This window comes from Chanodichthys erythropterus, chromosome 13 (genome assembly GCF_024489055.1).
Source record: "Chanodichthys erythropterus isolate Z2021 chromosome 13, ASM2448905v1, whole genome shotgun sequence".
NCBI lineage: Eukaryota > Metazoa > Chordata > Actinopteri > Cypriniformes > Xenocyprididae > Chanodichthys > Chanodichthys erythropterus.
Window position 1 is genome coordinate 11,788,471 of NC_090233.1, and position 72,089 is coordinate 11,860,559.

At 42.7% G+C, this 72,089-nt stretch overlaps 1 pseudogene; it reads right to left on the bottom strand.

The window, feature by feature from the left end:
* Nucleotides 1-9,647: 9,647 nt before the first annotated feature.
* LOC137034931 (NLR family CARD domain-containing protein 3-like) lies at nt 9,648-42,481 on the bottom strand (annotated as a pseudogene).
* Nucleotides 42,482-72,089: the final 29,608 nt, after the last annotated feature.

The window sequence follows — 72,089 nt, forward strand, 5'->3', positions numbered from 1 at the left end:
ACTTTGTAACCGATCTACCACTGTCACAGGGCAACACCACCATACTCACGGTTGTTGACAGATTCTCCAAAGCCTGCCGCCTCATTCCCCTTCCTAAACTTCCCACTGCCTTCGAGACTGCGGAACTACTATGCAACTTCGTGTTCAGGTTCTATGGGCTGCCTGAGGATATCGTGTCAGACAGGGGACCACAATTTACCTCTCGTGTGTGGGCAGCGTTCTTTAAACAACTGAACGTCAATATCAGCCTGACATCGGGCTACCACCCAGAATCTAATGGCCAGACAGAACGGCTAAACCAGGAGATCACACGGTTCCTCCGCACCTACTGTCAGCAGAACCAGGCTGAATGGAGTCGGTATTTGATGTGGGCGGAGTATGCCCAGAATTCTCTGAGAAAACCGGCCACGGGTATCACTCCCTTCCAATGTGTCTTAGGATTTCAACCACCAATGTTCCCGTGGTCTGGTGAACCCTCTGACCTACCCTCTGTCAACGAATGGTTACAAAGGAGCGAGGAGACTTGGAACTTGGCTCATCGCCACCTACAACGGGCAGTTCGGCGACAGGAGGTACAGGCCAATCGACACCGGCGTCCCAATCCCCAGTACACCGTGGGTCAATGGGTCTGGCTCTCCACGAGAGACTTCCATCCAAGAAACTCAGTCCCAGGTTTGTAGGGCCTTTCCAAATTGTTAAACAGATCACTCCTGTCTCTTTTCGGTTAAGTTTACCTGCTAACTATCGTGTTTCTCCCACTTTCCATGTTTCACTGCTGAAACCCTCCGGGGGTCCGAGAGGAGAACCAGAGGGAGCCGAGGGCCGTCATCCCCCACCGCTGGTAATTGAGGGCGAGGAGGCTTACCAAGTTCGGGAACTGCTCGATTCCAGGCGTCGGGGTCAGAGACTACAATACCTGGTCGACTGGGAGGGGTACGGACCGGAGGAGCGATCCTGGGTCAACCGGGATGATATCCTAGACCCCACACTCATGGAGGAATTCCATCGGACGCACCCGGAGAGGCCGGCCCCTCGACCACGTGGTAGACCCCGGCGTCCGCCTCCTCGCGTCTAGAGCCGCTCGCAGGGTGGGGGCTCTGTCATGAATGTGGCTCCCTCGTCTCATCCTCCGGACCGCCGGAGGGAGCCATCACCGGAATACTGAATCTCATTCGGACTCCATTACCCATAGGCCCTCATTCCTGGGACTGATTGCACACACACCTGCACGGCATCACACACACCCTATATAACACACACACTTGCATTCATACATCGCGAAGTCTTGATTTGCTACGGTGGTCATTTCTGAGCGTTATTCCCTGGACTGTTATCTCGTTGTTTCTTGGACTGTTACTCTCTGCTGTACCTTTGCTGCCTACCCCGATCTCTGCCTGTGCCCTGGACTGTGTTTGTTTGCCGCCTGTCTTGATCTCTGCCTGTGACCCGACTCTGATTCTCTGCTGCCAGCCTCGACCCCTGCCTGTCCCTGTTTACGGTACTGCTTTGCCCTTGTGTGTAAACACTGCTGTGTTTTAATAAAAAGCTGCAAATGGATCCACACTCTGTTGTCCCTTCATTACAGATATAAAGTCAGCATTCTGAGATATAAAGTCGCAATTGCGAGTTATAAAGTCACAATTCTGAGATATAGTCGCAATTGCGTGATATAAAGTCAGAATTCTGAGATACAAAGTCGCAACTGTGTGAAACGTTATTTCTCACAGTTCTTACTTGCTTGCATTTCCTTTCATTGCGAATGACCATCAAGATTGCTGTTTTGTTGTTATTATTCATTAAATAGACCATCAGGATTGCTGCTTTGTTATTATACATAAAATAGAGGACATCATAAAGGATTATTTTTAACCCCGATTTACCAATAAAGAAATTTTGATTTTACTGGAGGAGACACATAAAGATTAGTCTCCGGACATTTACATTATGCAGGAATATGCATATAGAATGTTTCCACGGTAACCTTGTACATGAGCACAGCATTTCAGCATTTTAATACTAAAACACCAATTTCTATCATGTTTCATCAACTTTTCAATTCAAGGGTAGAATCATGCAATTCTGCAAATTACAGTCGAGGTATTTGGGGAATAAAAGTTGTTTTTGACAGAATGGATACACTAATGAATTTAACACAATAACAATATAATAGTAATAATAATAAGAATCAGCTGTGGTGGAAGCGCAATAAATCAGACAAAGCTGAAGTGGCACATTTTATACACCAAAAGCTTCAGACTTAACTGCAGCACGGCTATCATTGGATTGCGACTTTATATCTCCAAATTCTGACTTTATAACTCGCAATTGCGATTTTATATCTCAGAATTCTGACTTTATAACATGCAATTGCAACTTTATATCTCAGAATTGTGACTTTATAACTCGCTATTGCGACTTTATATCTCAGAATTCTGACTTTACAACATGCAATTGAGACTTTATATCTCAGAATTCTGACTTTATAATATGCAATTGCGACTTTATATCTCAGAATTGTGACTTTATAACTCGCTATTGCGACTTTATATCTTAGAATTTTGATTTTATAACTCGCAATTGCGACTTAACATCTCCAAATTCTGACTTTATAACATGCAATTGTAACTTTATATCTCAGAATTGTGACTTTATAACTCGCTATTGTGACTTTATATCTCCAAATTCTGACTTTACAACATGCAATTGAGACTTTATATCTCAGAATTCTGACTTTATAACATGCAATTGCGACTTTATATCTCAGAATTCTGACTTTACAACATGCAATTGAGACTTTATATCTCAGAATTCTGACTTTATAACATGCAATTGCGACTTTATATCTCAGAATTCTGACTTTATAACATGCAATTGCAACTTTATATCTCAGAATTGTGACTTTATAACTCGCTATTGCGACTTTATATCTCCAAATTCTGACTTTATAACTCGCAATTGCGACTTTATATCTCAGAATTGTGACTTTATAACTTGCTATTGCGACTTTATATCTCAGAATTCTGATTTTATAACTCGCTATTGCGACTTTATATCTCCAAATTCTGACTTTATAACTCGCAATTGCGATTTTATATCTCAGAATTCTGACTTTATAACATGCAATTGCAACTTTATATCTCAGAATTGTGACTTTATAACTCGCTATTGCGACTTTATATCTCAGAATTCTGACTTTACAACATGCAATTGAGACTTTATATCTCAGAATTCTGACTTTATAATATGCAATTGCGACTTTATATCTCAGAATTGTGACTTTATAACTCGCTATTGCGACTTTATATCTTAGAATTTTGATTTTATAACTCGCAATTGCGACTTAACATCTCCAAATTCTGACTTTATAACATGCAATTGTAACTTTATATCTCAGAATTGTGACTTTATAACTCGCTATTGTGACTTTATATCTCCAAATTCTGACTTTACAACATGCAATTGAGACTTTATATCTCAGAATTCTGACTTTATAACATGCAATTGCGACTTTATATCTCAGAATTCTGACTTTACAACATGCAATTGAGACTTTATATCTCAGAATTCTGACTTTATAACATGCAATTGCGACTTTATATCTCAGAATTCTGACTTTATAATATGCAATTGCGACTTTATATCTCAGAATTGTGACTTTATAACTCGCTATTGCGACTTTATATCTTAGAATTTTGATTTTATAACTCGCAATTGCGACTTAACATCTCCAAATTCTGACTTTATAACATGCAATTGTAACTTTATATCTCAGAATTGTGACTTTATAACTCGCTATTGTGACTTTATATCTCCAAATTCTGACTTTATAACTCGCAATTGCGACTTTATATCTCAGAATTCTGACTTTATAACTCGCTATTGCGACTTTATATCTCAGAATTCTGACTTTATATCTTGCAATTCTGACTTTATAACATGCAATTGCGACTTTATATCTCAGAATTCTGACTTTATAACTCGCTATTGCGACTTTATATCTCCAAATTCTGACTTTATAACTCGCAATTGCGACTTTATATCTCAGAATTCTGACTTTACAACATGCAATTGAGACTTTACATCTCAGAATTCTGACTTTATAACTCGCAATTGCGACTTTATATCTCCAAATTCTGACTTTATAACTCGCAATTGCGATTTTATATCTCAGAATTCTGACTTTATAACATGCAATTGCAACTTTATATCTCAGAATTGTGACTTTATAACTCGCTATTGCGACTTTATATCTCAGAATTGTGACTTTATAACTTGCTATTGCGACTTTATATCTTAGAATTTTGATTTTATAACTCGCAATTGCGACTTAACATCTCCAAATTCTGACTTTATAACATGCAATTGCAACTTTATATCTCAGAATTGTGACTTTATAACTCGCTATTGTGACTTTATATCTCCAAATTCTGACTTTACAACATGCAATTGAGACTTTATATCTCAGAATTCTGACTTTACAACATGCAATTGAGACTTTATATCTCAGATTTCTGACTTTATAACATGCAATTGCGACTTTATATCTCAGATTTGTGACTTTATAACTCGCTATTGCGACTTTATATCTCAGAATTGTGACTTTATAACTTGCTATTGCGACTTTATATCTTAGAATTTTGATTGTATAACTCGCAATTGCGACTTAACATCTCCAAATTCTGACTTTATAACATGCAATTGCAACTTTATATCTCAGAATTGTGACTTTATAACTCGCTATTGTGACTTTATATCTCCAAATTCTGACTTTACAACATGCAATTGAGACTTTATATCTCAGAATTCTGACTTTATAACATGCAATTGCGACTTTATATCTCAGAATTCTGACTTTAGAACATGCAATTGAGACTTTATATCTCAGAATTCTGACTTTATAACATGCAATTGCGACTTTATATCTCAGAATTCTGACTTTATAACTTGCTATTGCGACTTTATATCTCAGAATTCTGATTTTATAACTCGCTATTGCGACTTTATATCTCCAAATTCTGACTTTATAACTCGCAATTGCGACTTTATATCTCAGAATTCTGACTTTATAACATGCAATTGCAACTTTATATCTCAGAATTGTGACTTTATAACTCGCTATTGCGACTTTATATCTCCAAATTCTGACTTTATAACTCGCAATTGCGACTTTATATCTCAGAATTCTGACTTTATAACATGCAATTGCGACTTTATATCTCAGAATTCTGATTTTATAACTCGCTATTGCGACTTTATATCTCCAAATTCTGACTTTATAACTCGCAATTGCGACTTTATATCTCAGAATTGTGACTTTATAACTTGCTATTGCGACTTTATATCTCAGAATTCTGATTTTATAACATGCAATTGCGACTTTATATCTCAGAATTCTGACTTTATAACATGCAATTGCGACTTTATATCTCAGAATTCTGATTTTATAACTCGCTATTGCGACTTTATATCTCCAAATTCTGACTTTATAACTCGCAATTGCGACTTTATATCTCAGAATTCTGACTTTATAACATGCAATTGCAACTTTATATCTCAGAATTGTGACTTTATAACTCGCTATTGCGACTTTATATCTCAGAATTCTGACTTTATATCTTGCAATTCTGACTTTATAACATGCAATTGCGACTTTATATCTCAGAATTCTGACTTTATAACTCGCTATTGCGACTTTATATCTCCAAATTCTGACTTTATAACTCGCAATTGCGACTTTATATCTCAGAATTCTGACTTTACAACATGCAATTGAGACTTTACATCTCAGAATTCTGACTTTATAACTCGCAATTGCGACTTTATATCTCCAAATTCTGACTTTATAACTCGCAATTGCGACTTTATATCTCAGAATTATGACTTTATATCACGCAATTGCGACTTTATATCTCAGAATTATGACTTTATATCACGCAATTGCGACTTTATATCTCAGAATTCTGACTTTTTATCACGCAATTGCGACTTTATACAGGGAGTGCAGAATTATTAGGCAAGTTGATTTTCTGATCATATTTTTTTTCCAAGCACATTTGACCAATTCCAATCCACATCAATCTTAATAACTACTATTAATATTGTTTTTAATCATTTATAAGTGATATATAATTGTTCATGAAGGCTGGAAATGAAGAATGCCCTATATTCAGGTGTGCAGAATTATTAGGCAGGTTTCTCTTTTATAGATAAAATGAGCCAAAAAAGAGATTTAACTAAGACTGAAAAGTCAAAAATTATTAAATACTCATGAGAAGGATGCAATACTAATGTAATACTAGAAATTGCAAAGTTAAAGCATGTGAAGAATTAAGTGTGAAACCTTCAGGAACCCTTTAGTCTCCAGCGCCACCATTTCCCAGTACTGAAACCTACCTGGAGTCTTCAGAAGTGTGAGGTGTCAGGATCTCAGAGACTTAGGTTAGGTGAAGAATCCTAAAAAATGACCCGCTCTTAATAAGAATCACAAGCTGAAGTGTTATAAAATACATGAAGACTGGGTTTTTATAGGCCTTATAGACAGACAGCTTGAGAGTGACTCCTGAAGGACCAGCACCACATCCTCTTGTACCACTGTTTGAAGAATTTATCTTCCAGAATCTGGCAGTAAGTTTTGGAAGATCATTTAGTCCATCTCTGCAAGATGGACATTTCAGGATAAGAGATGGACTAAAAGTGAACTCCCACACCTTACTGCCAGGTTTCAGTACTGGGAAATGGTGGCGCTGGAGATTAAAGGGTTCCTGATGGTTTCACACTTAATTCTTCACCTTAATTCTTAATTATTTTGCAGTTAACGTGTCTTTTCTTCTCCAGCTGTTTTTGAATGACCCCGCTGACCCAATGAGCATTTCACTGTCCAATGGTCATGCTTTAACTTTGCAATTTCTAGTATTACATTAGTATTGCGTCCTTCTCATGAGTATTTAATAATTTTTGACTTTTCAGTCTGAGTTAAATCTCTTTTTTGGCTCATTTTATCTGCCTAATAATTCTGCACACCTGAATATAGGGCATTCTTCATTTCCAGCCTTCATGAACAATTATATATCACTTATAAATAATTAAAAACAATATTAATAGTAGTTATTAAGATTGATGTGGATTGGAATTGGTAAAATGTGCTTGGAAAAAAAATATGATCAGAAAATCAACTTGCCTAATAATTCTGCACTCCCTGTATCTCAGAATTCTGACTTTTTATCACGCAATGGCGACTTTATATCTCAGAATTCTGACTTTTTATCACGCAATTGTGACTTTATATCTCAGAATTCTGACTTTTTATCACTCAATTGCAACTTTATGGGCCCTATTTTAACGATCTGAAACGCAAGTGTCAAAGCGCGAAGCGCAAGTAACTTTGTGGGCGGGTCTCGCCGCTGTTGCTATTTTCCCGGCGGGATAAATGGCTCTTGCGCCCGGCGCAAATCTAAAATGGGTTGGTCTGAAGTAGCTTCATTATTCATAGGTGTGGTTTGGGCGTAACGTGAAAAAACAAATCAGAGCGTCATCCAACATTCCCTTTAAAAGCAGCAAGTTCCATTATGGATTGCTATTATTATGGCGTATTTACCAGGCGCACGCCAGGAGCGGTTCACAGCCGAAGTGACTGATGTTCTTGTAAGAGCAGTGAAAGACAGAGAAGTTGTGTTGTATGGGGATGGGAGAAACCCACCCAAAGTAGCGTCGGTTAAACAGGTTTTTTCACATCTTCGTGGCACACCACAATGATTTCCGTCATCTCATGTGTTAATATTTTTTTAGTGTAACAATTTATGATTTGCAAAAATAACTGTTGCATCTGTGTAGATTACATGAGCAAAGTGTATGCGCGTTGTGCACGCTATAGATTATGGTCAAGCATACGCCCTTAAAATAGCATAATGAACAACGCGCAACGCGCCACTGACTTTAGACTAGGTTTTTTCTGGTCAGTGGCGCAAGTGTTTAATGGAACAGCAAAATAGCACCAGGGATTGTTTGCGCCGGAACACGCCTCCTTTTTTGCGCTGAGCCGCCCAGGGAGCGCAAGTTCATTCACTTGTTTAGCGACGTGCTTTTGTGGAGGGAAAAGCGCGCTTTGCGAGGGTGGAAAATAGGAATGACACATGCGTCGGTGTACAAAGTCAATTGAGCTGGGTGCAAGATAGGGCCCTATATCTCAGAATTCTGACTTTTTATCACGCAATTGCAACTTCATATCTCTGAATTCTGACTTTTTATCATGCAATTGCGACTTTTTATCTCAGAATTCTGATGTTATATCCCGCAGTTGCGACTTTATATGTCAGAATTCTGACTTTTTATCCCGCAATTGCGACTTTTTATCTCAGAATTCTGACTTTTTTATCACGCAATTTCGACTTCATATCTCAGAATTCGGACTTTTTAATCACGCAATTAATGTTTTTGTTTTTTTTTGTGGCTTTTTTTTTTTTGTGACGGAAACGGGCTTCCATAGCGCTGTGCACACTTGTCCACAAATGCCTCAAGGAAGAAAAAAACATATCATGTGACCTCCCAGGAACTAACACAGAGATCGCTGAAAACATCAATAAATATGCAAATCGACACTTTTGAAAGTAATAAATACATGATTGTGACGATATTTAGTTTATCTTTGTTCCTTACACCATGTCTGGTATTAATAACAGATAGATTATATTACTAATGCAATGCTAATCGAGATTTTTCTCATTGTGCAGAATAGCATACAATGATATATTTTCTGTCTGATTTTTTTATCCGAAGCCACATCACATCAAAGAAGGTTATTAAAACACTCGACTTGTAAGTTTGGAGCAAAAACATGGTTTTAATCTTATAAATTGTCGTGTTTTGTTGGTGTGCTAAGCTAACATGCTAGTGAGCCCAGAGATGCACCTGTTCTGAGCTAATGCAAATAAATAATTTTAAATTTTGAAGTACAGCTCACTGACTTTTCTTTCTTTTTTTCAAGAAGGGCATTAGATACAGTTTCAAAAAAGGTGAAGTGAGAAGTTTGGTAAAAGAAATGAGGGATTAAATCTGAATAGTAATTATAATAGGGACAAAAGAAAAGAATAATTAGAGCCATAAGCAGGTCGGAGAGGTGTGAATGTGTTCAGGGGAGACTGAAACTGAATGGGGCAGTTAGCACCACAAAACAATATAGACAATACACTTGAATAGATGCTTAGATGACGACAATAAATATCAGTTAGCACTTTAGAGTCTTTTCAGAATAAAATCACATGACATTGTCTTGAAAAACATTTAATAAAACTCAGCGTTTTAAACTTATCATCTTCAGATTTGAAATGTAACATGGACAGACATGTGGCTTTAGCTGCAGTGCATTTATAGATTGCTGAAAGGCCAACTTCACTTTTATTTCCATAAAGATATTTCATAAAAATACATTTCCAATAACTTTTCAAAATGTTGAAGCTATTTTTAACTATTTTCTTTATTGTGACAATAATTAATTATGACTTTACAATAAACTGTAAAGTGTCTGCTTTCAAATGAGACCTTACTTAGGCTTTTAGTGCAAAGGATTCGTGAACTGTATCTGTTTTAGTTTGGGTATATCATTTCTTGGGATTTTCCAAAAGCGGGGGTGCAGGTTAACAGGTTAATTCTGCTCACCTCAATATCTCCAGTTTACAATGTGAATCCTTCAGTACGTCACATAAGTGCTTCACTCCAGAATTTCCTAGTTTATTCTCACTGAGGTCCAGCTCTCTCAGGTGTGATGGGTTGGATTTCAGAGCTGAATTCAGGACGAGACACTGTTTCTCTGTTATACTGCATCTACACAGACTGTAGATAGAAAGAGAAAAAGTCTCAGATCTATGGTCAGTTTAGGTTTTGTAGGATCTAAGCATTACATCTGACTGTAATTTGTCATTTGAAAGTCACATTTTTAACTCAAAATACCACTAAGGGCTTTATAAATACAGCATTTACAGTTTTTCTCAATCGATTTGACACATTTCTCCAAAGTAATGTAACTGCTCTCAAAACAGTTAACACAGTGATCTAAACGCACTCTAACCTTAGCCAAACAGTTCAACTTTACAGAAAAAAAAGCACTGCATTTTGTTCTGTTGATAGAGGGGCGTGGCTTGCAGAACTTCGCACAGTGGATGAGAAGCGGCGTTTTAAATACGAAAAAACTTTTCATAATCCTCCTGTCACAGACACGCCAGGTTCCACCTCACTCCCTTACCCACGCACTCAATCACCAGCTTACTGATCACCATCACCTGAAGCTCATCTGCACTGCAATCACCACCAGCATAAAACCACCACACTCACACACATTCACACGCCGAGCACTCACCCCACAACCATCCTCACCGTCTTCCATCAACGCTGCAGCTTCCGCACCCACCATCACCACTCCTTCTCCAGCGTTCACTGCCAGTCCCATGGCCAAACCGGCGCCCTACTCAGGATCGGCGGAGGAATGCAGCGGATTTCTTCTCCAATGCGAACTGGTCTTGGAGATGCAGCCGCACCTCTACCCCACCGACACGGCTAAAATCGCGTTCATCATCTCACAACTGCAAATCGATCATTCACGTCTCACTACAACGGAAAGACAGAGAAGGCTGACCCTGAATTTATGCTTATATTGTGGATATCCAGGGCATGTCACACATGCCCAACCCGTCCTCCTCGGCCCGTGGTGAATGCAATAAATCCCTCCATTCAAAAAATGAAACCACTCACTACTATTGTAAACCTTACTGCTGCAAATGCCTCTGTTCCAGTGGTGGCGCTCCTCGACTCAGGGTCAGCAGGAAACTTCATCTCCGGCGCCCTCTGATGACAACTCAAGCTCAAGATCTCCCCGTCTCCGATTAACTATCGTTTGCACTCCATCACGTGCAAACCCCTGAGCCGTAAGACAATCCGTCACTGTGTGGGACCACTTCAACTTCGTGTGGGTATTCTTCATACGGAAAACATCCATCTGCTGGTTCTGGAGGAGTCCACCGCTGACGTGGTTCTAGGGCGCCCATGGCTTGAGCAACACAGTCCCACCATCTCCTGGCGCACAGGCGAAGTCCTGAAGTGGGGCGACCACTGTTTCCTCGACTGCTTCCCAGCACTTCCTGTTCCGAACTCTCCACTCTCCAAGACTCTCTCCATCAACGCCATGTCCGTTGAAAGTCTTGTAGAGAAGCACTCCGTGGATGTTCCTCCGGACTACGCCCCCTTCAGTAACGTCTTCTGCCCGCAACGCGCCTCCAAGCTACCTCCACACCGGCCATGGGACTGTGCCATTGATCAGTTACCGGGTGAGCCAGTGCCCAGGGGACACATCTACCCCCCGTCATTACCAGAGGAGAACGCCATGGAGGAATACATCAAAGAGGCCCTTAGTCAAGGTTACATCCGCCCATCTACTTCCCCTGCTGCTTCAAGTTTCTTCTTTGTGGCTAATAAGGATGGAGGCTTGTGGCCCTGCATCGATTACGTGCTCTAAATAAGATCAAAGTTCCGCTACCCACTTCCCCTTGTCCCAGCGGCCCTGGAACATCTCCGAGGTGCCACTGAGTTCACTAAGTTGGACCTCCGCAGCGCGTATAACCTCATCCGGATACGTGAGGGGGATGAGTGGAAGACCGCCTTCATCACGCCCACCGGCCACTACGAATACCTCATGATGCCGTATGGCCTGGTCAATAGCCCCTCCGTATTCCAGGATTTCATACACAAGGTGCTCCAGGAGTTTTTCCACAAGTTCGTGCTTGTGTACATAGACGACATCCTCATCTACTCCCGGAGCTTGGCCGAACATCGCCACCACGGTGCGGAGCTCCTCCAACGCTTACGGCAATTCCATCTCTTCCTCAAAGCTGAAAAGTGCTCCTTCCACCAGCCCTCTGTCCAGTTCCTGGGATACCTGATTGACCACAGTGGCATCCGGATGGACGAGTGGAAGGTCTCCGCTATCCAGACCTGGCCCACTCCAACAACCATCAAAGAACTCCAGCGCTTCCTCGGATTCTCCAATTTCTACCGTCGCTTCATCAAAGATTACAGTACCATTGTCAGTCCACTCACCAACCTGCTCCATCACCAGCCCGAATCTCTGTCCTGGTCCCCACAAGCCATCAACGCCTTTGAGACCCTCAAAGGAGCCTTCACCACCGCTCCCCTCCTCGTCCACCCTAACCCTCATCTACCTTTCGCCGTGGAAGTGGACACCTCCACCACCGGAGTGGGAGCGGTCCTCTCACAGCAGCAGGGGACGCCAAGTAGACTCCATCCATGTGCCTTCTCCCGCAAGCTCAACCCCGCGGAGGTCAACAACGACATCTGTGACCGTGAGCTCCTGGCCGTCAAGCTTGCCCTAGAAGAATGGAGGCATTGGTTGAAGGGGGCTAACCATCCATTCCAAGTTCTCACTGATCATAAGAACCTTGAGTATTTAAAGGCTGCCAAAAGACTCAACCCTCGCCAAGCTCGCTGGGCCATGTTCTTCTCAAGATTCAACTTCTCCATATCCTACCGCCCCGGTTCTAAAAATACTAAAGCTGATGCCCTGTCTCGCCTCCATGCCCCAGAAGAAAAGCCTGAAGATCCTGAAACTATCCTCCCAGAATCAATCTTCGTAAGCCCCATCCAGTGGTCAGAAGAAACCGTACCCTCCTCCGATGCCTCCTCACGCTCTCCGCCGGGTTGCTCTCAAGGCTTGCAATACATCACACGGGCACGTCGCACTCCACTTGACACTGGCCACCCAGGGGTCAATGAGACCCTCTCGTTGCTCAAACAATGCTTCTGGTGGCCCAACATGGCCAACGACGTCAGAAGGTACGTGCAGGGCTGCAGGGAGTGCGCCATCTCCAAGAGCCCACGCCATCTTCCCACCGGCAAGCTCAATCCTCTGCCCGTTCCTGAGAGACCCTGGTCACACCTGGGAGTGGACTTCGTCACCGATCTCCCCGAGTCTCCTGGGTGTGACCGTCAGCCTGTCATCCGCATACCATCCTCAGTCGAACGGACAGACGGAACGGAAGATCCAGGAGATAGGCCGCTTCCTGCATACCTTCTGTCACGGCCACCAGAACTCCTGGAACCAGTACCTGGCTTGGGCCGAGTACGCACAAAATTCCCTCCGACAAGCCACAACTGGACTAACACCGTTTCAGTGCGTACTCGGCTACCAACCCCCACTGTTCCCCTGGGATGGGGAACCCTCCAACGTTCCAGCAGTCGACTACTGGTTCCGGGAGAGCGAGAGGGTTTGGGACTCGGCTCACCACCAACTGCAGAGAGCCCTGCGCAGACGCAAGATGACAGCTGACCTTCGGCGCTCCGACGCTCCAGTCTACCAACCGGGGCAGAAGGTCTGGCTGTCCACCAGGGACATCAGAATGCGTCTGCTCTGCAAGAAGCTGAGTCCCCGCTTCATTGGCCCATTCACTTTCATCCGACAGATCAACCCCGTCACTTATCGCCTCCAGCTCCCTGCACAGTACAGTAGAATTCATCCCACATTCCATGTTTCACAGCTAAAGCCTCACCACCCTTCTGTTCTTCCCGTCACAGAACCTGACGTGGCAGCCGTCGAGCCCCCCTTCCACTCATTCTGGATGATGTCAATTGGAGTATCTGGTTGACTGGAAGGCTATAGCCCCGAGGAACGTTCATTTGTAAAATATTTGTAGCAGAATGCTGAAAACATTTACAATTGTCTATGTTTGAATGAATATTTTGGTGGGGCTTAGCCCCACCTGCCCTTACAGATGAGCCATGGCTGTTGGTTTCAAAGGTAATTTACTCATTTTGATTGCGAATGCCACAATATCGGTGTTTATATATAAACTTTTAGCACAATATTTCGTATGTTTGCAACAGCAATAGCCTACTGTCAGTTGAAAACACTGTGAAGCTGTTTCAGACATGAGCTGCGCTCTCTGGATCAGCGGCAGTGCGAAAGCAGGTTTAAATTAATATTCCGGCATGATTGTAACTTTAAAGGTTTACAGATGTCACACGATTTTTGAAACCTGACATTCAAACAGTAGAACCAAACACCAAATCTGCAAAACCACACACTAATTCTCGGCCTTTGTTCAGGAAAACTTCATTCATATAATTCTGGAACACAGACGGACTATTGGACAACCCATACGGCATCACCTGATATTCGTAGTGCCCGGACGGGGTGATGAACGCTGTCTTCCACTCGTCCCCCTTCCGTATGCGAATCAGGTTGTATGCACTCCTCAAGTCCAGTTTTGAGAAAATGGTGGCTCCACGTAATTGTTCCAGGGCAGCTGGGACCAGAGGAAGGGGATAGCTGAACTTAACTGTCTGTGAATTGAGATGGCGATAGTCAATACACGGCCGCAAGCCTCCGTCCTTTTTGGCCACAAAGAAGAAACTCGACGCGGCAGGGGAAGTCGATGGTCATATGAATTCCTGCTGAAGAGCCTCTTGGACATACTCCTCCATGGCCTTCTGCTCCGGGATGGACAAGGGGTACACTCTTCCCTTTGGTAACGTGGCCCCAGGCAGGAGGTCGATGGCGCAGTCCCATGGCCGATGAGGTGGAAGTTGAGTTGCCAACCGCTTACTGAAGACATCCTGGAACGCCTGATAAGCTGAAGGAATGGTTACTTGGACTTGGGTTTCTGGACTTTCAACTGAGGTAGATTGGATCAGTAGTGGTGGTTCTCTGGATGAAGAAGATGATTGAAGAACTTTTACAGGTAGGGTGATGCAGTGTTCATGGCAGTTCTTACCCCTGTTGCGGCAAAAATTAATTAGCTGACATCACTAGTAAGAGACAAACCTTAAGAGAATTCACTTTATAAAGATTTTATTTCTTGCAAGAAAGAGTCCACAGTCGACACAACCATACAATGTCTGCCCCGAGTGTGAACTAAGGACACAAGAGAACCCACAAACATTTATACCCCCAATGTTTGAGAAACTCTTCTCAGTACTTTTCCATACAGGGTAAAAGTGACAATACACATACACAAATGGCTTCCCCTTCTGTCTTTAGAACTAATTTAATTAACAAGCAGGAAACACAATGGTCCCCCTTCTGTCTTTGAACTTATTTAAATTATCTGATACCCTAGGTTCGGGAAAGCTCTCAGTTTGGGTGTCTCACCGTTACCCCCCTGGATTTCAGCAGACACTGTGTCTGTTGAGCTCAGAGAGGTGTTTTGCATAGCTTGAAGCAGATATTGGCATATTAAATTTTTCCCCAACAATTCCCCCTTTTATCATTCTTTGATAACTCACAAGAAAAATTTAAAATGTGTAGGTATGAATAAAATAAGAATAATAAACAATAATAATAAAACAAGCAAATTTAAGTTACTCATCACACTTACACTCTTCATCTCTAATTTTTTGTATAAATGATCACTCTCTTAAATTTGTAAATAAAGAAACATTTAGATATCTGGGTTCCCTTCAAATGTTACCCAGATTAAATAAAATAATAAAAACAAATAAATAAAAATCCCCTAATTTATTTTAGTTGTCTCCTCGCTAAACATCTCATCAAATTCGTTCATCCACTCATTGTAATCGTCATAAACAGTTAGTTTACCCATTTGCTGAGACATATTAGTCTTCAACATTCTCTGTACTATGCTGGAAATGCACTGCTAAGTGGATCGCACAGTTGTACGTCCAGGACGTACGAGGAAGATTAGTTTTGATGTGTTTTCTTTGAAAACTGGTTGGCTCAGCACCATGTTGTGCCAGTGTCTCTGCTCCTCTCCTCTCGGCTCCTCCTCCCCGATCACTGGTGGGACCTTTCTGCAATGGCTCGCATGCACCCACGTCGCTCTCTCAGCTACCTTGACGGCGGTGTGTCGTCAGAAGCACGATAAAAGGCTCAAGCTTTTTCACCTTCCAGCTCTTCCTCCTCAGGTCCCTTTTCACCATGTAATCTCCCGGCTTGATGTTGTGCAAGGGAGTCTCAGCCGGTTTCCCCTGAGAATCTTTCTCCCGCACACAGACATTAGACAACAGAGAAGACTTTTCTTTGCGGTAAAACATATTGTGCTCACACAAATCTGTGGATGGCAACTGTTGTTTACCCCCTTCCATTCCCATGAAGGGCAGTCGTCCAAAAACAATTTCAAATGGGCTTAGATTTACTCTGGTTCTTTTTCTCATTCTCATGTACATTAACCGCGGCCTTCGCAGCCATATCTGCTCTTGTGTTTCCTGTTGAAATGAAATCTTTGTTTTTAGTATGCGCTGCGCATTTACAGATAGCAAGTTGTTTTGGCAAGAGAATTGTGTCTAGAAGAGTAGACACAAGAGAAGCATTTAGAATTGGCCGGCCATCAGATTTCAAAATTTTTTTTTATATGTTTCCATAAAGCCCCAAAATCATTCTCAACCCCGAACGCGTATCGTGAATCTGTGTAAATCGTTACACTTTTACCCTCCATAAGCTAGCATGCTTCTGCTAGGGCTACGAGCTCCGCCGCTTGAGCTAAAAAAAATTTGATGGCAATGTGCCAGATGTCAATGTTTCGAATTCAGTGGTCACTGCGTAACCAACTTTGTTCAGGCCTGTCTGTGGATCTCTGAACGCAGAACCATCCACAAACAGGATATGCTCACTGTTTTCGAGCAGTGTGTCCGAAATGTCAGGGCGCGGGGTACATATCTGTTTGAGTGCAGTCAAACAGCAATGATGTTCCTCCCCATCCTCCTCTTTAAGAAAGAGAGTGGCAGGATTCAGCACTGTGCAACGCTTGACTGTGATGTTTGGCATATCCAGCAAAATTGTGTGATACCTCAGCCATCGTGCTGTTGACAAATGTGATGTCTTCTGTTTCTGCAAAATCATGGAAACGGCATGCGAAACCATTAATGTCATGTCAGAATACCCCACAAATTCTCTAGAGGCCATCACAGCCTGTTCAGCAGCTGCCACGACCCTCAGACAGTGCGGCAGGCCTGCTGCTACTGGATCTAATTTGCCAGAGAAATAACCCACTGGTCGCATTCTGTCTCCATGTAGCTGCAAAAGAACAGAAGACATGAACCCTTTTTTTTTTTTTCTCCATAGTATCTCGTTCTGTTGCGAAGTGACGTGCAATGCAAATTGTCAGGCATCATAAAATCTGTACCAAATGACAGCGTTCTATTTTTCCCCAATTCACAGATTGTTTTTGGCCACTCAGTTTTGGTTATGTGCCATTTGTAAACCCATTTTTGGTTCTGTTTTCAAATACATTTGCTCACCCTCTCTCACTACAATGCCTGAGGGATCTGCAACCATTACCAAATTTAATTTGCACATTAAATCTTGGTCCAGAACGGGTACTGGGCATGTTTTTGAAGTTAAAAATGCATGCTTCAGCATGTGGCCCCCTTCCGTCTCACACTTTAGTGGCACAGTGAACAGTTCTGTTATATAATGTCCTGATACAGACAAAGAACCATGCGTTTTGTTTGTTAGCGCTGGTTCACATGGCAAGTAACATGATCGCAAAACAGATCGGGTCGCCCCTGAGTCTACCAAAAATGAAATCATTGTCCCTTCAACTAGCAGCGGATATTCAGGCATGTTTAAAAATCCCTTACTGCTATACATAATCAAACATTTGTCAAAATCTTCTCTGTTTGTTTCAGAAACACACAAAGAGGTGCAAGCTTTTTTTTTTTTCATTGCATTATCAGTGCATGTGTTCAGGTGTGGGTGCGTTTGTGTGTGTGTTTGATATTAGTAAATGTGTACTTCCCTTTGCGGCGGTTTTTGCATCCTTGGCCGTGGTCCACCCGATCTCCTCCTGCTCTCCGCATCCTTTTTCCTCAGTCAGCCTTTCGCAGTTCAGGGCAGTTTATTGCCCAATGTCCATCCATTTTGCACTTCCTGCATCTCGTGCACTCACGAACAATGTGGTCATCAGCTCCGCACAGATAACAGCCATTTTTATCTGAATTGTGTCCCCATATGTTCCCGCTGAATCTTTGCGGTCTTTGCACGGCTGCCAACTGCAATTCTTTTATTCTTGACCTTTCCTTCTTTGCCCTCAGCTCATCTTCCGCGTGCAAGGCATGTTTCATGATGGTGCTTACTCGTCCTTCAGTCCATTCAATATAGCTGTGTTTCACGGCTTGGGAAATCTCAGGTCTCAGTCCATTCAAAAGACTATTCGCCAAACAACTTTCCCACGTGGTTGGTCTGTCGCCACGATCTGCTGGTTCCTTTAACCCGCTGTGCTTGCAAAACACACTGTAGAGTCGCTCATAATAAACTTGAACGCTCTCACCTGGTTCTTGACGGCAGTGGCTCACTCTGGACATGTCAATGCGCGCTGGAAATGCTCTCCTCACAGTCTCAGTCAGTCCCGTCACAGCTGCTCGATATCCGTCGTTTGAAGCATGATGCCAGTTAACGTGACTTCGTCTGTGATCTGCTGCTGGTAATTCTGCGCTGATCTTGTGCCAGTTCATTCCTCCCAGCTTTGCCATCATGATTCTTTTCAATTAATTTAGCGTCAAGCTGAACTCTTGGCAGAATGTCATCAGTTCGGTGGCGAAACGGTCCCCTGCGTCGTCGGGATTCGGCAGGTGGGCCATCGCCTCTTTCATGTCGGTTAAATTCCAAGGGCGGTATACTAATTCTATTGAATTTGTTCCCATAACTTCCACCATGGGTGCTGTGATGCTCACCCGCTCTTCCTTCGCAGTTCTGTCCCAGTTCTTTGTTTTCTTCGGACTCTGGATCTCAAAATCTTCCTCTTCCTCTTCCTCTTCCTCGTCGCTCTCTGTGAGGGTATCAGGATTCAGATCGAAGTCCCCGTCTGACTCCAGCATTCTGGCTCGTGCATGTGTGTTGGAACGTAAAACATATGATTGCGCACCTTTCTTTCTTTGCTTTGTCTTCCGGATCACTAGTCTCTTTCTCCTTCCGGACGGCAGTGTTTCTTTGCCCCGGAAGCTTTCAGCTGTGTGCGCCCCCTCTGCTGTAGGCTCGGCTGCGCATGCTCCTCCTTCTGTTGACCGTTCAGCTGTGCGTGCTCTCTCTTCTCTCATCTCAGCGGCGCATGCTCCCCCGTCTCTCTGCTGGGGAGCTGGAGTTGGTTTGGCTGGTAGAATTGGTTGGTTCGGTGGAAACGGAGAGCAGTCGAGGTCGGGGTCCACTTTCAGGCCTTGGAGCTCCGCATTGGGATAAATTGTGTAGCTCGGCGGTGTTTCATGTGGAAAAGCACAAGCATAAGATGTGTTAGTAATAGTAATCTCATTCTGTGGAGGCGCAGTCGCCTTTTCTTCATTTTTCTTTTCTTTTTTCAACATTCTTCTTTCCCTATTATCTGCCTCTTCCACCCAGCAATTAATTGTTTTCTCACATTTCCCACATACATGTTTTTTAGCACAACCCTTCGTTATGTCACTCCCTTCTTCGATCGACAATTTTACCGTTTTCAACCTTGTACTACTAAGTGTTCCTTCTTTTGGGAAATCATGATATTTGATCAACTTTTCTATATCTTGCATGCATCTTTGGCCATATAATTTTCTCATTTGACAAAATACCGGTGTCTCATATTCAGCTAGCTTGCTTTGGGATTTCCCCATATTGGCATCTGATTCTGTGGCTTTTCGCGCGCGCGCTATTAATCTGTTGGACGTCTCCGTACAGATCTGATCTCTTCACCCAAGATCAGCCGGGCGGACGCTCTCAATAGCGCCCTATTTGGGACCGCACACAACTCAGTCCCTCTAGTCCCCGGACCGCACACAACTCAGTCCCTCTAGTCCCCGGACCGCACACAACTCAGTCCCTCTTATTCGCCCACGTGATTTCAGTTTTTTTTTTTTTTTTTTACCTCGTAAAAAACATCAGTTCACGCTGCATTTGCCACAGATTCAGACTCCCCTTATGGTTTATCCCTATCAATTCAATTTTCAATTTAACCAAATTCTATTTAAAAAAAAATCTCCCCCTGAATTTTCCAAGTTTGTCTCTTACCAGCAGCTCCCGTTGCCGTCTCGGGTTCTTTTCTCTTGATTCCAGTGGTCGTCCTCCCGGACATACACAGCACCGGCCCCTCGTCCCTGAATCTAAACGGGGTTAGGGCTGACTTGGGTCAGGATTGCAGGTCACCGGTGCTGCCCAGGTCCAGAAGGTCCGTCCAAGGAATCCCACTTCTGACACCAAAATTGTTGCGGCAAAAATTAATTAGCTGACATCACTAGTAAGAGACAAACCTTAAGAGAATTCACTTTATAAAGATTTTATTTCTTGCAAGAAAGAGTCCACAGTCGACACAACCATACAATGTCTGCCCCGAGTGTGAACTAAGGACACAAGAGAACCCACAAACATTTATACCCCCAATGTTTGAGAAACTCTTCTCAGTACTTTTCCATACAGGGTAAAAGTGACAATACACATACACAAATGGCTTCCCCTTCTGTCTTTAGAACTAATTTAATTAACAAGCAGGAAACACAATGGTCCCCCTTCTGTCTTTGAACTTATTTAAATTATCTGATACCCTAGGTTCGGGAAAGCTCTCAGTTTGGGTGTCTCACCGTTACCCCCCTGGATTTCAGCAGACACTGTGTCTGTTGAGCTCAGAGAGGTGTTTTGCATAGCTTGAAGCAGATATTGGCATATTAAATTTTTCCCCAACACCCCACTTGAGGATTTCACTAGTTGGCCAATGGATGTGAGGTTGGTGTTGGTTTAACCAAGGGCGTCCCAGGATAATGTCAGCGGTTGACTCCTCCAGCACCATAAACGTGATGTCCTCCACATGCAAGTGACCGACGCGAAGGATGAGTGTGGGGGAGAAGTAACGGACATGACCTCGGCCCAGCGGTTTTCCCTGTATGGTCGTTATTTCCAGGTCGACGGGGCTGCGTTGACGTTTGGCATTCAGGAGATTGAGTTGAGGAGGGCTTGTACTGAAACAGAAGATTGACAATGTCTTAGGTTCACCCAGGTTTTAGTTAAGCGTGCTGTTTGAGGAGGTAATTGAATGGTACTCACCGCTGGACGAGGAGGTCGAACTGGACAGGTGGGTAGTTGATGTCCATCTCCCCCACAATACAAACACAACGTTAAGTTGATGCGGCGTTGTCGTTCTGAGGTGGTGAGATGGTATGTGTCAACTTGCATGGGCTCAGGTGCTGGAGGCGCGACAGATGGTGAGACGGGCGGAGGATTTACAGCGGGAGCGGTGTGACTGCAAGCAGCGAGTCGTTGGGAAACCCGGATGGATTTTTGGATAAGATTCTCTAACCCCAGGGAATCTTCATATACCACGATCCATTGTTTAACTTCTTCACGTAATCCATGACGAAAAGCTGTGATGAGAGCGGTTTCATTCCAGCCGCTTATATAAGCGAGGGTGCGGAAGCGCACAGCATATGATCTTACAGTTTCGTTCCTTTCTTGGCGAATGTTGAATAGCTGATCGTGAATGGATAAATCAGCTGTCTGCTGGCCGAAGACTTCCTTTAACTGGGAACAGAATGAGGATACAGAACCAAGGATAGCAGAATTGGCTTCCCATAATGATTGGGCCCATTGCAGGGCCTGATAATAGATTAATGATGAACGCCACCCGGCTTCTTTCGGTGGTGAACAGATGAGCATTGGCTTCCAGGAAAAGAGAGCATTGTAGTAGGAACCCGCTGCAATCCTCCGCCGCGCCGCTGTACGTCGCTGGTTTGGCCATGGGACTCGCAGGGGCAGCTGAAGAAGTGAGCAGTGGAGTAGGTGTTGATGATGACGGTGCGGTGGTTGTGGTATTTTGAAGGAGTGAGGACCGTACAGCGTTGACCAGTTCCAGGAAGGGATCCGTGGTGCGGTCCCCGCCTGTGTCTGAAGAGCTCTGCATCTGGTCTGGTCTTCTGTCAGACACAGACGAGGACACAGATGAGGTAAGTGCAACAGTGTTTATTAACAGAGGTTTCAGACACAGGTGAAGACACAGGTAAAGAATCTTGAAACGTAGAACTGACGAGTGGTATAACAATGACAACTTTCCTTGGTAGATGACGATGGTGACACAGACGATGACGGAGGACTCAGGACTGGAGATGAAGACGATGAAGACAACAGAAGGTACAATGTTCAGGTAAGACGAGGTCGAGTGACGTGTAGGGATCGGTGCAAGACCAGACAATGAGTGAATGGGACTGGCGTGCTATTATGTGGCTCTGGTGATGATGCACAGGTGTTCAGTATTCAGGTGATTGTGAACGAGTGGGCGTGGCGTAAGTTTTCGTGTCAGAATGTGCAGATTGTGTAGCCGTGACACCCATGTCATTTGCTATTCTGTATTAAAAGAAAATACAGTACACCTGGAAATGTGCTCACCGTTTACTCATCTTTTACCCTCATGCCATCTGAGATGTATACGACTTTCTTTCTTAAGATGAACACAAAAAGGTTTTTAGGAAAAAATAAATAATCTGGGAATGCTTTATATTGCAAGCTCACGTGTTCCTAAAAATCGAAGCACAAACAGTAATAACTACAGTAATCCATACGACCCCAATGGATGAATCGATGTCTTCTGAAGTGAAACGATACGTATTTGTAAGAAAAATACCAAATATCTTAATATTTTTTAAAACTTTCGACCAACTGTCTTCTGCGCGTGCATGCGAGGGTTGAGAGTTCATGCTTGACGTAACTTGAAGTGTGACGTAAGCGTGCCGAGAAACTCACGCAGATGTTGGATGCCGTCAGTTTTTTTTTTTTTTTTTGTTAATGCTCACAGCAAAATACACAGAATTACAGATAATGAGAATGAGAAACAAACAAGACAGAATAACAGAGAGGGCAGTTCTCGCGCGAGTTTCACATGAATCTCCCGCGAGAAAGGCATGAAAGCTACACGTTGCTCATTACAATGTGCTTCGTCGAACGTGAAGTCGACTCTCATGCAGGCGCTGGTGACAGCTGGTCGGAAGCAAAAAGATGAATAGCCTAAACCATGAGAAAATTTCAGGGTGTACTGTATTTTCTTATAATACAGAATAGCAATGGGATTCCTTCTTAAGATTCATCAGTTGAGAAAAAAGAGCAGGTGGAAGCCAAGTGAGACACAACAACAACCAAAAACGGACAAAACTTGTTACTTTCTGTCAGGACTTTAGAATTTGAAATGAAAAGTTGATCTTAAAAAATGAATAATAACTGTTGTAGACCTATTTTTAATAAAGTTGTTTTTCAAATAAAGGTTTCGGAGTCAGTGATATCAGATTGTTTGCATTTTATTAATTACTTACCCTGTAACTACATGAAACAAGAGTGTAACAAGCCCCACTTTAATTTACGGCCCACAATGTCATACTTACCCTGTAACTACATGAGACAAAAGCATATTTCCCCATGTATTAAATAAGATTGCAATAGTTCTTTCTACTTGCCTTGAAACAACTTAATCAGTGCACTTTTTTTCGCTAAATTGCTCCCAAATGTAAGATTGTTATCTATCATAATAGTGTAAGTACCCCTTAGTTCTAAAATACTTACAGTATAAATAATTTGTTATTTTCCTGGTTGTTACCCCTTTATTCCCAATACTTTACATATTGTTCCCCTATACTTACATGTACTTACTGTATAGTTACACTATAATTATCGAAAGTTACACTTTAAATTCTTTGTAATTACACAGTACTTTCCGGGCTGTAATCTAAAGCATTACTAAAAATTGTTCAGCAGAAGACATTCAAGTTTTGGAAAAAGTTGTTCATTTGCTTTAGTGCAGTGTTTTTCAACCTGTGGCCTGCAGTGATCCTATAATTAAGTTAACTATATATTAAGGTAATTAATTTTTATTATTAACACTTTACATTAAAAAAGATAAAATTAAATTAATTAAAAAATACATTTAAAACAAAGCACCACCTCTCTCGTACCTTTTCATTGTTTCAGCCCAGGCCGTTTCTCATCGTGCTGCTGTGAAATTTAGACTGAACGGTGGCTTAAAACACCCAACTGCTCCATGAACATAGGATACCCAAACTACAATTCCCAGTTGGATAAAGAAAACCAGTGTCGCTAAAAAGGTTTTGATGGATGACGATTGTAATGAAGGTGAAGACGAATACACTGCATTCCATTATTATGCAAGTGACATATCAGTAAGATTTAAGTACAATAAACATTCAGATTTTAGTTTTTCTAAGAAAATGCTTGTTTATTTATCCATGTATTTTTAGATAACTGGTATCAATCTCAGACAAAATAATTTGCCAGGTCTATGGAAACCCTACTTAGAGGCTGTTCCACATCATTAAGCAAGTCACAGTTCTCATGCAATATGGGGAGGAAGAAAGATCTTTCTGAAGATGAAATGATGCAATGTTGTGCAAAAGGCATGAAAACAACTAATATTGTGTGAAACTGAATGGAGATGATCAAATTATCATAAGATTTGTGAGTGATTTAGAGCACAGCAGAACTCGGGTCAGATAAAGGCTTATTAAGGAAAGTTCATGTCAAAAAACTTGATTACATTAAAAGGGCAGCTATAAAAAAGTCACAAACAGGTATTTGTTGAGCCGTAAACAGGTATTTGAAGCTGCTGGTGTCTCTGGAGTCTCAAGAAGCTCTCCATGCAGGTAGGCAGTTGTGCATAAAGATGCATTTTAACCACTGCAAACCAAACCTCACAATGAGAAAATTTACAGTGGGTTTAGAAAAACATGAAGACTCATTTTTAAATAGTTTTATTCACTGACTAATGCCGTACTACAATGGATGGTCTAAATGGATGGATTTCTGGATGGTTGGTGAATGGCCACCACATTCCAACAAGACTGTGACATCAGCAAGGAGCTGGTGGGTGATGATTTGGGCTGGAATTTTGGGAAGTGAGATGGAGGGCATTTAAATGACTTTTGTAAGATATGTGGAGTTCATAACTAGCCATTTTCAGCTATGGTATAAAAAGGAGGATAGTGCCATCTGAAATACAATGCACTATGCACTATCCCATGCTGCATAAAAACACCACAGCATTAAACTGTTTGAAAATTTATTTCTACACCCACTGTAAATGTTTCTCTTTGTGAGGTTTGAGACTCCAGAGACACCAGCAGCTTCAAATACCTGTTTGCTGCTCAACAAATACCTGTTTGTGACTTTTTTATAGCTGCCCTTTTAATACAATTAATTTTTTTGACAGGAACTTTCATGAATAAGTCTTTATCTGACCGAGTTCTGCTGTGCTCTAAATCACTCACAAATCTTATGACAATTTGATAATCTCCATTCAGTTTCGACACAATATTAGTTTTTTCATGCCTTTTGCACAAATTTGCACCATTTCATGCTTTTCAACTTCAGAAAGATCTTTCTTCCTCTGCATACTGCATGAGAACTGTGACTTGCTTAATAATGTGCAATAACCTCTAAGTAGGGTTTCCATAGATCTGGCAAATTATTTTGTCTGAGATTGATACCAGTTATCTAAAAAGACATGGATAAACAAACAAACAAACATATTCTTAGAAAAACTAAAATCTGAATGTTTATTGTACTAAAATCTTACTGATATGTTACTTGCATAATAATTTGGAACACAGTGTACATTCAAACAGGAGTCGTACATTAGGTATGCGAGAGTCCGTTATCATTGATGCACAAACAAAACGTGCATGTGTGCTCTCAGTTCACTGATCACTATAACATCGTATTTCTGTATGAACACAGTTCAATATATTCGTGTCGCGTCATGAATTTTTTTTATAACGGATTCTCGTCGAACAAGCGTATTTTGGAAACGTTTGTGAGGATCAGTGGAGTTTATGTACACATGAACATCAGAGGCTCCACGATTGCTTGTTCTGACAGAGGAACTGTTCACTAATTACATCAACCCACCTTCATATCGCTGAGTTTCCACGCATTTAGAATGGTTATATTTTTCATTTGTTTTTTGGTATGTTTAACAATTTAGAATGGAACCGTATAGTATCTGTGTCTTGTTTTTGTATGGCAGGTTGACTTGTGCTTATTTAAGTTACTGTATAACTGAGCAGAGTAAGTACTTTTAAGTTGTAAAGAAACTCTGCAAAGTATGTTTGCAAAAAAAATCTTAAATTTCTTCTTTAAAGAAATAATATCACGGCACTGAAAAGCACTGAACTGTTTAAAGCTCTTTCTTTTGAATTGCCTGTTACATTTTAAAACACCACTTTACTGTAGCTCTGTGTGATGCTGAGAAATAAACAGCTCTGACTCAAATGAGGAATATAAACTACTGTAACATTACTAGTAGTCATATAACATTTTCTACCCACATCAGTGCGCTGAGTTGACAGTGTTTATCCTTCAGTAGAGCAGCGATCTAATTCACTCGTGTGTCTTCTAGTTCACGTCCTTTCAGATTCAGCTCTCTCAGGAGTAATGGGTTTTTACCCACAATTCCTCTCACATACTGACAGGCTTCATCTGCAGCAGGACTCAAAAACCTGCAAAAAGATGAAACAGGGTTCAGTTCTGTACTAAATGTCATAAAACATACTAAGAAAAATAGACAATTATTGTTTGTGACAAGCTGGAGTTACTTTTAACACTACTTTTTACAGTGTAAAAAGTTATTTTTAACTTAACACCTTTACTTTAAACATTGATTACACAAATAATTTTGAATTGGTTAACTTGAAGTCAATGTGTCCTTGCCAAATATTCTAAAGAGGCTAGGGCTGGGCGATATATCGCATGCGATTGTCACGCGCATTTTGTCAGTAAAGCCGGTTCCCTGATTACCGCTAAATCACCATCACCTGCTTTCAAATGGAGTGGGCATTTAATAGACAGAGCCGTAGATCACTGACAAGCCACGCAATATCGCGTTCATATCGCAGATGAATCGCCTTCGATAATGAACGCGATATTGCGTGGCTTGTCAGTGAACTACGGCTCTGTCTATTAAATGCCGCTCCATTTGAAAGCAGGTGATGGCGATTTAGGGTGTGAAGGGTTTGATCTCAGAGCTGATGCCAGAGCTTTATAACCTTCTTCAGTGATGCTGCAGTCTGAAAGTCTACAACAGGAATGAAAGTGTAACATTCCACTGATTAATCAGCTTTTCTAACAACCACTTGAACAATGTAAATTTCTAAAGTAAATTATATTTTGCTCATTGTATAACTTAATTCAAAGTTAGTTCAAAAGCAAAATAAGACAAAAATATTTTGTCTGTTGTTACACAACTTACTTCAGTCTCTCCAATTTACTCTTTATATTCTCCAGTCCAGTGCAAAGCAGCTTCAGTCCTGAATCTCATAGATTATTATTGTTCATGTTCAGCTCTTTCAGATCCGTATCTGATCCAAGAATTGTAGCCAGAGCTGAACAACTTCTGTCTGTAAGGTTACAATCATTTAACTTACAAGGGAAATAAATCAAATCACAGAATTAGATGGAACACATTCAATAAATTGTTCTGTATACAAATATTACATTTATTTTACAATATTTTTACATGAACAGTAAATTTACTAAATGACTTACAGAGCTCTTTTGGAGGTTTTGATGACTGCCAATAATCTAATGAGACACTCGTCTGATTTCTTGAATTTCTGAAGATCAAACTCCTCCAGCTCTTCCTCTGATGTCAACAACACAAAGACCAAAGCAGACCACTGGGCTGGTGAAAGGTCAACAGAAGAGAGACTTCCTTTGCTAAGGTGAGTCTGAATCTCTTTCACCAGAGTTTGATCATTCAGTTCATTCAGACAGTAGAACAGATTGATGAATCTTTCTGTAGACAGATTAGTTTCTAATTTTTGTTTGATGTACTGAACTATTTCCTCGTTGCTCTGGGCATTGCTATCTTGCTGTGTCAACAGACCTTGTAAGAGTCGCCGATTAGACTGCAGTGACAGACCGAGGAGGAAGCGAAGGAAAAGATCCAGGTGTCCGTTGTCACTCTCGAGTGCCTTGTCTACTGCAGTCTTGAGCAAATCAATCATGGTTTCATTTTTGTTTTCCTGTTCTGTAGACTCCTGAACAAACACACTTTTCTTGTTGATGTCTAGAAACAGATGTGCATAAATTGCTGCAATAAACTCTTGAATGCTCAAGTGAACAAAGCAGTACATGTTACCAAGAATGATCCCTGTTTCCTACTTAAAGATCTGGGTACACATGCCTGAATACACTGATGCATTATAGACGTCAATACCACAGGCTTCCAGGTCTGATTCATAGAAGATCACATTGTTTCTTTCAAGCTGCTGAAATGCCAGTTTCCCCAGTGAAAAGATGGCATCTTTATCCCAGGAAACATCTGGTCTGTATTCTCCATCATATTTTCGGCGGCTCTGCTGGATCTGAAAGCGGAGAAAGTGTGTGTACATTTGTGTCAGAGTCTTGGGAGTGTCTTCAGTTTTTAATTCCTGCAGTGTTTTCGAGGCTTCATCAGCCTGATTATTTTTCAGATTATTATTTCTTTTCTCCTCCAAAAAGTTCTGGAGAACAGTGGCTGAAATCCAGCAGAAGACTGGGATGTGGCACATGATAAAGAGACTCTTGGATTTTTTCACATGATCAATGATTATGTTGGTCATTTTCTCATCTGTGATTCTTTTTCTGAAGTATTCCTCCTTTTGTGCATCATTAAATCCTTGTATCTCTGTCAGCCGGTCGATACAGTCAGGAGGAATCTTACTGGCAGCTGCTGGTCTGGTGGTGATCCAGATGAGAGCAGAAGGAAGCAGATTTCCCTTGATGAGGTTCGTTAGGAGAACATCCAGAGATGCTGGTGACGATACATCACACCACGTCTCATTACTATCAAACTTCAGAGGAAGACGACATTCATCCAATCCATCAAGGATGAACAGGACTTTGAAATTTTTCCTTCTTGTAATGTTCAGTCCTTTTGTCTCTGGGAAAAACTGAGTTATAAGATCCATCAAACTTAGTTTTTCTTTCTCCTTTAAGTTCATCTCTCTGAATGGAAGAGGAAATATGAAACTGACATCTTGATTTTCTTTTCCTTCAGCCCAATCCAGAACAAACTTTTGCAAAGAGATTGTTTTGCCAATGCCAGCAACTCCTTTTGTCAGTACAGTTCTGATCTCCTTGTGTTTTTCAGGTGCTTCAAACATCTTGGTGCATTCAACCTGTATTTCTTGTGATTGATGATGTCTGGAAGCAACTTCAATCTGTCTTACCTCATGTTCAGTATTGACCTGTTCACTGCCACCCTGAGTGATATAGATATCTGTGTAGATGTTATTCAGAAGTGTAGAGTCACCTTGCTTTGCAATTCCTTCAAACACACATTGATACTTATTCTTTAGGCCATATTTTAGATGATGAATGAAGACCAGTTCATCTAAACACAGGAACAAAAAGCAAGAAAAACAGATAGAGGTCATTTTCACTTCTACATTTATACAATCTGATGGTCATTAGTCTCTTACCTTCTAGAGTATCAGCTGCTTCATCTTGCTTCATATCTCTCAGGTAGTGTAGTGTGAGATCAAGAGCTGCTTCTTTGATACTGCATCTATTCTCATTAAAGTCCTTCACAAAGTATTGTGTGTTCTCTTTTTGTAATATTTTCTTAAACTTTTCCAGCTCATCCTTCAGGAATTTGATTATTTTGCTCTCAAGATCCTACAAACAAAGCAAGAATTTAAACAATTTAAACCAAATTGTACATTCATGTTTGTGCAAAACTATTTATTACAATTAAAAATATTGAATAAAAGACATTAATTAGATGTAATTTTTGACAAAAAAATATACAGTTTTGCTATCAATATAATCAGTAACATATATTAATAAATATAAAACACTTGTGAAAATGTGTTTTCATACCTGGAAGACCCCTAGGAGATTGTCCTTGAAATTGTTGTGGTTTCTTCGAGGGTGGAAGTCTGAATCTAATGTCTCCCATCTCCCTAGCCTGCAAATAAATAGAATAAAGTACTGTATTTCCAGGCAAAATATTACAGAAAATTATTGTAAACATTTTTGCCAAAGAGAAAAAGAAAGCATATATCTGTAAATGACCTGATACATATTTCAGAGTTTATATAAATATTTGTAAAAAAAAAAAAAAAAAAAAAAAAAGTTCCATAATAAACATAAACTTTCTGTTTGTGACCAAAATGAAGAAACACATGAAATACCTATTGACAGATGGTGGTATTTTCTCATTGAAGTTTGGTCCATCATCTTTTGACCAGTCACTCTTCACAGACACAGAGCTGGACACATTTGAGTCTGATCTTACACTAATGACACAAAGAACAGAGAGAGAGAAAAAAATAAATAAAATTTAGGAGATACTTCAGTATTATTAAAAAATGTTATATGATGCAAAGTGAGGGGGAGGGAGGAGGACAGGATCAGGAAGGGTCTGTGAGGCGGGACTCGAACTTGGGAGGCCAAGCAACCCTGCTATATATCAGAGCAGTGGCCATGATGCTATTGTACGATGCTAACATAGCTGTGCATACTTCAGGTTCACAAATATTCCTCAATTCAATTTGAGTACTTGATTTTTAAAAAATCCTTGATTGTAATCTGCCTATGTTGATTAACCAGCAAAATACCAGAAGCAGCACACTCCATGGACGAGAATCCATGAACTGCATTATTACAAGGCCGTAACCATGTCTTGAACACTGGGGGGACCCCAATGTTCCCCCAAAGTTAATAAATAAAGAAAAATAATTAACAATGATAAAAAAGCAGTTCTAGGTTTAATTGTAGCCTAGTTGTGAAGTAACTATTTGCAATATTTATAATATTTTCATTAAAATATACACATATTTGCTCATAATTATATGTTTATCCTTTCAAGAAATGCAAGAGACAAGAAACACAAGACAAAAAGTTTCATGTCTCTCACATTCAGTTCCCATTCAGTCGGTCACGTTCGACGTACGTCGGACAGACCGACGAATAGGAATCTCGCTAGAGAGGCCGATCTACTTCGAGTGTAATTAAAACGAGCCAATGCACATTGGCATGCAATCATATGCATCAGCTGCTCGCCTCGCAGCGCGGGTATATAATGAGCAGCAGGTGCGTTGCATCTTCAGCTTTTCGCTTCGGAGCCAAACGGTGTTTGTTCCTGTTCTCTGCAAGCGAGTGTCTGCTAGAAGACGAGTCAAGCTTTTTGGTTGAACTTCTCTTTTTTTCCGAGTGCGGGCGAACAGCACAGCAGCGGGGTCGAAGTCCTCTCTTTTTCTGTTTTTGTTTCGTTTGCCGTTTTTGAGCAAATTGCTGTTGACAGCGTCAGAAGGCTGTTCTCACGGCCGGTACGGTGCGCTTTTGAACACTGAAAAGCCGTTTTTACGGCTGGTAAGAGTGAGTGCTTTCAAAGAGAGAGAGAGAGAGAGAGAGAGAGAGCACACGACAGGCTGCACACAATCCCTGTCTGTGTTGCGGCGGCCGTTCCCCTGCGTGCTTCAGCACTTTTAAAAGAGTAAAGTCCCTGAAAGAGCTTACACAAGTAGATTCGCATCTTTTTAAAGATGACATCCTACTTGTGTTTCTGGATGCGGTCGTTCCTGACCTCACTGACGGCCACGATCACTGTTTCACATGTCTGGCCGCGTGCTGAAACGATGTTCGTGGGTGTTTCATGTTTTCATATGAGAACATGATCACGTCGACACGCCGGTCGTGACTCTTCTTTCTCCGGGAAGCTTGTGTCACGGTGCACACAAAAAACAAGAAGATAGGATCCAGTTGCAGCGGTTGTTTATTGGGTAATCCAAGGTCGTAATCCAAAAGCAGGCAAGGGTCAAAATCCAGTAAAGCAGTCCATACAAAACAGGCACAAGAAACAGAAGTACACACAACATCAACAACGAACCACAACCAAAGACAGAAACAGCTCACTATAAATAGACAGACACTAATGACATGATACAAAACAGGTGAGTGCAATGACGTGAGATGATAGTCCGGGAAGTGTGTATTGGGATATGTAGTCCATGTAACAGGTGGAAATGAGAGTCCGGGATGGAGTGCCCTCTAGTGGCTGAAAGGGCACTCTCACTGGTGATCATGACATTACCCCCCCTCAAAGGAGCGGCTACCAGACGCTCCACCAGACAAAACACAAAAACACAAAAAAACTCAGGAGGGAGGTGGACAGGAGGAGGATCAGGGGGAGGGATGGTGGGCCAGATCCCGGGTACCTCACTGAACACCAGGGCGGTGCTGGAGGAACTGACCAGGCGGGCGCTGGCAGGCTTGGAGTCCTGGCTGATTGCCAGGGTGGTGCTGGAGGAACTGACCAGGCTGGTTCCAGTGGGTCTGGAGTCCTGGCTGATGGCCAGGGTGGTGCCGGAGGAACTGACCAGGCGGATACTGGCAGGACTGGAGTCCTGGCTGATTTCCAGGGCGGCGCTGGAGGAACCGACCAGGCTGGTTCCAGCGGCTCGGACGGCCCGGGCAGTGGCGGCAAGACAGAAGGCTTGGATGACGGCGGCAGGGCTGAGGGTCTGGGCGGTGACGGCGGCAGGGCAGAAGGTCTGGGCGGCGGCGGCGGGACAGAAGGCTTGGATGATGGCGGCAGGACAGAAGATCTGGACGGTGGCAGGGCAGAAGGCTTGGATGATGGCAGGGCAGGAGGCTTGGGCGGCGGGGGCAGGGCTGGCGGCCTGGGCGGCGGCGGCGGCAGCAGGGCAAGGCGCTTAGTTGGCGCCGGCAGGGCAAGGCGCTTCGTTGGCGCCGGCAGGGCAAGGCGCTTCGTCGGCGCCGGCAGGGCAAGGCGCTTCGGTGGCGCCGGCAGGGCAAGGCGCTTGGAAAAACGAAGAACAACCTCTAGAGTGGTCTCCGGGCCTTGAAGGATGGAGGAAGCCCTTCTCCTCCCTTTCCTCCTCTTATGAGGGTGAGGCGGTGGCTCTGTGCCTACCTCATCTGTAGGCACCGAAGTGGACCAACAGGCTGGAGCGGATTCACTGGCTGGAGTGGATTCACTGACTGGAGCGGGCTCTGGAGTGGACTCACTGACTGGAGCGGGCTCTGGAGTAGCCTCACTGACTGGGGTGGACTCACTGACTGGAGCGGACTCACTGACTGGAGCGGACTCACTGACTGGAGCGGACTCTGGAGTGGACTCACTAACTGGAGCGGACTCACTGACTGAAGCGGACTCTGGAGTGGACTCACTGACTGGAGCGGGCTCTGGAGTGGACTCACTGACTGAAGCGGGCTCTGGAGTGGACTCACTGGCTGGAGCGGACTCCCTGGCTGGAGCGGGCTCTGGAGTGGACTCACTGACTGGAGCGGGCTCTGGAGTGGACTCACTGGCTGGAGCGGGCTCTGGAGTGGACTCACTGACTGGAGCGGGCTCTGGAGTGGACTCACTGGCTGGAGCGGGCTCTGGAGTGGACTCACTGGCTGGAGCGGACTCACTGACTGGAGCGGGCTCTGGAGCGGACTCACTGACTGGAGCGGGCTCTGGAGTGGACTCACTGACTGGACCGGGCTCTGGAGTGGACTCACTGGCTGGAGCGGGCTCTGGAGTGGACTCACTGGCTAGAGCGGGCTCGCTGGCTGGAGCGGACTCACTGGCTGGAGGCTTCCTCCTCCTCTTCCTCCTCCTCCGTGTGGGAAGCGAAGATTCAGCGCCCACCTCCTCAGTGACCTCAGGAACGGATTCATGAGCTGGAGCGGACTCTGGCTGAGCATGGGTTGCCCATTGACTTCTGTGGGAGAGATAGCTGACAAAGCCCCAGAAATCCAGGATCTGGAGCCCCTGTAACTCCCACTGAGGAAGAGGGTCATCAAGGCATCCATTGAACATTTCTTTCTGTGCCTCATCGTTATAGCGCAGCCCTCTTGCCATTGTCCAGAAAAACTGGGCAAAACATCCTACCTCACTTCCCTCCTGACGCAGCGCCACCACTGCCCGAACCAGAGCCATCCGCTCTCCAATGGAGACTGGGGGACGAATCCGAACGCTCATGCTGCTGGATCCTTTGTGTGGTGGTTCGTTCTGTCACGGCGCACACAAAAAACAAGAAGATAGGATCCAGTTGCAGCGGTTGTTTATTGGGTAATCCAAGGTCGTAATCCAAAAGCAGGCAAGGGTCAAAATCCAGTAAAGCAGTCCATACAAAACAGGCACAAGAAACAGAAGTACACACAACATCAACAACGAACCACAACCAAAGACAGAAACAGCTCACTATAAATAGACAGACACTAATGACATGATACAAAACAGGTGAGTGCAATGACGTGAGATGATAGTCCGGGAAGTGTGTATTGGGATATGTAGTCCATGTAACAGGTGGAAATGAGAGTCCGGGATGGAGCGCCCTCTAGTGGCTGAAAGGGCACTCTCACTGGTGATCATGACAGCTTGAGTCCCCTCTGTTGTTGGCCAGCTGCCGCTTGTGTGTAAAAGCACAGCTGTGGGTCTGCCCGACACTCTGGGAGACCGTGGAGATCAGCGAGAGCAAACCTCTCGCTCCTCTGCGTGTCGTGTGCCGTCGAGCTGCCGGGCTGCAGCGCGGGTTGTCACGGCAACCCAGCGCTCGCTCGGCGCTCTAGATGCGCGGTTCCCTTGCATAATCTCCATTGTAGCGCCCTCTCTGGTGCACCAGAAGAGGTCTACTTTGCTGATATGGCTTGGGTGACATGAGGTTGAGGGGTTCCTTCGGGGAACCAACCCCCTAGGGCCCCTCCCTCTCTAGCGCATTGCAAGCTGTGCAGTTTCTGGATTGGATTGCTGGTCCTTCTCATAGGGGAATCTAGCATTTCATTCAGAGCTCCAGCTGAGGGACAGACGTCGATTGCAGCATCTGAGAGAGTGCTGTTATGCTCTGGAAATGAGGGTGACGCTGCCCACTGTAATGGTGTGTGCTTATGCTGACTCAGATTCGGAGTTTACAGCCATGCTTTCCTGGGTCTCCCAGATGTGCATGGAAAACTTGGCAGTATGGGGGTATATTGGTGCCATAAATATGGAATGCCAAAAGTGCCAAAATCTGCATAAGTTTTTCCTCTCTCACTACCCTCTTGGATGGGGTGGCTGTACAAGGACCACTCCCACCCTGCATGTGAGGCCAAGGCACTCTTTTTGCATGAGTTCTGTGCTGGGGTTGAGCTGCACTTGTTGACTAACCGTGATCAAAGTCACGACACAGGCCCTCAGCCAGACAATGTCCACCTCAGTGGTCCAGAAGTGCCCCCTGGCTTACCTTGTGAGGTGCGAGAGGTTGTCAAGCTAAATGCTTTCTCAATGCTCCCATCTTACGAGGTGGCCTTTTCGGTGACACTGTCGAGGACTGAGCCCAGCGGTTCTCCTCAGTTAGTAGTGGATCGGGGAGCTTCCCATGACAAACCATTGAGTTCCTCTTGGGCCGCCCCTCGGTCTGCTCGTCGCCAAGGGTGTCGTCCCCTGCAAGAAACTCCGGCCCAGCAGGCTCTGCTGTGTCCATTGCGGGGAGATGACGCCTCCAGTCTCTGCAGCTGTTTAAGTGGTTGGTGAGAATCACTCCTGAGATGGGTGGGGCTGCTCTTCCACCCCTGGAGGAGGGCCGGATGCTAAATCCTTTTATTGGGTTTGTTTCTGTTCCGCCACTGACCCAAGAGGCAGCGGTACCCAAATTTAAAAGAGCAGTTCCTCCATTTCCAGGTCTGAAGAGGGTTTGGAGAGCAGTGGGAGGAGAAAAACCTCACCACTCTCATCCCCCTCTTCTGTCACCAGCGGACAGCAGTGAGCAGCGGGCAGCCAAAGCCTCGACTGCTCCCTCTGTCCATCCGTGGAACCAGGTAAGTGTTGCCTAGCACACTGTGATGCCGCTTCGGGCCGCCTCACAAAGAGAGCCCCCCGAGCCGCGTCCCTGTGTTCCACCTCGCTGCACCGCTGCGGGTACGCCGGTGGTCCCTTTGGTCCCGCTTGTACGGTCTCTGCGAGCCTGGTTAGTGCTCCCCAGTCCATCTCGCTGGCTCATTCGGACCATCAGGCTCGGCTATGCGATTCAGTTCGCCTGGCATCCCCCCAAGTTCAGGGACGTCCTCTTCACTACAGTGAAAGATGTCGTTGCCCCTGTCTTGCGTGCGGAGATCGCAGTCCTACTGGCGAAGGACGCGATAGAGCCGGCCCCTCCAGCCGATATGAGGTCAGGGTTCTACAGTCCCTACTTCATTGTACCCAAAAAGAGCGGTGGGTTACGACCGATCTTGGACCTGCGAGTTTTGAATCGGAGCCTGTACAAGCTACCGTTCAAAATGCCTACGCAGAAGCGCATTTTTGAGTGCATCCGTCCCCGAGATTGGTTTGCAGCGATCGACCTGAAGGACGCGTACTTCCATGTCTCGTTTCTTCCGCGACACAGGCCATTCCTGCGCTTTGCGTTCGAAGGTCGAGCATATCAGTACAGAGTCCTACCCTTCGGGCTGGCCCTGTCTCCCCGCGTCTTTACGAAAGTCGTAGAGGGAGCCCTTGTTCCCATGAGAGAACAGGGTGTTCGCATTCTCAACTACCTCGATGACTGGCTCATTCTAGCACAGTCCCGGGGTCAGTTGTGCGAACACAAGGATTTGGTGCTCAGACACCTCAGCCAGTTGGGTCTTCAGGTCAACTGGGAAAAGAGCAAACTCTCCCCTGTGCATAGGATCTCTTTTCTCGGTATGGAGCTGGATTCAGTTGAACAGATAGCATGCCTCACAGAGGAACGTGCTCAGTCGGTGTTTAACTGCCTGAATACGTTCAATGGCAGGACAGCGGTCCCACTGAAATTCTTTCAGAGGCTCCTGGGGCATATGGCGGCTGCGGCGGCAGTAACCCCGCTCGGTCTGCTTCATATGAGGCTGCTTCAACACTGGCTTCATGGCAGAGTCCCGAGATGGGCGTGGCAACGCGGAATGTTCCGGGTGGCAATCACTCAGGACTGCCGCCAAGCCTTCAGTCCCTGGTCGGACCCTTTGTTTCTCCGGGCAGGAGTGCCCCTAGAACAAGTGTCCCGGCATGCTGTGGTATTCACAGATGCTTCTGCCACCGGCTGGGGTGCCACGTACAACGGGCATGCAGTGTCAGGGGTTTGGACGGGACCCCATCTGCATTGGCACATCAATTGCCTCGAGTTGCTAGCAGTACGTCTTGCTCTGAGCTGCCTCAAAGGGCCGCTACGGGGCAAGCATGTATCGGTCCGTACGGACAACACTGCGACCGTTGCGTACATCAACCGTCAAGGTGGTCTACGCTCCCGTCGCATGTCGCAACTCGCCCCCCATCTCCTCCTCTGGAGTCAGAAGCGTCTTACGTTGCTTCGTGCCGTTCTTGTCCCTGGTGTGCTCAACCATGTGGCCGACGAGCTATCACGAGCTGAGCTGCCAGGAGAGTGGCGACTCCACCCCCAGGTGGTCCAGCTGATCTTGAGAGAGTTCGGAGAGGCTCAGGTAGACCTGTTTGCCTCACCGGAAACCTCCCACTGCCAGTTGTTTTACCCCCTGTCCGAGGGAACACTCGGGACAGACGCACTGGCACTCAGCTGGCCCCGGGGCCTTCGCAAATATGCGTTTCCCCCAGTGAGCCTACTTGCACAGACCCTGTGCAAAGTCAGGGAGGACGAGGAGCAGGTCCTCTTAGTTGCACCCTATTGGCCCAACCAGACCTGGTTCCCAGAACTTTCACTCCTTGCGACAGCCCTCCCTGGCCCATTCCTCTGAGGAAGGACCTTCTTTCTCAGAGACGGGGCACTCTTTGGCTACCGCGTCCAGACCTCTGGAAACTCCATGTCTGGTACCTGGACGGGACGCGGAGGTTCTAGGTGACTTACCCCCTGAGGTACTTAACACCATCACTTCGGCACGTGCACTGTCTACGAGACATGCTTACGCCTCGAAGTGGAACCTGTTCGTCGAGTGGTGCTCTTCTCGCTGAGAAGACCCCCGAAGATGCTCGATCGGAGTCGTGCTTTCTTTCTTGCAGCAAGGGTTGGAGCGTAGGTTGTCCCCCTCCACCCTCAAAGTCCATACTGCTGCTATCTCTGCTTACCACAGCCACATAGATGGCAAATCTGTTGGTCAGCACGACCTGGTCGTCAGGTTCCTTAGGGGGGTGAGACGGTTAAATCCTCCTCGTCCCCCCTCCATACCCTCTTGGGACCTCACTCTGGTGCTAAGAGCACTTCAGATTGCTCCCTTTGAGCCTTTGCAATCAGCAGACTTAAAGATTCTGTCTATGAAGACTTTGCTGCTGGTTGCATTGGCCTCCATCAAGAGGGTAGGGGACCTGCAGTCATTTTCGGTCGACGAATCGTGCCTGGAGTTCGGGCCGGGTGATAGCCACGTGGTACTAAGACCCCGGCCTGGCTATGTGCCCAAGGTTCCTACCACTCCCTTCAGGGACCAGGTGGTGAGCCTGCAAGCGCTGCCCTCGGAGGAGGCAGACCCAGCCCTGGCTTTGCTCTGTCCAGTTCGCGCTTTGCGACTGTACATAGACAGAACCAAAGCCTCAGGACCTCAGACCAGCTCTTTGTCTGTTATGGAGGCCAGCAGAAGGGAAAGGCTGTCTCCAAGCAGAGGATGGCCCACTGGATAGTGGATGCCATCGCCCTGGCTTACCAAGCTCAGGGCGTGCCCTGCCCGCTCAGGTTGCATGCTCACTCCACGAGAGGTGTCGCATCCTCCTGGGCGCTGGCTCGTGGCGCCTCGCTGACAGACGTTTGTAGAGCTGCGGGCTGGGCGACACCTAACACGTTCGATAGATACTATAGCCTTCGTGTCGAGCCGGTCTCCTCCCGTGTTCTCGCCACAGGTCAGAGGCATGGAGAGGCCCCGGCTTAGTGTCGGCTTGCTGCGCTACATGCGCTTCTTTTCTCCAGTCCTCCGATATCCCTTCGGCAGCCGATGTGGCGGAGCGTCTGGCGCCAGGCCTATACTCCGTTGTATCCTTGAGAACCGGGTTTAGGCTGGGTTCCATATGTGTGACCCTACGGGGATCCCATATGGTTGGTTCCACGGTTGCTCCTAAACGAAGCCCGTGTCTTTCCCTCTGGGAGAACCTACCCTTCATCAGGTTGTCACCCCAGCTCTTCCATATGTAGCACAGCCCTACAGGGTTAGTCCATATGTACTTCTCCACATAACTCCTTCGGGGAAGGATGTGGCTTCCGCAGCGTTCCTTTCCCAGCGAAAGGGTACGCTTTCCCAGCGTTATCCAATAGTCTCACTGAATGGGTTTTGGGGAACAGCAGTGATCGACTCTCTCTGTGTTAGCCCTGTCCCACCATCCTCAGGCAAGGGGGTTCAGGTGGCTTACAACAGAGCGCTGGAAGGGGGCAGCTCCTGTGGCGCTTTGGTAGGGATTCCTATTCGTTGGTCTGTCCGACGTACGTCGAACGTGACCGACTGAATGGGAACGTCTCGGTTACAAAGGTAACCCTCGTTCCCTGAAGGAGGGAACGGAGACGTACGTCCCGTCGCCACAGTTGCTGTACCCCGCTGATGCTGCCACCTATCCGGTTCGGCTTCTCAGTGAAAACCTGAAGATGCAATACACCTGCTGCTCATTATATACCCGCGCTGCGAGGCGAGCAGCTGATGCATATGATTGCATGCCAATGTGCAGTGGCTCGTTTTAATTACACTCGAAGTAGATTGGCCTCTCTAGCGAGATTCCTATTCCGTCGGTCTGTCCGACGTACGTCTCTGTTCCCTCCTTCAGGGAACGAGGGTTACCTTTGTAACCGAGACATTATGAATGGAATGGATCAGGTAATGGTATATTTTCATTTAAAAATGGTGAAATTCCAAATGAGCAAATTGGCCATTTCTAATTATTGGTGGTTTATGGTGTTTATGGCCTTGCATTATTTGATCATTTTGTAAGGCTAAATGACATAATAAAACATTTATCTATCACAATTAAGCGTAGTGCTATTGCAAATTCACAAAGGCTGTGATTCAATTCAAAATTATATATGCTGCGCGTTTATATAAATGCTCTTTAATTATTTACATTTATATTTACATTACATTGTGCATCTCAAAATTCTGTTTCACATGAACTGTTATCATTTACATGTGTGGAGCTTCTCAAACTTAAAATGTTGTGCATATTTTGTGAGTTTGGGTTAATTATAATGTTCATCTAGTAATGCAACGTGTGCCATTTCACCAGATTTGTATGGTAAATCATTTTCACGCCAACACCGGAAAACACACTGGACCACATCACCAGACCCATCCGTATGCCGTGTAAATGCTCAAACCTGTTAACATGATGAAAAAAGCTCCAGAATGAGTTCAATAAAGGTTACCAGACATTGTCTTCAGTGATTTCTTTTTTGATTCATTCATTGAAGTTCTTTCACATACCAGAGTGGATAAATAATGCTATAATGTTCAACCCATGAAGTACCTTTTGGCAGATGGTGGTATTTTCTCACTGAAGTTTGGTCCGTCATCTTTTGAACGGTCACTCTTCACAGAGACAGAGCTGGACACATGTGAGCCTGATCTTACACTAATGACACAGTAGAGGAAGGGGGAAAAAAACACTGACTGTTACTGTGGGATTTGCAGAATAGTTATGATAAATTCAGACAGTTATTTTATGTATTTTAATGTTTAAAATTTGTGTACATTTAAAACACTACTTAAAAATTTTAATGCTACATTACTGTTATATTACCCTGAGAAAAATATTAATAATTATAATTTATTATAATTATGTTATTTATTATGATAATAATAGCTGCTGTGAAAGCAATAGAGCTGCAGTCTTACCTCTGTTTCTTTGAGAGTCTCATCTTAGAGAGAGAGAGTCCTTTCCTCACTCCTCTGACATTACTGCAGCTAAACTGCCACTGCTGCCACTGAAAACAGATCAGCACTGGTTTGAGAAAACAATCAGTCGTTCAGTATGACCTGGAGATGACAATATATAACTGAATTTAATAACATAGTTATTAACATCAAGAAAATAATTACGTAAAAAACCCATATAAATTAAAGTTTTTTACAAACAAATGCATTGCCATGAAGAATAACAAATGGGACTGACACATGGCTCAAAATATAAGTTCATTAAAGAATAGCCATTTACACTGTACTTAAAACTTTTAGTGGGAAAACAGAACCCAGTTTGCTACTTTCTGTATTGCAGTTTTTACAACCCTAATTATTTTTGTTGAATAGTTCGTTTATCATTACTTCATTACTATTTTCAAATGTGCCTGAAATAATTGATTGAGTAAACTAAAGGGTTCCTGATGGTTTCACACTTAATTCTTCACCTTAATTCTTAATTCTTTTGCAGTTAACATGTCTTCAAAAAAAAAAAGAACTAACTACTTTTGATTTTGCATTACAAAAACAACTGCCTAAAATAGAAGAAAAATGGGGAAAACCAATAGAAATTAATTTGTTTTCAAATGTTTCTCAGACTTCATGTTAACATCCATGCACTTCAAAATGTTTAATTTCTGGCAGCTTCTAGGCCTAAATCTTTTCGGAGGAGCCTTAAGAACTGCTGGACTAAGAAAAAGTCTTCTGTAGCCTAACTTCAAATTTAAATCACTCTTAGCCTACAGCGTGTCCAGAATTATTAGGCAAGTTGATTTTCTGATCATATTTTTTTTTTTTCAAGCACATTTTACCAATTCCAAACCACAGCAATCTTAATAAATACTATTAATTTTGTATTTAATCATTTATAAGTGATATATAATTGTTCATGAAGGCTGGAAATGAAAAACGCCTTATATTCAGATGTGCATAATTATTAGGCAGGTTTTATTTTACAGACAAAATGAGCCAAAAAAGAGATTTAGCTCAGACTGAAAAGTCAAAATGTATTAAATTCTCATGAGGAGGATGCAATACTAGAAATTGCAAGGCATGACCACTGGACAGTGAAACACTCATTGGGTCAGCAGGGTCAGACAAAAACAGGTAGAGAAGAAAAGACATGTTAACTACAAATAAATTAAGAATTAAGGTGAAGAATTAAGTGTGAAACCATCAGGAACCCTTTAGTCTCCAGCACCACCATTTTCACCATCTTGCAGTAAGTTTTGGGAGTTCATTTTTAGTCCATCTCCTATCCTGAAAAGTCTGTCTTGCAGAAATGGACTAAAAATTAACTCCCAAACCTTACTGCCAGATTCTGGAAGATGAATTCTTCAAGCAGTGGTACAAGAGGATGTGGTACTGCTCCTTCAAGAGTCACTCTCAATCTGTCTGTCTATAAAGCCTTTAAAAAAACAGTATTCATGTATTTTACAACACTTCAGCATGTGATTCTTTTAATGGGGGGTCATTTTTTTAGGATTCTTTAGCTAACCGAAGTCTCTGAGATCCTGACACCTTGCACTTCTGGAGACTCCAGGTAGGTTGGAGTTCTGCAAAATGGCACAGGAGATTAAAGGGTTCCTGATGGTTTCACATGTAATTCTTCACCTTAATTCTTAATTCTTTTGCAGTTAACATGTCTTTTCTTCTACACATGTTTTTGTCTGACCCTGCTGACCCAATGAGCGTTTTGCTGTCCATTGGTCATACCTTAACTTTGCAATTTCTAGTATTGCATCCTTCTCATGGGCATTTAATAATTTTTGACTTTTTAGTCTGAGTTAAATCTCTTTTTTGGTTCATTTTACCTGTACAAGTAAACCTGCCTAATAATTATGCAAACCTGAATATAAGGCGTTTTTTATTTCCAGCCTTCATGAACAATTATATATCACTTGTAAATGATTAAATGCAAAATTAATCATAGTTATTACGATTGATTTGAGATTGGTAAAATGTGCTTGGAAAAAAATATGATCAGAAAATCAACTTGCCTATAGGCTAATTCTGCACACGGTTTATTCATATAGCATATATGAACGTTTCTGGTCCCCTTTGACTCCCATAGTATTTTTTTTTCTGTACTATGGAAGTCCATGAGAACAAGCAACTGTTTGTTTACCCAAATTCTTCAAATTATTTTTCTTTTTCTTTATGTTCATTAAAATAAAGAATTTAATACATATTTAGAAAAACTTGAGAGTAAGTAAACAATGACAGAGTTAAGAACTAAGAGTATTTTCTTGCCATCACTGCACCTGTACCTTGATAAATACAGTTATCTTTCATGTGATCATTATTTATGTTCACTATTTTATTATTTCACAATGCTCCTAAAATAATTGATGAATTTAGAATATAGGCAAATGTTTTATTGTTTAGTCATTTAGTCTTATTTTCGTTACTACTTTGACAAAAAGCTAAACCTGTCCAGGACGGCCAGGACAGGACGTGAAAACAGGACATGTCCTGGGAAAACAGGACGTTTGGTCACCCTAGTAGTAATCAGCAACAGATGATGAGTTGATGTTGTGTTGATTGAAGATGTTGCCACAGTTCTTCTATGGACTCTAGCTTTAGTCTCAATTGTTTGATAGTTGAAGATCAGAGATCTCTTACTATCTGTAGCCTATGTCGGTGTTTATCAGCCTGTTGAATTCTAAAAATACCTTCGCTTTCGCATTATCACAATATAGCAGACACGAAGAAAATAATAGAAACGTAAGAAATGTTGAAAAAAGCTAAAGAAAAACATAGGCCAATTTGTTTACAATATCGCTTTCTAATTTGTTTTAATCTGTAATTTCTTTCACCCGCAGTGAAAGCCTTCTTTGAAATCAACTTCGAATTTAAATCACGATGATATAAATGACATCTATTAGGCTATTCTACCAAATAAGCGAGGTAGTATTAAAAACTTGCAGTCGTGTAGCCTAATAGGAAAAGAAATTAGATTAGCAAACCTTTCTATTTTCTTTGCGTTTGTCTCTAGTCAAATGGTTCGATTCCAAAGCAGTCTCTGAAAAGAAAAGAAAAACTCCGCGTCATAAACTGCTTGTATGTTAATGAACTTTGGTAACTATTAACAGGATCGACTGGCCATTCAGACGTCCATCTTTTCCATAATAGGCCTGTAACCACAAGTAGGCTATCCACTGACCACTGCAGCTGAACTCGCGTCGCCAAAACTGGAAAACATTCACAATGCCCGCGCGGTGGATTGTGGTATTGGCAGTTTAACGCTTTCAGTTTCGTTTTTACAAACCGTTACAAGGTACACATTTTATTTTCCGAATTTACCAACTTCGCTCACAAAATACGATCTCTGTCACTGAATGTTTATGTAGGCTAATTTTGATTAGGCTACAGAGACCTCAAATAGGCTACGTACGTAATAACGCCCAGAACCTTCAATCGTGTATTTTGGGTTTGAAAAAGATGTCTGGCTGTTACAGTAGACGGAGGACAGACACAGGTATCACTTAACACAGTCTTTATTTTGACCACAGGAGAGCAAGGAGAATGAAACAGGTGAGTGAACTAGTAGTAGAAAGGCTTGAACTGGGAATACTTGGAATAGTTACTGTCCTTTTCTTTGCAGGGAGTTAGACGCTGGAGACTGGAGATCGTTGGAGCACTTGGAAGCTGACGGGAACACACTCACGAGGCAGACGAAGAACACAATGGGAATCGACACGATGGAGACAGGTAGGTATGCGAAGGGGAGTCCTTGAGGTAAGCATAAACTGGTAGGGTATGCAAACGAGACCGGACGTGGAGTGTTGTGAGTGTGAGTGTTTTATGGGGCTGCTGATGAGGGGAGTGATGAGGTGCAGGTGGCGGTGATTAGTATTCTGGAGATGGTGCGCGCTGTGATTGGGTGACGTTGGAACCTGACGTGTCTGTGACAGAGGCCGAGAACCCAGACGCCGTGGTGGTTGTCCTCTTCCCCGCGGTACCGGTTTCTCAGGGTGACTGTCATGGAAGGTTTGGAGTAAACTGGGGTCTAAGATGTCGTCCCTTGGGACACAGGAGCGTTCTTCGGGACCATATCCTTCCCAATCCACCAGGTATTCAAGCTGACCACCACGACGCCGGGAGTTCAAGATCTCTCGCACCTCGTACGCAGCTCCGTCTTCCACGATGAGTGGAAGGGGGGGTTCGGCGGGAGCCACGTCAGGTCCTGTGGGAAGAACAGAGGGATGGTGAGCTTTGAGGAGTGACACATGGAAAGTGGGATGTATACGGTACCCTTGTGGCAGCCGGAGTTGATAAGTGACCAGGTTGACCTGCTTGACGATGGGGAATGGGCCAATGAACCTGGGACTCAGCTTTCTGCAGGGCAGACGCAGTCTGATGTCACGGGTGGATAGCCAGACCATCTGACCAGGCTGGAATACTGGGGTGTTAGAGCGTCGGAGGTCGGCTACCATTCTGCGTCTGCGCAGGGCTCGTTGCAACTGGTGGTGAGCTGAGTCCCAGACCCTCTCGCTCTCTCGGAACCAGTAATCCACTGCAGGAATGTTGGAGGGTTCCCCATCCCAGGGGAACAGTGGGGGTTGGTAACCGAGTACGCATTGAAACGGTGTAAGCCCAGTAGTTGACTGTCGGAGAGAGTTTTGGGCGTACTCAGCCCAACCCAGGAACTGGTTCCAAGAGTCCTGGTGGTCATGACAGAAGGTACGGAGGAAGCGGCCAATCTCCTGAACCTTCCTTTCCGTCTGCCCGTTCGACTGGGGGTGATATCCCGATGTGAGGCTGACGGCCACACCTAGGAGTGAGTAGCAGGACTTCCATACACGGGATATGAATTGAGGCCCACGGTCGGAGACGATATCTTCTGGAATTCCAAAGTATCTGAAGACTTGGTTGAAGAGTATTTCGGAGGTCTCCATTGCAGTAGGTAATATAGGAAGTGGAATTAAAGGACATGACTTTGAGAACCGGTCCACGACAACTAGGATGGTGGTGTATCCGTCTGAGACAGGGAGATCAGTTATGAAGTCCACTCCTAGGTGTGACCAGGGGCGATCTGGAACGGGCAGCGGAAGGAGTTTCCCAGCTGGCAGATGACGAGGAGACTTGGAGATGGCACACTCCCTACAGCCCTGCATGTACCTTCTGACGTCGGCTGCCATCCCTGGCCACCAGAAGCGTTCTTTCAGCAACGAGAGGGTCTCATTGGCCCCCGGGTGACCAGTGCCAAGTGACGTGTGGGCTGAGTGAATGGTGGGAGTGCGTCGTGTCCGTGGAAGATAGAGCAAGCCTGGTGGACAGCCCGGCGGAGGGTTAGTGGAGGCATTGGATGAGGGAATGGTCTCTTCTGACCACGTAATGGGACTCACAATGAGGGAGCTAGGAATAATGGGTTCAGGTTCCTCAGTCTTTTCTTCTGGGGCATGCAGACGTGAGAGAGCATCCGCTTTCACATTTTTCGTACCAGGACGGAAGGAGATGGTGTAGTTAAAGCGGGAGAAAAACATGGCCCAGCGAGCTTGTCTAGGGTTCAATCTTTTCGCAGAGCGAAGGTACTCCAAGTTTTTGTGATCTGTTAATACCAAGAACGCATGCTTGGCTCCCTCCAGCCAATGCCTCCACTCTTCCAAAGCAAGCTTGATCGCTAGAAGTTCCCTGTCCCCGATGGAATAGTTGACTTCCGCCGGGCTGAGCTTGCGGGAGAAGAAGGCGCATGGATGGAGTCTACTTGGGGTCCCCTGCTGCTGCGATAACACCGCTCCCACTCCGGTGGTCGATGCGTCCACTTCAACAATGAATTGTTTCTCTGGGTCAGGGTGTATGAGTAAGGGAGCGGTGGTAAAGGCTTCTTTGAGCTGGTTGAAGGCGTTGGTGGCTGCCGGGGTCCAGGACAGAGACTTGGGCTGGTTGTGGAGTAAGCTGGTAAGTGGATGGGCGATAGAGCTGTAACCTTTGATGAATCTTCTGTAGAAATTTGAGAAACCGAGGAAGCGCTGGAGTTCTTTAATGGTGGTGGGTTCTGGCCGGTTGGTGATGGATTCCACCTTCCTCTCGTCCATCCGGATGCCACTGTGGTCGATGTTATATCCCAGGAACGAAACGGAGGGTTGATGGAAAGTGCATTTTTCGGCCTTGAGGAACAGATGGTATTGGCGAAGGCGGGTGAGGACCTCCGCAACGTGTTGGCGATGTTCGGCCTGGCTCCGGGAGTAGATGAGAATGTCGTCTATGTAGACCAGGACAAACCGATGGAGAAACTCCCGGAGCACCTCATGAATGAAGTCCTGGAATACGGAGGGGGTGTTGACTAGTCCATACGGCATGACCAAGTACTCGTAGTGGCCAGTAGGGGTGATGAAGGCAGTCTTCCACTCGTCCCCCTCACGTATCCGGATGAGGTTATACGCGCTGCGGAGGTCCAGCTTCGTGAACACAGTGGCACCACGGAGATGTTCTAGGGCAGCCGGGACGAGAGGAAGGGGGTAACGGAACTTCACTGTAATCTTGTTGAGTGCACGGTAGTCAATACAGGGCCGCAAGCCTCCGTCCTTTTTAGCCACAAAGAAGAAACTGGAAGCAGCAGGGGAAGTAGACGGCCGTCCCGCAGTCCCATGGCCGGTGTGGAGGCAGCTTGGAAGCCCGCTGAGGGCAAAATACATCGCTGAAGGGGGCATAACACTCGGGGATATCCACAGAACGTTGTTCAACCGGACTTTCAATGGACGTGGCGCAGAGAGAGAGATCAGGTGAGGAGTTTGGTGGAACTGGCAGATCCGTCAAACAGTGCTTGAAGCAAGTGTCACCCCACTTCAGGCCCGTTTTCCAGGAGATGGTCGGATTGTGCTGCTCCAACCAGGGGCGCCCCAGAACCACGTCAGCGGTGGAATCCTCCAGAACCAGCAGATGTGCCTCTTATTGATGTAGAAGTCCAACTTGAATGTTAACGGGTCCTGCCACAAAGCGGACGCACTTACGGCTCAGGGGTCGGCCGGTTATGGAGCGGATCTTGTATATGGTCGTAGTCGGAGAGGTCTTGATGCGGAGTTGACGGCAGAGGGCACCAGAGATAAAGTTGCCGGCGGACCCCGAGTCGATGAGCGCGATTACTGTAAGTGAAACATTAGCGGCAGTAAGATTGACGGCAGTAGTGAGTGGTTTCATCTTTTGAGTGGCAGGAATAATAGCACTCACCAGGGGTCGCGGCGGTCGTGTGGGGCATGCAGCAATCACATGCCCCGGTTCACCACAGTAGAGACAGAGATGAAGGGTGAGGCGGCAGCGACGTTCTTCATAGGATAGACGAGAGTTTTCTACTTCCATGGGTTCTTGAGCTGGTTCTGGAGTGCTGACGGGTTCGGATCGGCAGAGTGGCACGGTGGAGAAGAACTGGTCCTGGTGCTCTTAGAAGCACGCCTGCATGTGAGTGGCGCAGCGGATGGAGAGCTGGATGAACTTTTCTAGGCCGATGTTGTCCTCGCATGCAGCGAGTTGCAGCCGCACCCGAGGTTCCAATCCTTGCCGGTAGTTCGTTATCAGGGCTTGTTCGTTCCATCCGCTGAGGGCTGCAAGCGTTCTGAACTGCAAAGCATAATCATAAACAGACATAGAGCCTTGTCTCAAATTATAGTGTTTCTCACCAGCTGAAGAGTCTGTGATGGGTTTCCCGAATACCTCCCGGAAGTGGGAAATAAACGACAAGTAGGATTGGGTTACAGCGCCCTGCTGGGACCAGATGGAATCGGCCCATTTTAATGCTTTGCCGCTGAGCTGAAAGATAATGAACGCTATTTTGGCAGTATCACTCGGGTACAGGTGCGGTTGCATCTCCAGGACCAGTGTGCATTGCAGCAGGAATCCGCTGCAATCCTCCGCCGATCCTGAGTAGGGTGCCGGTTTGGCCATGGGACTGGCGTACGGCGGCAGTGAAGGAGGAGTGTTGACGTTCTCTGTGGGGCTAGCTGGTGCTGGTGAAGATGGAGGAACTGGAGATGGTGGCGATGGTTGAGTTATTAACGTGCGCCGAAGTGCATCCACCAAATCCTGAAAGGGATCGGGTTGGCTCATCCTGGGTCAGCGGTGTTGGTCCGGTCTTCTGTTGCAGTAAACGGAGGACAGACACAGGTATCACTTAACACAGTCTTTATTTTGACCACAGGAGAGCAAGGAGAATGAAACAGGTGAGTGAACTGGTAGTAGAAAGGCTTGAACTGGGAATACTTGGAATAGTTACTGTCCTTTTCTTTGCAGGGAGTTAGACCCTGGAGACTGGAGATCGTTGGAGCACTTGGAAGCTGATGGGAACACACTCACGAAGCAGACGAAGAACACAATGGGAATCGACACGATGGAGACAGGTAGGTATACGAAGGGGAGTCCTTTAGGTAAGCATAAACTGGTAGGGTATGCAAACGAGACCGGACGTGGAGTGCTGTGAGTGTGAGTGTTTTATGGAGCTGCTGATGAGGGGAGTGATGAGGTGCAGGTGGCGGTGATTAGTATTCTGGAGATGGTGCGCGCTGTGATTGGGTGACGTTGGAACCTGACGTGTTTGTGACACTGGCACAACATCCCTGCTATTTACATATGAAAATATTTTTATTCGCCATTAAATTAATAGCCATTTCTGTAGAGTTTGTTGGTAACATGAATGTAATAGACTACAAAGCATCTGTGGTATAAAAATGTTAGAAAAGCTCAAATAATCGCAAACTGGTTTCTTGATGGAACAGGACATTCACATCATGGCTGTCAACAGCAACTCTATGATGCTAATATGTTGATATGGGCCAAAATCCAGCACCTTGTTGAATCAATGCCACAAAGGATTAAGGCAAATAAAGTGTCTGGTAAATGTGTTATGCAAACCTAAAATAATTAATGTCATACAATAATAAATAATTAAATATAGCTGCCTGCAAACAGGGTTCAAGTGTTTTTAGGCCTTTAAGGCTATAAAAAGTAGTATTTCTCACTTTATTAGTTTTTTTTACAATCGCTAGAATTTCTCAATACTTGGGTCACTTTGTAAAAACTCTTCACACAGTGAGCACAACGGAAAGCTATGTGGGCTAAACTGTGGATCATTTATCATTGCTTTGGCACAAAATGCATTCAATGACTACATCTTTCAAATTATATGAATTTGTTTCTCACTTTGACACAATAAACACCAAAACTCAGTGTACCTACAGGCAAATTTGCACATGATTACACACTGTTTTCAAAACTGTTAAACTTAAGTTCAAAACAATTTTACAAAAGAAATCATTGTATAATGCTCCTAGTGTGTTTTTTTAGATCTGTGTTTTATGATTGACAAAGTGTGTTTGTTGGGTGAAAAGAAAACCTTATAGTGTTTTGGAAGAGTTGATTTGAGACATGAATGAAGTGTTTTGGTAGATTTAGAGCATTTTGAATGTGAAATTAACTACTGTGCCAAGATGAAAGTTAGTTTCACGAGTTCACATTTACATATAATTAAGTACAGTAAGGGTTATGCATATTTGGCGTGCTGTCCGGGGGGAGGGCTCCGAGCTCGGAAATTTTGGCCCGAACCCAGAGTACTCCCCCAGATGCAAAAGAGCAAAGGACAGCCGCTAGACCAAATAGCCCCCCCAAAGCCTTAAGATTGGCGAGCTGGCGTTTCGAGAAGCCTGGTTGTTGAACCAAGAGGGCCCATGTTGTCTCTGATGGGGGCAGCTTGCAGCGCCGGGCCTTGATGGACGTTGTTACAGTTTTTTCCAATTGCTAACACACAATTTTTCAAACTAGTCTGGTTTTATCAAAACACTTAACACAATTCACAAAACCACACACCCAAACTGCAAAATACCTCATATATCCTGCAAAATGAAGCACTGCAACCGAAACTACACATAACATTATCAAAATCAAACTTTTGCATGAAATGGCACACACTTCATTCATATTACCAAATTTTTGCCTAACCACCTACACACTGTTGGGCATAATGAAAAGCACCCCCATCTTTAGTATGCTTTGCCATAATACTAAAATATGTATCAGATTGTTCACATGCACAGAAATATTTGCAGATACACACACATGCTGTTGCAACATTTTTATTTTTTTTCCTTCACTACAGTAAACAAGTCAGTACAACATAAGCACAGCAGATATATTTACATGGGACTGAACAAAAATATTCTTACAAAAAAGTAAACTGAAAAAGAAAATTTCTGAAAAAAAATTACAGTAAAAAAAAAAAAAAAAAAAAAAAAAGGCAAGAAAAATAATTAGGCAACATCTTGCCGCACAGCCGGGTCTGGCCACAACGCCTCGTCAACATCACAGGCAATATCTTCCCTTGCCAGACATCGAGGGAAGAAGCGCCTTGAGTGCCTTATCCATCCCTGAATTGCACCCACATCAATCTCATCACATGCCTCTTCCATGGCCTGCACAAGAGCATGCGCACAAAGGGCTGCCGGTCGTATACCTTCCACCGCCATGCCGAAAAGAATTCTTCTATGGGGTTCAGAAATGGTGAGTATGGTGGGAGGTATTGCACGAGAAATGTTGGGTGGTCAGCAAACCAGTTTTGGACTGGGGCTGCACGATGAAAGCTCACGTTGTCCCATACTACAACGTACCGGTTTCTTTGATGGTCTGCATCATTCATACGCTCTGGTGGTATGAGAATGTTGTGAAGTCTGTCCAGAAATGTGAGAATATGGGCTGTGTTGTATGGTCCAAGTTTGGCATGACGGTGGAGGACACCATGCATATTGGAGATGGCAGCGCACATTGTGATGTTCCCACCACGTTGGCCAGGAACATCTATAATGGCTCTGTGGCCAATGAGGTTTCTCCCTCTTCTTCTGGTCTTTGCTAGGTTGAACCCAGCCTCATCTATAAAGATGAACTCATGTGGGATTGCATGAGCATCCATTTCCAGTACTCCCTGAAAACAAAGAACAAAAATCACTCAATATGGTGTTATCCAGTACACTGGGAAACAATGTTGTGTGTAGTGTACTGCTGTCAATATAGTACTTACATCCACATATGCTCGTCTGAACTCTTTGTTTCTTTGAGAGTTTCTCTCAAACGGCACCTTATAAAGTTGTTTCATTCTGATTTGGTTTCGCTTGAGAATGCGAGCCAATCTGGACAGACTAACTCGTTGAATGTTGTTGAATAAGGTGTTGTCTTGGATGATGTGGCTTTGAATTTCTCGTAATCTGATTTCATTATTTTCCAAAACCAAGTTTACAATGGCAGCTTCCTGTACCCCGGTGAACATTTGGCCCCTTCCTCCACCATGATGTCGTCTCTCAGTCCTTTAGAAAAAATAAAATAAAAATATATATAGGGCTTGGACAATGCAGCCTAAATATTTTCCCCCACAGTACAGTACATTGTACAGGAAACTTGTACAGTTCATGAATGGCTGATGTCATACACTAAGTAAACAGGTGTCACCCAACTGATACACTATGACATGGGGTATACTACATGTGTACTACATGAAATTTTGGTTACATACCTGTTCTCCAGTCTAAAGGTCCGGATGACAGAGGCGACAGTAAAACGGCTCAAGTTTGGCTGCACTCTCTGTCCAGCCTCACGCATTGTCAACCCATGGTTGATGACATGATCTACTAAGGTTGCTCTGATTTCATTTGAAAGTGTTTGTCTTCTTTGGCCATGAACTCCTCTACCTGCTCTAACCCTACCTCTCACTCTTCCTCCCCCTCTTATTCTCAACCTCCCTCTTCCTCTTCCTCTTCCTCTCTCTGCAATGTCTTCCATTGTTGTTGTAAAAAAAAAAAAGGTTCTCACCTGTGGTCTTTTCATAGTGCTTACATCCTGATTGAAGTGTTAACAATTAACCACTGAGGTGTTTGGCCAGGTGGCACATGTAATTGGCCAATTAGCTCATGTAGTGTCATTTTGAATGGCAGTGTTTTGAAATGGCAAACATGTGACTTTATGTCAGATTGTTGTGTCTTATGCAGAGAACTGTATTTAGTGAATTTAAAAAGTGCTATTTTGAAATGCAAAATGTGTGTAAAACAGAAAAGGTGTTTAGACTTTTGGAGACTTGAGAAGAAGTTTTGCTCTCTGTGTGTCAGTTTAAATAATTGTGCTGTGCATGTCATTTTAGTGTGTTAGCAATTGGAAAAAACTGTAAAAATGTAAAAAGATTAAAAAAACAATAACCCCCAAATGTAAAAAATTTCAAAACGGATTTCATTAAACTAAACGACATGAGTATACCTAAGAGCAACACAAACTTCGCTTTTAGGCTTTATACTTTTTATGTTATCTTTATACTTTTACAATTTAAAAAAGTAAAAAAAAAAAAAAGTCTAAATTGTTATATATTAATATATGTATATTTAATATGCACGTAATTAATGTATATTGAGTTTGCCGGGGAAAAGTTGCACTAAAAACTGACAAAAAATTTTTTAAAAAAAGTCAGACGCAGACGTCACGTTACAATTCAGACTGAGATGTCACGTCCATTGAGAGCAGTGAATGAAGTGCAGGTAAATACTGCATTGGCTCACACACTGGACTGAGCCGTGTGAGGACCGTGTTCTGATACGTGTTAGCGAAAAAATAAATAAATAACTTCACTGCTACACGTGAATCACGCGTGAACGTCTGACTCGACACTTCACTGCCACACGTGATTTACGTGACGTCTGCGTGACGTCTACGCCTCGTCTGCGTCTTAAAATGAATGGATTTAATAGCAAAAAATTAAGACGTCAGTGAGACGTTCAGTGAGACGAGTGCAAGTTGCAACGTCATATTTTTGACCTCGTCCGAACGCCATAAACTACACCGTCACTGCAGCAGCAGAGACGCGCGAGTATTCACAATGGAAGCGTTTGTACAGCGTCTAAGCAGCGGCTTGAAGCTGCATAGTGAGAATTTCTTTACAAAGACAGCTATAAATTTGTTTTTATAAGTTGGTCATTTATAAACTTGATAGTCTTGAAAGTTTGTTAACATGGGGAAGTGTACAACATTTTCATATAAACAAATAAATAAAAATAAATAAAAGCCTCGTGTTATCCATTGCTGCACATGAATGGAGGTGAGCTTTGTGTTTGACATCATCTGCCGCGTGCACATGTTTACAAGACGACAAACTCGTATGGTACACGCACATAAGCATAGCTTGCAAACTGTTGTTTTTTTTTTTTTTTTTGTCGACAGCGCGAACGTTGTCAACATAACTCACTGGAAATCCAAAATACTTCCACACCAGCGACTTCAGTGAAAGAGGAGGGGGTTCGAGACGAGTTCTGTCGATGATGGGTCTCCTGCATCTGCAGTTGCAATGCTATCTTTTGAGCGGCTGTTAGAGGAGGTTGACTGGCAGTGTTTTTTTTTTCCGCTTGGCAAGCAACCGGACGCGACATGGGGGCGCGGCAGCATCGACGATTCCATTTATTAATTCGAAGTTCGAGATTGTGACTTAATTTCGGTCGATTTCGATTTAAAATCGAAATCGTGACACCCTTAGTCAACATTGCACTGCGCATGTGCCCCAGATCTTCTGAGAACGAATGAGATAGTAGTCGGATTCAAGCGTTTACATGGTCATTTTTTGCTGTTGGATTGGATTAGAAAAGGAATAAACCACCCCTTTCAATCCGATCTAAATTTCATTCGGATCAAGCTCAGTCGGATCTATTACAGTTTTTTCCAATTGCTAACACACTAAAATGACATGCACAGCACAATTATTTAAACTGACACACAGAGAGCAAAACTTCTTCTCAAGTCTCCAAAAGTCTAAACACATTTTCTGTTTTACACACATTTTGCATTTCAAAATGGCACTTTTTAAATTCACTAAATACAGTTCTCTGCATAAGACACAACAATCTGACATAAAGTCACATGTTTGCCATTTCAAAACACTGCCATTCAAAATGACACTACATGAGCTAATTGGCCAATTACATGTGCCACCTGGCCAAACACCTCAGTGGTTAATTGTTAACACTTCAAATCAGGATGTAAGCACTATGAAAAGACCACAGGTGAGAACCTTTTTTTTTTTTTTACAACAACAATGGAAGACATTGCAGAGAGAGGAAGAGGAAGAGGAAGAGGAAGAGGGAGGTTGAGAATAAGAGGGGGAGGAAGAGTGAGAGGTAGGGGTAGAGCAGGTAGAGGAGTTCATGGCCAAAGAAGACAAACACTTTCAAATGAAATCAGAGCAACCTTAGTAGATCATGTCATCAACCATGGGTTGACAATGGATGCTCATGCAATCCCACATGAGTTCATCTTTATAGATGAGGCTGGGTTCAACCTAGCAAAGACCAGAAGAAGAGGGAGAAACCTCTTTGGCCACAGAGCCATTATAGATGTTCCTGGCCAACGTGGTGGGAACATCACAATGTGCGCTGGCATCTCCAATATGCATGGTGTCCTCCACCGTCATGCCAAACTTGGACCATACAACACAGCCCATATTCTCACATTTCTGGACAGACTTCACAACATTCTCATACCACCAGAGCGTATGAATGATGCAGACCATCAAAGAAACCGGTACGTTGTAGTATGGGACAACGTGAGCTTTCATCGTGCAGCCCCAGTCCAAAACTGGTTTGCTGACCACCCAACATTTCTCGTGCAATACCTCCCACCATACTCACCATTTCTGAACCCCATAGAAGAATTCTTTTCGGCATGGCGGTGGAAGATATACGACCGGCAGCCCTTTGTGCGCATGCCTCTTGTGCAGGCCATGGAAGAGGCATGTGATGAGATTGATGTGGGTGCAATTCAGGGATGGATAAGGCACTCAAGGCGCTTCTTCCCTCGATGTCTGGCAAGGGAAGATATTGCCTGTGATGTTGACGAGGCGTTGTGGCCAGACCCGGCTGTGCGGCAAGATGCTGCCTAATTATTTTTCTTTCCTTTTTTTTGTTTTTTGTTTTTTTTACTGTAATATATTTTTTTTCAGAAATTTTCTTTTTCAGTTTACTTTTTTTGTAAGAATATTTTTGTTCAGTCCCATGTAAATATATCTGCTGTGCTTATGTTGTACTGACTTGTTTACTGTAGTGAAGGAAAAAAAATAAAAATGTTGCAACAGCATGTGTGTGTATCTGCAAATATTTCTGTGCATGTGAACAATCTGATACATATTTTAGTATTATGGCAAAGCATACTAAATCTTACTAACATACTAATCTTTTCATTATGCCCAACAGTGTGTAGGTGGTTAGGCAAAAATCTGGTAATATGAATGAAGTGTGTGCCATTTCATGCAAAAGTTTGATTTTGATAATGCTCTGTGTAGTTTCGGTTGCAGTGCTTCATTTTGCAGGATATATGAGGTATTTTGCAGTTTGGGTGTGTGGTTTTGTGAATTGTGTTAAGTGTTTTGATAAAACCAGACTAGTTTGAAAAATTGTGTGTTAGCAATTGGAAAAAACTGTAATATAGCCTACATGCTTGATGGCCAACCCATCGATCGCAATCAGCTGCTAGATCTGAGACTGTTGCTGTAAATAATAATAAAATACATGGAAAAATGCATTATGCCTGATTAATGTTCAGTTTTTCAAGCACCTCTCTTCTTATATTTTACATTTAAAATATAAATTAGGATTCTAATATTATTTTATGTTTTCCTTTCTTTTTTAAAAAGAAAATGTTAGCTTTTATTCAGCAATAATGTTAAATTGATAAGATTTCTATATTTTGAATAATAATCTGCCAGTATTCATCAATCAATCCTGTAAAAATATCACAGAAAAATATTACAGTTTTTTCCAATTGCTAACACACAATTTTTCAAACTAGTCTGGTTTTATCAAAACACTTAACACAATTCACAAAACCACACACCCAAACTGCAAAATACCTCATATATCCTGCAAAATGAAGCACTGCAACCGAAACTACACAGAGCATTATCAAAATCAAACTTTTGCATGAAATGGCACACACTTCATTCAGATTACCAGATTTTTGCCTAACCACCTACACACTGTTGGGCATAATGAAAAGCACCCCCATCTTTAGTATGCTTTGCCATAATACTAAAATATGTATCAGATTGTTCACATGCACAGAAATATTTGCAGATACACACACATGCTGTTGCAACATTTTTATTTTTTTCCTTCACTACAGTAAACAAGTCAGTACAACATAAGCACAGCAGATATATTTACATGGGACTGAACAAAAATATTCTTACAAAAAAAGTAAACTGAAAAAGAAAATTTCTGAAAAAAAAAATATTACAGTAAAAAAAACAAAAAACAAAAAAAGGCAAGAAAAATAATTAGGCAGCATCTTGCCGCACAGCCGGGTCTGGCCACAACGCCTCGTCAACATCACAGGCAATATCTTCCCTTGCCAGACATCGAGGGAAGAAGCGCCTTGAGTGCCTTATCCATCCCTGAATTGCACCCACATCAATCTCATCACATGCCTCTTCCATGGCCTGCACAAGAGGCATGCGCACAAAGGGCTGCCGGTCGTATACCTTCCACCGCCATGCCGAAAAGAATTCTTCTATGGGGTTCAGAAATGGGGAGTATGGTGGGAGGTATTGCACGAGAAATGTTGGGTGGTCAGCAAACCAGTTTTGGACTGGGGCTGCACGATGAAAGCTCACGTTGTCCCATACTACAACGTACCGGTTTCTTTGATGGTCTGCATCATTCATACGCTCTGGTGGTATGAGAATGTTGTGAAGTCTGTCCAGAAATGTGAGAATATGGGCTGTGTTGTATGGTCCAAGTTTGGCATGACGGTGGAGGACACCATGCATATTGGAGATGGCAGCGCACATTGTGATGTTCCCATCACGTTGGCCAGGAACATCTATAATGGCTCTGTGGCCAATGAGGTTTCTCCCTCTTCTTCTGGTCTTACCCAGCCTCATCTATAAAGATGAACTCATGTGGGATTGCATGAGCATCCATTTCCAGTACTCCCTGAAAACAAAGAACAAAAATCACTCAATATGGTGTTATCCAGTACACTGGGAAACAATGTTGTGTGTAGTGTACTGCAGTCAATATAGTACTTACATCCACATATGCTCATCTGAACTCTTTGTTTCTTTGAGAGTTTCTCTCAAACGGCACCTTATAAAGTTGTTTCATTCTGATTTGGTTTCGCTTGAGAATGCGAGCCAATGTGGACAGACTAACTCGTTGAATGTTGTTGAATAAGGTGTTGTCTTGGATGATGTGGCTTTGAATTTCTCGTAATCTGATTTCATTATTTTCCAAAACCAAGTTTACAATGGCAGCTTCCTGTGCCCCGGTGAACATTTGGCCCCTTCCTCCACCATGGTGTCGTCTCTCAGTCCTTTAGAAAAAATAAAATAAAAATATATATAGGGCTTGGACAATGCAGCCTAAATATTTTCCCCCACAGTAGAGTACATTGTACAGGAAACTTGTACAGTTCATGAATGGCTGATGTCATACACTAAGTAAACAGGTGTCACCCAACTGATACACTATGACATGGGGTATACTACATGTGTACTACATGAAATTTTGGTTACATACCTGTTCTCCAGTCTAAAGGTCCGGATGACAGAGGCGACAGTAAAACGGCTCAAGTTTGGCTGCACTCTCTGTCCAGCCTCACGCATTGTCAACCCATGGTTGATGACATGATCTACTAAGGTTGCTCTGATTTCATTTGAAAGTGTTTGTCTTCTTTGGCCATGAACTCCTCTACCTGCTCTACCCCTACCGCTCACTCTTCCTCCCCCTCTTATTCTCAACCTCCCTCTTCCTCTTCCTCTTCCTCTTCCTCTCTCTGCAATGTCTTCCATTGTTGTTGTAAAAAAAAAAGGTTCTCACCTGTGGCCTTTTCATGGTGCTTACATCCTGATTGAAGTGTTAACAATTAACCACTGAGGTGTTTGGCCAGGTGGCACATGTAATTGGCCAATTAGCTCATGTAGTGTCATTTTGAATGGCAGTGTTTTGAAATGGCAAACATGTGACTTTATGTCAGATTGTTGTGTCTTATGCAGAGAACTGTATTTAGTGAATTTAAAAAGTGCTATCTTGAAATGCAAAATGTGTGTAAAACAGAAAAGGTGTTTAGACTTTTGGAGACTTGAGAAGAAGTTTTGCTCTCTGTGTGTCAGTTTAAATAATTGTGCTGTGCATGTCATTTTAGTGTGTTAGCAATTGGAAAAAACTGTAAGCAGCACGATTTTTTCCGACGTTGACATTGAAGGATCATGCGTCAAAGACGACTGGAGTATGATGCTGAGAACTCAGCTTTGCATCTCAGAAATAAATATAAAGTATATTAAAATAGAAAACCATTATTTTAAATTGTAACAATATTATAATAACACTATAAACCAGACCCCGCCTCTTCAATATATTAATAAATAAAACCTTATATAAATGATTCACCAATTTTATTTGTTTGTTTATTTATTTATTTGTCGTGTCCTCGATCCTTATCGTTGCGTGAAATGAAAATAGAGCTAAACAACGACGCTGGCACTCGCTCACCAATAGATGGCGTCGTTGGCCCATGTTTAATTCATTTTATCCGACAACAGAAATAAATGATTGGGTGCTCATACAAGTATGTAAATAAATATATAGTTTCAGTAGCCACAAGAAGAAAAGAAAACAGATAAGTTAACAAAGAAGTCATGAATAGAAGTAAAAACTACTGGAAAGAATTCTAGCAGCTGCATGGACTAACTTTAACTTGTTTATTGAAGATGCAGGACAACCAGATATCGTTGAGAAAAGATAAGTTTTTTTAAGCTTTATGATCAGTGGATTGTGTACCAAACAAGAAAAGATTAATTGAATAGGCTATATAAAGGTGTGCGATAGAGACAAAAATGATATCTCGATATTTTCTGGGATTTTTAGCCATAACCATAATCAGACTATATTTTAGCTGAGTCTGTCTTTCTCTCTCTCTTTCCCAAACACAGCTGATGTGCAGCCATTACAATATTTCAGTTTTGTTTTTAATGGCAAGGTGGTCAATTTCTTTTCGTTTCTTTAGTTAATTTAGAAATATTTTGGGAACATTCTATGTTTGTTAAAATCAAGTTTTTTTTTTAAGGAACAACCGAGCGGCCAGCCGCAGGAAGCGCAATGAGCATATGTTTGATCAATTTAGCCTTCTTCACAAATCAACACGACTTGCATAAAATAATATTTATGGATGAGAAAAAAGAAAAAAGAAAAAAAAAAAACATGTCATGCATTTTACCATACTAATTAAAAAAAAAAATTACCCTAGATAAATGTGCACTACTGATTAAAATAAATAAATAAATAAATAAATAAATAAAAACAAAAAATAATAATAAAATGTGCTCGCTTTTGTCTTTTGAGGTGTAAATGTTTTATAGTATTCTAACAGATCACCTGTCAATCACTTTGGCGAAACTATAAATCTAAATATTACAACTCCAAAATAAAAGATTGCAAATATTGTTTATTTTAGTAAAATTAGCCCATAATATAGCAGTGTTTAAACATTCGTTCTTTTGGTGTTGGTCTAGAGACTCCTAGTGGTGAATACATGCTAGAACAACTTTTTTATGATTTCTTCAAAACATCCGTGGATATACTTCGGTAAAGTTGGTTTTATATTCGCACATTCAGACTTCTGATAAATTCAGACTTTCCAATAAATGTGCAATAAATTAATGTTTGCAAATTTTAAGCAGCGACATGATATTGACAACCAACGATTGTCAACTTACAACATTTTTCACAGTCGATCAAAATAGGCAAGCATTGTTTTAATGGCATATTTACTTGTGAATGTCCACTGAATGTCCAATATAGTGTGATTAACAAGGCTATTGAATACGGATGTGCGAATGTGCGAATATAAAACCAACTTTACCGAAGTCGTGGATATGTGGAAGAAGCAATTGCATACAGAATTTTTTATATCATTTGTATAAATGTTTACTTTTTGGAATAAAAAGCTATACATAAGAAAGGTAAAAAGCACTTAATTGCTAATTAAACATAATTGAGGATAAGTGTAAACAATAATAGAGAATGAATAGGTATAATAAAGCTCTAATTAGTGTATGGAATGTGCTGGAAACCCTTGCAGCAAAGCAGACGTCACGTAGACGTCACGTCCAGGCAGTCGAACTGTAATGTGGCAGACGCAGACGTCACGTTCGGCAGACGCAGACGTCACGTTCGGCAGACGCAGACGTCACGTTCGGCAGACGCAGACGTGACGTTCAGTGAGACGAGTGCATGTTGCAACGTCATATTAATGAGCTCGTCCGAACGCCATAGTAGTTACGCTCATGCGCTGCGCTGCGCTGCGCACGCGACGCTCACGCTTGCAGTGTGAAACAGGCGTGAGACATGCGACCTTATTCGGTGGTGGAAAACTCCAATCCCAAGTAGAACGCATCTCACAGCTAGGGTGATTATATTGCATAAAAGTCTAGTCTGAAAAATGGCATAGCAACCTGTGCTTTAAAAAAAAATAAATGTAAAAATCGAGAATCGAATCGAACCGTGACCTTAGAATCGAAAATGTAATCGAATCGAGGATTTGGAGAATCGTGACACCCCTAATGTTGACACACATTATATCACGTTTTGAGTTGAAAAGATGCCAACAGGCAGTGACGTAGTTGTATCCCTTCATCATAATATTGGAAATATTTCCGTTTAAAAACAAGAAGGGGAGCCAATGGATATCATAAAAGAAGTAACGTGCAAACTTTGCGCAAGAGTTATTGCTGGTGAAAAAGTCACAGAAAGTGAAAGTAAAAAGTGACGGAGCTGTCTGACGCTGCATTAACGGAGCATATTCTCTCAGAGATGAATTTCAATATAATATGCTGGTAACGGTATATAAATAAATAATTTATTCCATTATTTATCTGGTGGCTGTACATATAGGCAAGTGGAACAAGTGAGAATCATAGAGAATACGAATCTGACGTCATGCCACATTGAGTTCTGGGTAACTTCTTTGTTTATTCGCCAGTTTATTATTTTGTGTTCAACAGTTTTTGTTTTTTTTAAGTCGGTGCTTGAAGTAACGCTGCACTTAATTTTCATTGATGACTGCAGTGTTAGGAAATGGTATTATAGCCTACACTCTAAATAATTTTAATTATAGGCTATAATTCATTGTAATAATAGACCTAAAAAAAAATTAAATCATTTTTAAAGATAGCTAAAAGCCTAATCTTTTATTATCCTCACATCACATATAATATTAATTTAATAATAAAAGAAGCTGAACCTAATAGTTATAATAAGACTAGAAGAATGTAACACGCCTACATTAATTGGAAATACTAAATCCTCTTAATATTGCCAAGATTTGAAGCTGTTGACAATATCTCCCGCTATCGTCGATACATGATAATCGTCTGTTGACGCAACCTGGGTTACCGCATGTGTGACTGATATGACGTCACACGCACAGTGCGTGCGCAAACGTTTTAATCAGAATGTATATAAAACACATATAAATGGATATTTGAATCAGATTACAATGTATAGAGTACATGTAAACAGATCTGCAATCAGATTCAATTCATTCGGATTGGTGAAAATTGGTGCATGTAAACGTAGCCACTGTGTATGGAGTTGCAAGTAAGTTGCCTAACTTGTGTGTTTAAGAGTATGTGTGTAGTTATAATAATAATAATCTTATTGATTTATATAGCACTTTTCTTTACATAGTTGTCTTTACAGTCCTGGCTGAGATTTGTTTTGCCACATATAAAGTGACTGTTATATTTGTTTCTTGCAGGAGGCTTAAAGAAAAGCACCATGACCAGCCAAATCACCTGTAAAGATGTAGAGAAGGCAGTCTCCAAGTGGCTCATTGGTGCTAGGGACTGGGGGGTAATAGACAGGCCCGACAGGCAACCCCTCAAGGACTTCAGGCTTCGGGTTCATTTGAGGTGGAAAGTAGCTAATCCTGTCTGTAACAGTGAAGGAACACTGAGCAAAAGTTTTCTTAATGAGAGTTTTCTTTATGTTTTTGTTAATTTTACTTAAATAAAAAGGTAATTAATTGTATTACTGGTCTTGTTATTATTGTAGCTCATTTAACCCAAGATGTTTGGGTCTTTGGGACCCGTTTTAAAGGTTTAAAGGTTGCTTTTTTATTGAATTTCCTTGGTTTCTCACAAAAAACAATCATAAATGCGATCTCACAGGGGTAAATGGCTAAAGTAAACATCTGTCAAGTATTTTTTACATGAATTGTTATGGCTGTATTGATTTAAAAGCCTAATAATATGGTGGGTCCACCAGACCCGGTAAAATTAGCTGTGTAAAAAAAAATATGAACATGGGTTACAGAACTGCATGGGCTGACTGTAAAATAAGATGAATTTGTTAGCCCATAATAATGGTTATTACCCTTATGGGTAGAATAGCAGGGGCCCATGTGCAGCCCACATGGGGCCCAGGTAAATGTGGGCCCCAGATGGGAGAAACCTGGGTTGCCCGTGTGGGTTTTAGCTAGGGCCCATGTGAAGCCCAACTTCAGCCCATCTGGGCTTGCCCACATGGGGCCACCATGGAACCCCCGGACAAAACTAACTGGGCCCCATCTGGGCAGCCCAGATGGGGCCCACTCACCAGCCCATATCCAACCCTTATGGGCCCCACATGGGTGTGTTGGCAGGGTTACGTCGCCGTCAGACCGTGTCAAATTTTGAATGGGATTGATAGGGAGGGCAGACGATAGACCTGCGGCGACGTCACTGTAGATCAAGGCTGCGTTCCAGTTTCGGTTTTAGACACGCACTCGCGAACTTCCCTAAACACTTCCCCTCGGGGGAATCCCTGCCGCCATTTTGAAGTGCGTTCCACTTCGTCAAGTGGACGAGGGAAGTTTATATGGACAGACCCTCGCTCCCTCGATTTTGACCGAGGGAGCGAGTGTACTTCATATGTACACTTCAGGCAGCTCCATAACCCACAATGCAACACGATTGTGACGTCACCGCATATTGCGTTTAATTTACCCCACCACAAACAACTCTATGATATATTAATTATTTTTTAAACATTTAAAACACACATATATACATATAGAATGCTGTATTAAACAATTTTGTAAGGGGAAAAAATAAATAATCAGCTCCATTGCGGATTCCAAGTGATCAAGGGCTTAGGACGTTCCAGTTCAGCCCATACAAAGGTTCCGCCAGAAGTGGACACTCGTGCAACGTAAGCAATGACGTACATCCGAGTCAACGAGACCGAGTGAAGTTAGCGAGGGAAGGGCATTTAAAAACCGAACTGGAACGCAGCCCTAATCGTAGGCGGCGATGTGACGGCGGCGTACGTGAGAAATTTACATAAAAAATGACGTGTGGATAGGTGTGTTCGACATCGGCTGCGGCTGGATGTAACCGATCGGCGAGATTAGCCGATCTAACGGAGAAAACGGAGACGTGAAGTCGGACACTTTCTGCTTCCCGTAGAGACGCTCACGCTGCGTTTGCATCGGTTTGCATACTTTATCACAGCTGAAGTGAAATAAATGCAATATTTGACTAATACACTGATGTTTCAGAGACCTTTTCATTCAAAACTTTATGTACTGCTTACAGCGTCTGTTTTTACAAGAATAAAGTTCAACATAAGCATATGTTATTTAAATAACAATGTAGTGGGATCTACGTTTTTTATTTTGTTTTGATAAACATGACACAATACAACATCACGACTACATGAAAAGAGCATTAATTGTCATAAAAACACAGATTTTTGAGCATTAGTGGAGGTGAAGGTGTGACAATAAACACGAAACACACGTGATTGTTGTCATACGGTGAATCTGGCCAATCATGAAACAGCTGTGTCGTCATCAGCGCTCGTGCAGCTCCTCTTGAGAAACTGCGCTGGCTAACTCAGGCGGCTGATCTCGAATCGCTCTCGCGGTACTTTAAAGCAATACGTCACAGTCACATGACTTCAGTGCTGTCTCAAGTCGGACAACATTTCTTACCGGCATGCACTGCTTCAAGTCAGCCGCCGATCGGTCTTTGCGGCGCTGCATCAAGTCAAACAAGCCTATTGGTACGTCTGAAATATGTACGTCGCATCATATGACGCCTGATCATCATACGTCGCATCATATGCCGCCTTTAAACGCATTTAAAAATTTCCATCAGTAGATGTAGGCTGTTTGTTATAGACTATTGCTTTTACAATAGTTAACTAACTAGTGGCAACAACAGTGCATAAGAATTCTAAATTTATTTCATGTATTATGAGTGTGTGTGTGTCTTTGTGTGTATTGGCTGTTACGTTAGTGTTGAAGTGAACAAATTAAACATGTTTTGAAAATTTAAAGGCATTATTTTAACTTGGATGCCATAGCCCTAAAAGCTTATGCTCAATTTTTCTATATCTCTTTTTGTTCTTTCGTGATCTTGCCTGAATTTTCTTTGTCATTTAACAATTTCTTCAACATGAGGTGGAGAACAAGTTATTCCTAGAAAACATTCTTGGTTTCATGGATATAGTTTGTCTATTTGGGAAAATAAGAAGTTACAAAAAGTATAAACAGTAAAAAGATGATGGTAGAAAGGATTCTTATTATTATATTACTATTATTATTATTACATTTGTTACATCGAAGGAATACTAACATGGTAACTTCTGACCAAAAAGAGGAGCAGTTATAATAGATGTATGAATTTCTGATGCTCAGGAGAACAGCAAATTCTAAACCAGGGGTTGTCAGCTATGGTCTTTAAGGTCCATTTTACTGCAGAGTTTAGCTCCAACCCTATTCAGTTGAGAACTCTTGGTTTAGAATTTGCTGTTCTCACCCTGAACTATTATAATTTTATTTTTTGGTATTATAACCACTGCTCTAAATCATCAGCAATTTCATCTGCAACCTGAAGGCTTGGATATTAACCTTGTCCACTAGATGGAGCTATAAGATAAGGAATCATTTTAGACTTATATTATTACAGTTTTTTTACGATTGCTTAAGCACAATTTTGAAAACAGGGCCCAGTTTGTCAAAACACTACACACAATTAATACAACCCTACACCAAAGTAGCACAACACTTCAGATCATTTGCAAAATGGAACACTTTTGTCAAAACTATACACAACTTTATAAAAATATTTTGTTACCATATGAAACACACACATTTCATATGACTTTAATCTTTTTGAACCAGTTACACACTGCTGTTGCTAACCTAAAACACTTTTAGCAAGTCTAATTCTCAGTGATTAGAGTACTGTAAATGAAGTACACGGAGAAAGTGCAACTATACAATACACTACACAAGACCAATGCTGCAGACTGAGGAAAATATCATTGATTTCTCTCCATATACCCATATCAGTCAACATGGAGAATAACAACAAAACGTGTACCAGTTGTCATGCTACTACAGTAGTGTGCATAACACTGTTAGCTCAGCAAACAACAGACAAATGTAAAATACTGTATCCAGTACAGGTTACAATTACAGTAAATAACAACAACAAACATAAAAAATAATCTGAAAAAACTGACAATATTGTACAGAAAATACTACAGTAAACATACTACACATTATCTCCTCGCCTAGCTGGATCTGGCCATAGCGCTTCATCCACATCACAGGCAATGTCCTCTCTCGCAAGTGAGGGAAGAATCTTTTTGAAAGGCGAATTCATCCTTGCACACACCCTGCATCAATTAGGTCAGGCCTTCTCCATGGCTTGAATGAGGCACATCCTGACATAGGGCTGGAGATTGTAAACCTTCCATGCCAAAAAAACAAACAAACAAACAAACAAACAAACAAAAAAAAACTCAATGGTTTAAGGAAGGGAAAATATGGGATGTATTGGAGTGAAAATTGTGGATGCTAATGAAACCAGTTTTGAACCAGAGCAAATAGGTGGAAATTTACATTGTCCCCATATGACAATGTATCTCATGTGCTCTGCATCCATTTGGTCTTCTGCTGTGAAGATTTTATGCAGTCTGTCTGAAATGTGAATATGTGGGCCGTGTTGTAAGGGTCTAAGTTGGCATGCTGGTGGAGGACTGCAACATATATTGTGATGTCAACACCACGGTGGCCCAGGACATTCAAAATGATGTTTCTCCCTCTCCATCTTTCTGCAACATTGCCTTTCATTTTGATGAACACACATAAACTCACCTTTTTTGCCTTTTTATTGTACTTGCACCTGATTGTTGAGTTTACAGTTAAGCACCTAAGTGTCTGCACACCTGACGGCTGTGTTTGATCAATTGGTTTATAGGGGTGGTATTTTGGAAAGCAGTGTCTTGAAATGGCAAAGAAGTGACATTATGTTTGATTTCTGTGTCTAATGTAGAGAAGTGTGCTTAGTGTTGTGCAAAACAATGTGTGTAGTGTTTTGCAAAAAGTGTGAGGCTGAGAATATGCTTATAGTTGTGCAGATCTGGGCTGAGGTTTTGCTCCTTGAGTGTAGAGTTTCAGTAATTGTGTGTTATTTTTAATTTTAGTGTGTAAGCAATCGTAAAAAACTGTAATATGTGAAATATGAGAGAGTTAAGACAGTGCTTATTTTGAAGACAGAGAGAGGGGCTCTCTGCTCGTTCTCTGTCACTCAGTTAACATGCGCTCTATCACAAGCGCAGCAGTCATCTACATCAGTCATAGATCACAATAACTGATCAAAACCAGGCTTTGGCGGGACAAAAAATTGTTTTGTCGGCCGCTAAAAAAAAAAATAAACGCAGGAAAACCCTGTTAACGTTTGGTGATTTACGGTAGAAATCTAAAGGCACAAGTTGACAAAATATAATGAAATAACCACCTTAATATGTAATGTTGACATTTTTTTTTGACATTAAAGCTTAGTTAAATGTTAAGGGAGCAAACTGGCCCAAAATCTCAAAATTGATCACTGCATAAAAAAAAACGATGTTTTCACCTGCCGTGTCTCGAAGTGCAGCAGAGTGCTCGCGCGCTCCCGCAGCCAGGGGATGCAAATCCTGGCGGGGATATGTGCCTTAATTGGCACGACACCCTGACCGATAAAACTTTGCTGACATTCACATGGACTTTCATCAGTGTTTTTGCTTTAACTGTAAATGTAACAAGTGCAAATATTAAAATTCCACCAGCTGGTAAAAGCGACTGAAATTTAGTCTTTTTAACAGCTTGCCAATACCTGTTCGACTGCCTTGCTAAGAAGTTTACAACCAAATAACGTTAGTTCTAAACAATATATTTAAGTCAACCACTCAAAACAAGCTCAAATGCTAACGTTACTGACTTGATAACTTAAAGTCGTCTGTTCAACGCTTTAACCAAGTTTAAGCTACATCTGCTAATGCACAAACATTTGCTAAAAGCTTTCCTTGAAACTAATACTTTACAAAAAAGCTTTAGGTTAACATCATGCGGTAAAATCATCCCCAAGTTTATTATACTCTTACCTGCCTTTTGTCCACACGACGACACCGGTGAACTCGAGGATCCTTAACGGACAGCAGACTACTGAAAGGCGGCAAAGTTGTTGCTGGGCAGATTCCAATTCGCTCGGCGATGGGGGTGGAGCTTTCCAGATGTGCGCTGCACAGAGCACTGCTTACGGTTTGAACATTTGAGGAAACCGTACAAACTTGTCTTTTGAAACTCGTACAACGTTCTTAAGACAACTGTTTAGCTGCAGTCTCCAATTTGGCGCTCTAGCGATTAATAAACAGAATTATTCTTGCGGAAGAACACTGCAGCCGGAGCTACGTCTATGACGAGTCACGCAGGGACTTTGCTCCTCCGCAGCGATTCCTACTTGACCGGCCTGAAATAGTCCCAATATAAACACTTATTATAAATGTATAATGATTCGGGGTAAGACAAAAACACGGTTAGGAAAATGGATTGTTAGATGAATGGATTGAAAATGAATGTTGTACATTTTCATAAAAAATTTTTTGTAAATCTTAAAACACACAAAAATGTTACAGACAGCAGCTAATCTAATAAAATTTGTATAAAAAGTGGACCTAGCCCAGAGTCTATATTGTTAAAAATAGCATCCATGTCTGACAGTCAATTTTGAATGGAGCCCATAGCCTATCTACTGCCCATGTGGGGCCCAACAACAACAGCCCACCCTGAGCCCATGCCCAGCCGAAGCCCAACTAGCCCAAACGAGGCCCATGTGGGCCCCAACTGGACGTGTTTGCAGGGTTTACACTTCCACAATTCCACACTTGTGGAATCAGTAGACCTATATATGCTAAATTTAACTTTGCCGTGTAATTATGCTAACATGGTTTTGAAAACCCATGCAGGCTATAGCTAGGCCTATGTTTTATTTTGAACAAGTAAGTTGTAAAGTTTTTTTTTCAGGCTGTTTTTAAAACTTTTGCTGCATGGTTAAGGTACGCTAATTCAAAACTGTGCTGAGAGAAAAAAAGAAAGAAAAGAAAAGAAAAGAAACATGTGCTTTCAGCTGTCTTGGTTTCCTTTAACTGGAGCGCGTCACTCCAGTTGCACAGTTTTTGGGTTTTTTTTTTTTTTCTTTCGTTTTGCTAATGTTAATTATTTTAAGTGAAGCATATTTAGTGTACGCCTATTTATTTTATTCCTTATACAGTTGTGGTCTGAATTATTGGCACCCTTGGTAGGCTAAATATGATCAAATATGACTGTAAAAATAAATCTTCATTGTTTATCCTTTTGATCTTTAATTCATAAAATTAGCTATAAGAAGGAAAAGAATTGAAAGTGAGGTAAAATCATTATTAAATAAATGCTTTTCTCCAAAACACATTTGCCACAATTATTGGCACCCATCTCTGAAGTATATTCCCATTCATATATTTTGTTAGCACACCAGGGTGATCATGAACATGAAATTGTCCAGCCATGACTTCCTGTTCCACAGGAGTATAAACATGAGGAAACACAAAGGCCTAATTCCCTTAATCATTCATCACAACAATAATTAAATTGTTCCAATCAACTAAAGATATTATAAATCTGACTGGAAGAGGACGGGTGTCTAAATCGTCCTAATGCGCAAGAGCATGTTTACCCACCACACAAAGCTCGCAATTGCGTGTGGCCCCCCGATTTCTTAAAGATTCCTGTTAGATTTTTGTGTGCTACATAGAGAATTGTGTGTTGTGTTTTGCTAAAAGTGTTTTATGAAATTGAAAAGTCAAAGTCAAAAGCCAAGAATTTGTGTGTGGTTTTGCTGATTTGGTGTGTTGTTCTGCTGTTTGAGTGTCAGGTTTCAGAAAATGTGTGACAAAGTAAGGATTTTGTGTGTAAGCAGTTGGAAAAAACTGCAATGCATTCACATGAAACTGAACACCTACACAAGCATTAGTCTTCAGTTTCATTATCATCCATTCAAAGAGAAAAATGTCAGAATAATTTTGTACTGTTATGTGAATATGGTTCATGTAACATAAACTGCAGTGAATTATAAACAATAGAGAGTGTTGTTTTGTTAAGAACTTGTACAAAAGAAATCATTGTATAATGCAATGTGATGTTAGTATTTTTTAGGTTTGTGTTTTATGATTGACAAAGTGTGTTTACGACACAACATATGACACAGACAGAAACCTTTTCATCCTACTTTTAGTCCTGTATGTGAGAATTTTATAGTTTCTTTCTCAAAACACTGAACGCCCTGCCAAGTGCTTTTTATATGGTGAATGGGTGACATCTAGTGGACAGTTGAAACACTGGCAAGTTGATACTAATGGTACTAATGTATACAAAAGAATTACCATGGTACTATGTTAGAACATGGTATCATGGTAATTTAGTGTATTTTGGAATGTAAATATCATGTTATATGAATATGATAATAATTCAATACCATAGTATGTATCACAATGCCAAGGTATTATCTGTTAACATTACCTGATATATTGAATAGCACCGTGGTACTTACCCTTCATTTTGATGAACATGCAATAATAAAATATACTATAATAAATACTAAAATAGCTATAATAACCCTTCATACAACACATTTTAAGAGTTTTCATGTTTACAGACTAAAACTAAAAAATAACATAATTATTAGCATTTAAAGGCACAATATGTAAGATTTTTAGATTAAAATATCCAAAAACCACTAGAACAATGTTATTGTAACACACTGGCTGTGTAAACACACACAAAGATGAAGATGAGAATAAACGGATTTTAATAATCCACACAGGTTCAATCCAAAATAGAAGCAAGCAATCTAACACAACCATAATCAAAATGAGACCAGACAAAGACACACCAACAGAACTGAACTTAAATACACAGACGATTAACTCAAATGACAAACACCTGTGATGATTAATGCAGTGACCACAGTGATGGATTGTTGCGGAAAAAAAGAACAAAGGAACACATGCTTGAAGAAAACAAACTAAAAGTCCATGATAACTAAGGCAAACCAAAGATGACTGTGACAGTATGCCCCCTCCTGGAAGGTGCGTCCTCGCGCCATAGAGAGGAGGTGAGGATGATGAAGATATGGCAAAACAGGCAGACGATACAGGAGGTGGTTCTGGAGGTAGACAGCTGACCGGGAGAAGGCGGAACACAAGGGTGGTGCAGATGGTGGTGACAGCCATGGAGGAGCCTTGAGCAGAGGTTGCTGACCCAGGCCACAGCTGAGACTTTGCCCCATGGTGGCATCGCAGGAGGGAGGAGCCATGGCAATGTTGTCACTGACGCCACCATAGGGGCGATAACATGGATGGAAGGAGCACACGACACAGCCGGAGAGCCAATGTAGCGAAGGGACTCCGTTGATCTAGGCAGGCATGACGTAGCCACAGTGACAACAATCTGAGATGGTGGTAGGGATCTGGTGGACTGAAGTCGAGCTGGAGTGACCGATGGTGGATCCTGAGGAAGGGAGGGAGGAGCTGGCCGAAGCTGAAGGGGTGGAGGGCCGGAGAGCAACGACCGGCTCGCAAGTCTGCAGTGTAAGTGTAGTGATGCGCGACCCAGGTGGAGCCGACATACTATAAGAAAAAATGATGAGAAATCTTGATGAAGAAGTTTATTGCAGTGTAGCAGTGACAAAGTACAAGTAGCACCTTGGGTTCATCGTGGTCAGAATGATCCCAGAACATTCCAATCTCAATCTTTTATCCTGTTACAGTTTACCACTCTTCCTGTAAATGTAGTTTCTCATGTTTACCAGCTGTGGTCTGTATGTTAATGACACGTTGTTACACCTCATTGTCTGAGATGGTTCTCTGTGTCCCACACCCATTCCCATTCTAAAATTGATGACCATTTGATCAGGATGTGATCAACCCAAATGGTACATAAACAATATACAGTGGTGTAAAAAAAC